We start from the raw sequence: 72,089 nt of genomic DNA on the forward strand, positions 1-72,089 counted from the left end.
TGCTATGCTTGATGGTACAACAAAGCATGCATCCTCTTATGAACCTAGCTACCTGCTCTTGCATCTTGGGTCAATACACATACCTCTGCAATTTAGCCACGGTCTTCCCTACACCAAAGTTCCATGCAACCTTGGAGGTGTGAGCCTCTCTAATAAATTGTAAATTCTCACCTTTAGAAACACAAAGCTTATCCATCCTGTATAGTAACCCATCCTAGAGATGGTAATCAATGATGTTGTCGCCAGCGTGCACATGACCCCAACTCTGCAATTGATAATACACCTCTTTTAAGTCCTCCTCTTCTGAATATGACTCTTTGTATGCATCATGGGTGAATGGCTCCATGTGCATAAGTGTCCCCAAAGCTGTAATATTTGATTTGGGTGGCCTTGAAAGCATATCGACTAAATTTTTTGTGATTCCCTTCTTATAATTGATCACCAAATGGAACTGCTCTAAAAACCCCATCCACTTGTAATGCTTGGTTAGCTTACTTTGGGCCTCCAAGTATTGTAACGACTAGTGATATGTGCGGATTACTAACTCCTTTCCCATCAGATAGTTCTTCCACTTCTTCATAGCTTGTACCATGGCATAGAGATCCTTATTGTAGGTAGGGTAGTTAAGAACTGCCCTATGAAATACTTCAGAATGGTAGCAAACATGCCTTCCTCCTTACATCGAACCAGCTCGCATAACATACCCACTCGCATCTGTCTCCACTTCAAAGGGTCGTTGCAAGTTTGGTAATGCCAGAACTGATGCTTGAATAATCTTCTTCTTTAGCTCCTCGAAAGCCTTCTGCTGACCTTTTCCCCATTGGAAACTCTTGCCACTTGGTGTTATGGCATGGAGCGGTGTTGCTACCACTGGAAATAAGGCTATGAATTGTTGGGTCTTGAAAATGTCATTCATTTCGATTACACTTTCACTATTATGTCCATTATATCACCTCCATTTCACTACTATGTCACCACATTCATCCCACTTTCATTATCATTGGGCCACATTTATGTTTTTCCAAACTTTATTAATTCTAAGCCTTTTTAAGTGAATTTGTGGTTAAAAATTAGAAAATAATGTGCATATGCTTATACTTAATAAGTGGGTTGAGATTGTTGACATGTGTAGGTTAAAAGGAGGCTTTTAGAAGACTCTTATGTGGCACTCTAAGGCCAAATTCGAATTTGAGTGGAAAGAATCATGGGATCATGAGGATATGTGTCACATCTCCTAATTATATTGAAACTCTAAGAAGACATGTGTCTTATCAGTTACTATTTTGATTAGGACTCTAGAGGTAGAGGGAGAGATTCATGGACTCTCATTAATGAGATGGCTTCTCATCTTTTTTTATAAATAGGATATCTCTCTCCTTCATTTGTTAGCTTGTTAGTCTTAGCTTAGCTTGCCTTTTAGTTCTTTAGCTTGGAGCTTGTAGGTCTTCTTTGATGGCTTTGGAAAGATTTGGAGAGCTTTGTTGTACTTTGTAATTTTGAAGAATTTGTATAAAGCTTTGATGTTCTCAACATGGAAGGAGATGTGAAGTAGATGTTGTGGAACATATTGTTGGCATTATGTTTCTGGTATGGCTATATGTTACAGATGTTGTACTTGATGGCAACTCCCGTGGCAAGGCTCTCAATTTGTTGAAAATTAAGAAGTACGCAGGAAAGCAGTTCAAAAGGTGCGTACACGCAGGTACACCATGCAGGGACCGCGTCCAGATACGCAGGCCAGCCGTTTAGGAGGTGCGTACCCCCAGTGCACACATTTCAAGGCAGAGAAAAGCATACGTGGGGGTTTCTTATGTTTTACTCTTGGTATCTAGCCGACGGTATTGTGTTATTATGGTGTCGGCTCGTGGTATTATTCCATGATTTGAGGAGGAGCTTGCCTATATAAAGCAAAGGAGATCACTTGGCTAAGCATCTTTTGGCAATTGAATATCTTTAGATCTGAAATATTGGGTTATGGTCTTAAAAGCTTGATCTATATGAAAGGGAAGTTGAAGGTGAATCTGTGAAGGGTGATCTCTCGAGCGCATGATCAGATCTGAGCAACTGTGCCACTCTGGTGGACTTCCTATTCGGCCCTAATCAGAAGGACGCAGGTGTTTAACAGAAGAGCTGCGTGGGTACGCAGTGCAGAAACAGGAGATCTGTGTGGGGACGCAGAGCAGAAACAGGAGACCTGCATTGGTACGCAGAGCAGAAGAAGGAGACCTGCGTGGGTACGCAGAGCGACTAAGGTTCAGGTGTGTTCGTGCAGTAAAAGTACGCGGCGCGATAGTATTTCCAGGTGCGTCCGTACGCGGCGCGATAGTACTTTTGGGTGCATCCCTGCAGTAACAGTACGCGGCGCGATAATGTCTCTGGGTGCGTCCCTGCAGTAATAATACGCAGCGCGGTTCAAGGTACAGTGCGTGGGCACGCAGTTCGGCAGAAGGATTCCTGCGGTTATACACAGGAAAGCAGAAGGTGAACTGCATAGCGACGCAGGCCACAGAAGGGAAAACTGCGTATCTGTATTAAAAAGTTCTGTTGACTGAAATTTTCTGTTGATTAGGTGTTCTGGGTTAGTTCTGTTATTGCTGATCTGATAATTGTAGTGAACTGTAACCTTTATGTACTTGATGATCATTTGATGCTTTATGAAAAGAAGTAGGGGGTTGTAGCTCCCTTCCAGGAGAGACTGGAAAACGAGAGAAAGAGAGTTTTAGCTCTCTGCACGTTGCAGCCTGCGTACTGGTAAAGGACTACACCAGTATAAAACCATTGTAAAAGAAGTTTCTAAGTTGAAAGAAGATAGAGACATATTGCAGCAGGTGGTTTTCACCCACATTGGGTTTCCACCTTACATCTTGTGTTCTTTGGTGTGACTATCTGTTTTTCTTTGTTCATGCTCATTATTTTATGGTACTGACATGCAAAAATAATTCAAAGAATGAATAAGGAAGATTGATTAAAAGAATTAGATAATACTGATTCACCCCCCCCCCCCCCCCCCCTCTCATTATTATTTCCAACAATTAGAATGTAAGGTAGAGTAGATTTTATTTTGTAATTTTTCTTTGATTTCATTTATGTATGTCATTTTATTGCTTTCAAGTTTGATAGTTTATATTTTTCATTCATGCAAGTGTGTTCAACCAGTTGATTGTAGATTAGTTTTTCTTTACATGTTTTTGCATCAAATAGTGACATGAAATTTGCCTCTCTGCTGAACTTTTTCTTAAGATTTTCAATTTTAGTTATGCTTTGATTTCAGTCTTATTTATTTGATGTTGTTAGTTAGTTTAGATATCAAATTCTTCATGTCATTTGACGTTATCTCCAGAGCCATGGCTTAACCCCAAAAATCTACTTGGCCAACTATCAGATTGTAAGTGAAGTGACTTGATTTTACTTTCATTTGCAAGTAGGTAATTTAGTTATCAATTCTTCATGTTATTGACGTTATCTCCAGAGCCATGGCTTAACTCAGAAAATTTGCTTAGCAAGCTATCGGATTATAAGTGAAGTAAATTGATCTTACTTTCGTTATTCTGCAATTTTTGGTTTGTTTGAGTGCAATAGTTTAGATTTTATTTCTGTAATTAGATGGGTAGTAGAGACAATGATTTCATGATCAATATTTCATCTTTTGTTTGATTTAAGTAGCTGCATATTTACATTCCTGTTCAAGTATTAATTTTATCAATAGCATGTTTTGAAATCTTTTGAAGTGTTAAGTTTTCGAAGTTACCATAAGGGACATAAACCTTATCTTGAAATCTACATCCATACTTGACCTTTAAAAGTATTCTTAATACCTTAGAATAGGATTTCTGTTTAACAACGAAGTAAGAAAAAGGTTAACTAAGCACATATGGTGCACCACACTTCATCAGTTTACGATACCCAGATTGATAATTTATGTAGAGCAATTTAAGATGTTAAATTGATTAGACATTTTTGGCGTCATTGCCGGGGAAGTGTAATTAGGAGACCTTATTTCTTACATCTAAAAAAAAAAATTTAATAATTCTTGAGTATGTTCTCCTCCTGCACTTTGTGTGATGTGGAGGATCAGAAAAATGATTGTTATGTTAAAAAAAAAAAAAAAAGAGAAAAAGGAGACAAAATAAACTTCATCATTTCATTTCATTCAATAGAGAAAAGAAAAGAAAAGAAAATGAAACCCAACTGCTTCGATAGGTTCAGCTGTCCAAGATTGATTGGTTATGGTTTATAGTGGTCCTCAAAATACTGTGTCCTGTTTTAATAAGATTCTGCAAATTAGTTGCGGAATGCAGTCTGATTCCGCAGATAATTGTGAATTCCGCAACTAATTTCAAGGTTTAATATGTTACAAGTATCCAATGAAGAAACCGACCACATGGGCATCTCAAGAATTGTCCCGACATGGATCCTATCCTAGTCACTCAGCCCAGATTGATAAAAATTAGCTTAAGACCTCAGTCAAAGTCATGTTTCTAGTATATTTTACCTTGAAGTCTTTGCTGCCTGAAATTGAAAATCATTAATCATTCTTATAAAATTTCAGAGAAAAATGGAAAACAATCAATGGCTATCCCCAATTCCAGTTTCCATTGTGGCCTCAATAGAAAATCTGCATTCATGTTTGAGCTTTGGCCTTGAAACAAACCTGCAAGAACATTAAAAAAAAAATCAAAAGTGCAAATTCAACATATCGAATTGCATGGACTGTTGTAAAGAAAATAAGATGAGGCCAATTGAAATTAAAAAAAAAAACCCTTGTGTGGCTTTCAAAAGAGTGTATGCGGCATCCAATTTATGTGGATTTTTTTTTTAAACCTCCCAATGTCAAAATCTGAAAAATCTGCATACACATTGATTTGATGTTCTGGCCTCTTCGTGATTTCGTTTCAGTGCATCCTCAGCCCTTTGTAAGCAATCCATTTGCATTCATTTGGACTGTGTATCTTACTCATATAGGAAGCTTTTGGTTTTGGAACGTTTTTGGAAAGCCAACATAGGAAATTTCTCGATGATAACAGAATCTGAAACCTATGGATGGCCTACATAAACTGTGCAAATAGATTGAAAATAGAGGCTTAAGGCATGTTGCAGTCACCAATACTCCTAGAGAAAATGTTGAGCTCATGATCTCTATTGTAGGCCTCACAAACTTCTTTGAGTTCTTGGTTATTGGCAATTCGCTCATTCACCAATAAACGCAGGTATTCAGATCACCATTCACGAGAGCTTTACTGATGGAGACTATATCATCAAAATTGACTGATTCATATGCTGTGAGTATGTCTGAAAACAATTTTTCTCTCTGAAATCAATTTCACAGCCGAAAGCAACAACTTAGGAAAAACGCAAAATAGAGAAAAACGTCAAACTTTGAATGCACGATCTTGCCAAACAGAGGCAAATTTGGAAAAAATAAAACATAGGTTTTTTCGCCAATAGGGTCAATTAGATAACCCAAAAACGGTTTTAAGAAATTCATGGCGGTTTGAGAGAATTTCTTGGTTCTCTGAAGCCTCTTTTTGCATGCCGCGTGAGGAAAAACAGTTCTTTTTGAATAGTTGTGGCCATATTTCGATTTCTTTGAGAAATCCGCTCAGATCCGATTTCCTTGGCTGCCAGGTCATCCACCGTGTCACTGAATGCGTGAGAAAAAAAAGGATTTCTATTAAATGAACAAAGAACAGTTTAAACATGGCACACTTTGGTTGCTTGAGGAAACATGTCTTCCGCCACCCGTCTAATCCTGTTCTGTTACTTCCTGTTTGACAGTAAGATGATCAAATACGACACTTCTCCAAGCACCCATCTAACAACTATTCCTATGCTCAGTGTTTTACTTGCTAAAATATTGGCACAGGTGTTGGTACTCATGGATCTTGTCTTCATTGACAAGTTTTGTGTACGTGTTTAACTTTATTATGATGTGCTTGGCAGTCTGACCATACTTTCAGCCAAAAACTCTGTAATGAAATGACCTCTGTCAACTTGTAATCCCATAAAAAGCACTGATCAAGCTCATGACTATTTTCCACTTCATCTTTATCAAACTGCGCTTACAGCGAGGTTGGATTATATGCTTTGGTTTTAAGCAATTTGAGTAAATCAACAATTAGAATACAGCTGAATCCAGTTTTTAGAATTCCTTTAATCAGTGGCCTTGAGAAATATGCCTTGGTACCAATTGATCTTGCTATTGATCATATATAAATTGGAGGATTGCATGCTGAATTTCAAAATTGATGGTTGACTGTCTTTTAGCTGCGGAATGCAGCCTGATTCTGCAACTAACTGGAAATTCTGTAGCCATTTTCATACTTCTATAGGTTATAGGTTTCAAGAGACGAAACAAACCACATGGGTAGATGGGAAAATGTTAGTACATGGATTGTGTCCTATTCATTTGATCCAAGTCGATGAAAAAACCCTGGTCAAAGGGAAGTCAAGGTGTGTGTTATCACTAAGTCGCCACACTAAGTCGCCGCATGTCAAGAAAAAAATAATAATTTTAAATCAATGAAATGAATAAGTTATTTGCTCACTTTTCTGAAGGTATTGATTAATTTTGGATTGATGATGAAAGATGAATGGCTAACTTTTTATTCAAGATTTTTAGCTACAGAAATTGTGCACATTCCGCAGCTAAAGTCCAATTCCGCAGCTGAAAAACTTCATTGTTCAAATTAGCCTAACTTTCTCATACAAAGTCAGATTTTGATGATTCAAGTATCGTTGGAAAGATATCAACAAGATCTACACAATGAGAAATCCATCGTTAGAGTTTGAAATGGTAAATAATGAAATAAATTGATGCAAAGAAGCAACATTCAACTTGAGGCACTAATTCCAAAACATGTATAAATTATTTTGATTTTTCCTTTGAGAACTTGTTTCATTAATACAAATTCTTAGTTTTGTGTGTAAATATCATAACTAGAGAGATTGATCACCTCTCTCCTTTAATAATCTTACATTCCATTGTAGAAGAAGTATTAGTTTTTTTGCAGGTTCCAGGAGGAAGGACAAATGACTGCAAGAGAATGGTGTCTCTCTCAGAGACCAATTTGTTTCATAAGAGGATGATCAACGACAAAGAGGAAATATGCTGATGCAAAATCAAATCCAAACACTTGAAAAACTTTCAAATACTATTGTCTCCATCACATCCATACTTCATAATAAACCATGCACCTCATTTCACTCCATATTTTCCATTTACATTCACATACACTTTCCATCTTTTTTTGTCCATTCATAACCCACAAATAAAATAAAGAGGGTCATTCACATGCTTATTTCCCATTGCCATTTCTACTCTCCATTGCCATCTTCCATTTTCATCTTTCATTTCCTGTCATTTTCATTTCTCAAATAAGTCCTGCTTCAATGCAAATTATTGAGTCCATAGTCCTTTGAGTCTAAGTTCTCTGTAAAGACACCTTGAGGATTGCATGCCTTAATGACAAGTTATCATGTTGATAAACAATGGGAATACATTAATGTCCCTTGTTCATCACATCTTCTAGGTGACTCGACATCGGAAAAACTATTCGTACCTAACAAGATGTGTTTGGGCATCTTGACTCTCATTGTCATCAATGGTGAGAGTTCTCGTGTTGATTAGTGGCATCTATCAATGGCCATTAAGTCAACAATTTCCTACTATGTTCGACATCAGAACATCTTTTCACAGAGTAGGAATTGTGCCAATGAATTTTGAAGACATGAAGACTATTATTTTCAACATTTTGGAGCAGATTCAGCAAGTTTTAATAGAAGCAATAAAAAGTCATCTTAACTCTTTATCCATGACTTCTCTGGTTCAGCCACTTGAAGAAGAATATGATCGGAATTTCGCAGCCACCACACATACAACTCATCCATTCCAAAGGGTAAGTTAAGGTACGTCATTTTCTAACTTTTGACCATAGAATTCCATAAAAAGCTAGAATGATAATTGTTAGAAAAACATTTCTCTTCCTCATTTCAAAAAATTGTCAATGCCATCAGTTGGGGGGGGGGGGATACATTCATATTCATATCTTGCCATGTCCATATCATATTCAGGAGTCCACATACTTCCAACATATATTAACTATTGCATTTTTATTATGAGCATACAATGGCTTTTCAAAAAGTGATTAAAGGATAAATTGGATACAAACAAAATCATGGTTGTCACACAAGAACCAACCATCATGCAATCCAATAAAGATATACTTTGCAACAATAATCAAAATATCATTATGTAAAGTTCAAAGATCAAAATAGAATGCAAAAAAAAAAAAAAATGGTTGTAACACAAGAACCAACCATGTTGCAATTCAAGTAAAACACTTTGCAAAAATATGAAGTTATCAAATGATATCATGCAAAGTTAAGTTAAAGCCCAAGGATCAAAAGTTTTAATGTAATATATATTGCATGAGAACATGCAATAACTTCAGTTGGGGGGTATGTTGGGTCTTGAAAATGTCATTCATTTCCATTACAATTTCACTATTATGTCCATTATATCACCTCCATTTCACCTCCATTTCACTACTATGTCACCACATTCATCCCACTTTCATTATCATCAGGCCACATTTATGTTTTTTCAAACTTTATTAATTCTAAGCCTTTTAAAGTGAATTTGTGGTTAAAAATTAGAAAATAATGTTCATATGCTTATACCTAACAAGTGGGTTGAGATTGTTGACATGTGTAGGTTAAAAGGAGGTTTCTAGAAGACCCTTATGTGCCACTCTAAGGCCAAATTCGAATTTGAGTGGAAAGAATCATGGGATCATGAGGATATGTGTCACATCTCTTAATTGTATTGAAACTCTAAGAAGACATGTGTCTTATCAGTTCCTATTTTGATTAGGACTCTAGAGGTAGAGGGAGAGATTCATGGACTCTCGTTAATGAGATGGCTTCTCATCCTTTTTTATAAATAGGAAATCTCTCTCCTTCATTTGTTAGCTTGTTAGCTTGTTAGTCTTAGCTTAGCTTGGCTTTTAGTTCTTTAGCTTGGAGCTTGTAGTTCTTCTTTGATGGCTTTGGAAAGCTTTGGAGAGATTTGTTGTACTTTGTAATTTTGAAGACTTTGATGTTCTCAACATGGAAAGAGATGTGAAGTAGATGTCGTGGAGCATATTAGAATGTAAGGTAGAGTAGATTTTATTTTGTAATTTTGCTTTGATTTCATTATGTATGTCATTTTATTTCTTTCAAGTTTGATAGTTTAGATTTTTCATTCATGCAATTTTAATTCATGCAAGTGTGTTCAACCGGTCGATTGTAGATTAGTTTTTCTTTACATGTTTTTGCATCAAATAGTGACATGAGATTTGCCTCTCTGCTGAACTTTTTCTTAAGCTTTTAAATTTCAATTATGCTTTGATTTCAGTCTTATTTATTTGTTGTTGTTAGTTAGTTTAGATATCAAATTCTTCATGTCATTTGACGTTATCTCCAGAGCCATGGCTTAACCCTGAAAAGCTATTGGTGAGCTATCAGATTTTGAGTGAGGTGATTTGATTTTACTTTCATCTCTGCAATTATAAGGTTCTTCATGTTATTGGCGTTATCTCTAGAGCCATGGCTTAACCCCGAAAAGCTACTTGGTGAGTTATCGGATTATAAGTGAAGTGACTTGATTTTACTTTCATTTGCAAGTAGGTAATTTAGATATCATGTTCTTCATGTTATTGACGTTATCTCCAGAGCCATGGATTAACCCCGAAAAGCTACTTGGCGAGCTATTGGATTATAAGTGAAGTGACTTGATTTTACTTTCATTTTCAAGTAGGTAATTTAGATATCAATTCTTCATGTTATTGACGTTATCTCCGAAGCCATGGCTTAACCCGGAAAAGCTACTTGGCGAGATATCAAATTATAAGTGAAGTAAATTGATCTTGCTTTCGTTAGTCTGCAATTTTTGGTTTGTTTGAGTGCAATAGTTTAGATTTTATTTCTGTAATTAGATGGGCAACAGAGACAGTGATTTCATAATCAGTATTTCATCTTTTGTTTGATTTAAGTAGCTGCATATTTACATTCATGTTCAAGTATTAATTTTATCAATAGCATGTTTTGAGATCTTTTGAAGTGCTAAGTTTTGGAAGTTACCATAAGGGACATAAACCTTGTCTTGAAATCTACATCCATACTTGACCTTTAAAAGTATTCTTAAGACCTTAGAATAGGATTTTCATTTGCATTAGACACTTTAGGAGATCAATAAGAACAAAACCCCAAAACAATATAAAAACTATAAAACAACGAAGTAAGAAAAAGGTTAACTAAGCACATATGGTGCACCACACTTCATCAGTTTATGATATCCAGATTGATCATTTATGTAGAGAAATTTAAGACGTTAAATTGACTAGACATGAACTTCCTCGGGTATTGTGTTACCCCAATGAAACTCCTAACCTCAGAAACATTAGTAGGCACCGCCATTTCATGATGGCCTCCATCTTGGGAGGATCTATATTCAACTCTCCTCCACGGATCACAAACACCAAATACACCAAAGACTGCTGCGCAAACTCACACTTCTTGAGATTTGCTAGCAATTGGTGCTTCGTCAATGTTTCCAGTACCTACGTCAAATGTGAAATATGCTCCTCCCAGGTAGTACTATATACTAGTATATCATCCAGATAGATAATAAAAAATGAATCTAGAAAAGGGCGCAGTATATCATTCATTAATCTCATAAATGTAATTTGTGCATTACATAGGCCAATGGCATAACTAACCATGCATACAAACCTTTCCTAGTTTTGAAGACGATCTTCCATGTATCTTCTTCTTTGAATCAAACCTGGTGATATCCAGACTTCAAGTCCAGCTTTGTGAAATACTTTTCTTGTTGCAACTAATCTACCAGATCATTTATCCTAGGTAGGAGGTATCTATTATTGAGCGTGATTTTATTCAACACCCTTAGTAATCTACACACGTCCGCAAAGTCCCATCCTTCCTTGACACAATGATGATGGGTGACCCATATGGTGATGTGCTCAGTTGAATGAAACCCTATTCCAGTAGATGTTGCAACTGTTTCTTCACCTCACTTGCTTCTATAACAAACTGTATATACATCCCAATATTTGGCAATGGGAAGTCTTGCAATAGATGGATCTCATGCTCCACTTCTCTCTGAGGTAGTAACCCTTTAGGTTATCGAAATACATCCTTGTATGCCTGTAAAAACCACTCCAATTATTGTTTTTGTCTCTTAGTACACCCCTCTAGGGATGCCTTACCTCTTATTGACTCCTCTTCATACTAACTTTCTCTTAAAAACAATAAAACATACTTCTTGTTGGAACCGATCAATTTCTTGGTCTGGTTGGCACTTACTAGTTAAATTTTTGGCTTGCCTTTGTGTGTGTTGATAATGAACGATTTTACATCCTTGATGAGTTGGTACTAGTTAAATCTCCTCATGAATATTACATCATGCATGTACATGTATGGACTCCTAAACAAGACTTCACATACATCAAGGGGAACTACATTTGGATCTACTTCATCAATAAAATTAGCAATAATAGAAAATCTATTTTTTCACTGTTTTGTTACCTTCAGCTCTGCATCCTTATTTACCCATTCCAGTGGATATGGGCTTGGATGATCACGAACTTCCAACCCCAACTTCTTGACCAGCTCTGCTGCAATGAGATTCGCCTGCAATCCTGAGTCAAATAGAGCATCAATATTTGTATTCTTGACCTGTATCTTTATATGGAAGAATTTGGTCATTTCTTTCTCTTCCTGTTGCTGAAATTTACTCAAATTCACCTCCTTCTGCACTGATGTACATACAATATTCTCATCCACGTCAAAGTTGCTTTCAATTCGATTGCTTGAATCAGTGGCCATGAGATTCTTCTTCTTATTATCTTTCTTCTTGTTCTTCGAGTTTAGCTCTAGATGCAACTTCCAGCACTTCTCCTTTGTATCGTCATCAATGTTGTAGTGGATACTAGGATCTTTGCACTGGTGTGCTATGGCTACCGTATTTTTATCTTTTCCCCATTTTTATGTCTCCTTCCCCTCCTTATAAGCTTCCTTTTTCCTATTTTGCTTAGACCCACTTGATTGCACTCTTTCCAGGCTTATGGTCTCTAGGTACTATACCTATACATAAGCCTCATCCACCAATTTGGAGTTGAAAAACATCACTTGATCACACAAATGGCGATGTAGACCCCCCAAATACTTAAGGAGTGTATCCAGGTTCTTTGGAGAGATACCCAGAATTATAGTCATCTTTCTTTATTCTAAGGTGCACTCCTGCACGCTTTGGCCCGACTTTTGCCTGAAGTAATGCCATCAAATCCATTGGTCCTCCATGTACCCAATGGGATACAATTGTTACTTAATGAATTTTTTGAAATCCTCCCACTTAGTCACTAGATTTTATCCCTCTAACCTCAAGGTTTCTATGTGGCTCTCCCACCAAGTCATTGCATGGCCCTCTAATTTTAGTCATGCAAATGAGATCTTTTGCCCTACCTTGATCTAATGGATGCTGAAATAAAATTCAAGTTGTTGCAACCAGTGGTTCAGCTTCAAAGCATTGATCTCACCATGGTATGGTTTGATATCGAATTTTTCTTCCATTTTTAACAAGGATTGGTTCACGACACTCAAACTAGTTTGATCTTTTCCAGGTTCTCTCTTAGGCTGGTTCTATATGTCTTCACGATCTCCTAATCCCCCTTAGGATTTGTCCTCTACACTGGAACCCCCATATTCTCCAAATATCCCTAACTTATTGCGTAGGGCTAATGAGCCCCAGAAATGGGTAACTATATGGGCTCATTCTGCCTATTATTTTCATTTAATCCACCATTCTCAATAGTTTTGTGCATGTTTTTGAATATATTTATGCCAATAGAGTGAATGGGGACAATCACTTTTCCACATAGTCTAATGAGTGTTTATTGTAGATTTTTTGGACAATTTTTGACAAGGACCAAGCATTTATGAGCAGAATGGCAGCCAAACTTGAGGAAATAGGGCTGAGGACTTATAGGAGGGGTGTCTCTTTCATTAATGACCCCTTCCTCGAGTTCTCCATCAGCAGCTCGGAGTACAAAGGCCCACAATGATGATTCTGAGGGGCAGCCGAGCAAGTCTAGTAGGGCTGCTGTTATCTTCAGTTTTAGGCAGCCAAGTTCCTTAAGTTTAGGAGGATTGTTGGGAGTCCCCACTTGTGTAAATAAGAAGGCTTCAAGCCTCAGTAGGTTAGCCATTTCATAGTCATTTTTCGCACTTTTATGCAGCCTTGTACTCAGCTCATTTTCGAGCTCTTTTTGAAGACAGTTTTGTGATGTAACTGCTATGTTTTTATCAATAACGATGAATCCAGTTTTGAAATAGCACTGATATTTTTTAGAGGGCTGAAGCTCTTGAGGTAGGGCCCAAATCAAGTTTCCCAACACCTCCTTTGCGTATTTATATGCTTTTTCTTGCATTCATAAGATAATTCCTGTTGTTTAGGTTAAATCTTGCTTTGGTAAAATAAGTTGCTTTTAATGGTTAGAATAGTTGGTCTTGCTTCAAGTTGCTTAAGTAGTTTGTTGTAGTAACAGAGAAAGATCCAAAAAGGCTACCAGCAGGTCTTGATCTCCTTTCACCCTCCTTGGGACCATGATTTGAGGTCAAGGCACTACTGCTGCCACCAAAGACACAATCTTTGCGCTTCCAATGCAATTGCTAGTGTGATATTTCGAGTTGGAGAAGTTGATATTAGTTGGAATCACATGATTAGATCCTTTCTTGTTCATTTACCATGGCTTTCTCACATTAATTTCTGTTCATAAAGTTCTGTTCAGCAGTTCTTTGTTTTTAGGTAAGATTTTAGGTAAAAAATAGACAAACTTTGTTTTTTGGTTCTTGCTTGGGTCAGTTTTGAGAAGTAAGTGTGCAGCTCACTTGTAGAGAATTCCAGCTTATCATTCCTACATAGCACAACTTGTACCAGTTCATCTCTCAAATATTCCCCTACTCATTCGCCACGTTTCGCCAATCTGCCCTAATTTCTGCGCTTTTCACAAAGTTGCTTTCTTGCCCTTTGAACAAATTCAACCATCTCCTTTGTTCTTGATCTCCATTGACAGACTCCTAGACCCTTAAACACCTTCATCCAGCCTTCATTTCCCTTTTCCCATCATTTTTCCACCTTCAAAAACCACTTTCGGCCTCCTCTTGTAGAACCTCCTGTAGATCCCCTGCAGCCTCCTATAGAAATTCATGCGAGTGACTTTTCGAAGTCTGATCACAATGGAAGTCTTCAGAAGGGTACTAGGGACATCTTAGGACCTATCCACACCTTACTCACCATCTACAAAAGCCAACTCCATCTTCCTTTGCCACCGAACCTTTGCACAATCACAACCAGTCAAATCACAAGCATAATAATTCCACATAAAAATACTCAAAAGTACAAAAAGATGATTTCTTCTCATTTCTCTTTAGAAGTAGCTTGAATAAATGCAATTTACCTTTTCAGTAGTCAATGGCACCCATTTCAGTAGTTTCCATCTCTTTTCTTGCAAATTTAGGGTTTGTTAGGGTTTGTGTTTCATTTCAGTTCCCTTCTCTTTCCGCAAGTAGAATAACCCCTATAGAGTTAGCTTTCTTCTATCACAGTAAAAGATTCTTCTGAGAACTCATAGAAGTTGGCTTAATCTCCTAGCGAACTTGTGCCAGCTGATCAAGTGACATTCTGCAGTAAGAGCTAGTACTTGTGCATACAGCACCGTCGCTTCCAAGTTTGTTATGAACTACCGGGTTGATAAAAGTAAAGAAGGAAGCCCCAGGAGTTGCAGCATTATTACTGCAATACTGGAGCTCACCACTCTTTTTAGCACCATTTTCGGGGAGGTGTCATAATATTTTGTGATTACTGCTTTTCTTCTATTTTCTACTGCAACATTCTGCTAAGTAGTTTATTTCAGCAAAAGTAGAGTAGTTGTTTCATTTCCATTCTGCAATTTCATTTCAGCAAGTGTAGATTAGACATTTCCTGCTTTCATTTCAATTCTGTAATTTCATTTTAGCAAGCCTAGATTAGGCATTTCCTACTTTCATTTCAATTCTGCAATTTCATTTCAGCAAGCGTATATTAGGCATTTCTTGCTTTCCTTTCAATTCTACAATTTCATTTCAGTAAAGTAGATTAGTCATCTCTCGCTTTCATTTCAATTCTGCAATTCTCATTTCAGCAAGGTATTTCAGTTAGTTGAAATTTTTTGTTCAATCCATTTCAGTTTTTGCAGGAACAAGCAGAAAAAGAAACAAAAAAATCACCCAAAAAAGAGATTTCATTGCATGCCTCCTAGGAATAGAGACAATTCAAGAAAATTCCTACCCAACACCCCCACCACATCATTGAGTCACCCTTCTATCTTCTTTGGTGGCAGTGATCCAGAAGAACCTATAAGTGAACCTCCAAAGATATACGAAGATCTTATAACAAAAGAAGAGTAAGAAACCATTCCTCTTGAGACCATGGCTAAAAACAAAAATGTTAGAGGAAATGGGGAAGGAATAGAAGGTGCCTTTCCTATCTGAGAGACCAATGGGGACACAAAAATGAAAAGCATAAGTCCTTTAGCCTTACCTCACTTCCATGGACTAACTACCGAAGATCTTAATACCTTCTTGTTTGAATTTGTTGTTCTTTGTTGGACCTATGACTATGCAGAAGACGAGAAAAAGTTGAAACTGTTTCCTTCTACCCTCAAGGATGCAGCCTTGCACTGGTTCATAGGGTTACCTGGAAACAGTATCACAACTTGGGCTCAGATGCAGGAAGCCCTTAACAACAAATACCGGGACTACTACAGGTCAAAGGATACCAAGGAAGAGATCTTCTGAATGACCATGGGTAGTGATGAATCTTTAGAAGATTATGAAGAGAGGTTTCAACTCAGTGATAAAAGGGCCATGTGCACACTTGACCCTGAATCTTTGAAGTTGGTTCTGCTCATAGGAGTCACTGAAGACCTCTTAGATACCCTCCATTTGCTAGTTGGGGGAGACATCTACTAACTACCTGATGATGACATAAAGACTGTGTTTAGAAACCATTCCAGGTCAACTAGAAAGAGAGGTAGGGGAAGTCAACCTTTAGCCAGTACATCCTCATCCAGTTCATCCCTTAGAAACAAACTTGAGAACCGGTTGGAAGATTTCAAGAGCGAGGTGAGGAAAACTCTTGCCATGCAAATGGATACCTTGCATATCAAAAGGAAATAAGAGGAATCCGAGAGGTATTTAGCCATATTTTGCCCCAAGTGCACTAGAAAGCATCTTCGGAACAAATGTCCATTGCACTCCATAGAAGTGTGTTTAGTCTGTGAATAAGACCATCCTATGAATCAGTGCCCTTCCTTGCTCAGAATCAAAGCTGCATATCAGGGGGCTGAAGGAGCCACTGAGCCACTCTATTTCATTAACCAAAGGAGGCCACATGGACCTAGACCTTACCAGAAGGGAATGAAAGGGACATCCCAGAGCTAGTACAACCCCAATCAAGCCACTTCCATGCCTTCTTGGTGTCCCCCTGCTCATCCTTCCTGGTCCACACCCCCTCCTTGGTCATATCCTCCTCAATACTAGGCTCCTCCAGTTTCTCATTCGTTTTACTCTTATGCTCATCCACAGCCTCAGTGGAATGCACCTCATCAGGAGTGGAGGCCCCAATATAACTCTCCTCTCGCTCTTTTGCCTCTACCACCTACTCAACCACAACCATTACCTCCTGCTCCTCTAAGAAAATCCCAAATACTTGCTCATTCAAACCCGAACCCCAACAACAGATAGGCCCAGCAGGTATATAGTGGAGAAACATCATGCCCAACCTATGTTGTGAAGATTTAGGAGATTAACCTACGATCTGGGAAGGTTCTTCCAGATAGCCAACCTCCTCCTAAGAAGGATGAGGAAGAAAAATAGGAAAGTGAACCAAAAGTCATTCCACCCTTTCCTAAGAGACTAACTGGAACCACACAACCGACCTCAGAAGAAACTGAACTTTTGGGAGAACTGAAACAGTTATGTGTAAAAATACTTCTCCAAGCCATAAAGGATGTGCCTATATACAACAAGATGATCAAGGAGAAGTGCTTCAGGCACCGAGGTAGGCGTAAGAGAGATGCCACAACTATCAATGTCATAGGACAACTATCCGACCTGATGTTGGGGCAGGTAATCTGTCTGAAATATCTAGACCCTGGGAGTCCTATAGTCAATGTCCACATCAATGGCACCATAATCCCCCATACCTTGATTGATCTAGGGGCTACCATTAATGTGATGACCAAGGACACTATGCTCAAACTCAACCTTTAGGGTTCCTTGAGAAAGACCTCAACAGTACTACAGTTAGCAGACCGCTCCACCGTGACCCCTGAGGGGATTGTGGAAGATGTAATGGTCTCTATTGATTCCTGGGAGTACCCTGCTGATTTCCTGGTTCTCCAACCAAAGGCAAAGCTCACTGGGTATCCTCTCATCCTAGGAAGACCTTGGTTGGCTACTGTAGATGCCTACATCAGCTGTTGAGCTGGGAACATGACAATCAAGAATGGGCATATGTCCAAACAGCTAGTCCTCTATCCTCCTGCCCAACCTCTGCTAGAACATGATTTACCTCTCTGGTTGGAGGAGGAAGATGAGGATGAAGTCTATTCCACACCATTGTGTACAGTAGAGGCTACCATGGGGGGTCCACAAACTGAGGATGATCTTATTGAGAACTTGATTCAAAATCCACCCCCCAGTGTGTTGCCCTTAGAAGAGTTGGTGGAAGAAACCCAAGCCAATCCTTTAGTTGATCTCTGTGTGGCTGATCCGACCTCTCTCTGAGTTAAGAATGTGGAATTCGGCCCAAAAAAACTTTGAATATCAACTCATGCCTATCCACCTCTCAGGAGAAAAAACTGTGTATCTTATTCCAAAATCACTTGGATGCTTTTGCTTTGAGCTATAAGGAGATGAAGGGAGTCCACCCTTCAATTTGTACTCATCACATTTACATTAAAGAAGATTGTAAGCCAGTCAGGTAGCCTCAAAGGAGCATGAATCCAGCCCTTAAAGACATTGTCAAAGAAGAACTGCAAAAGTTGCTGGATGCAAGATTCATCTACCCCATCTTCGACAACGAATGGGTTTCTTCTTTGGTGCTAGTGCCAAAGAAAAATGGGAAGTGGAGAATCTATGTAGATTATCGGGAACTAAATAAGGCCACCAAGAAGGACCATTTCCCTTTTCCTTTCATAGATCAAGTGTTAGATGGCCTGGTAGGGAAGAAGTTCTTCTCCTTCTTAGATGGGTTTAGCGGATACAACCAGATCCAAATCAGCCCGGAAGACCAAGATAAGACCACTTTCACTTGTACATGGGGTACCTTTGCCTACCGAGTCCTTCCTTTTGGGTTGTGCAATGCTCCCGCCACTTTCTAGAGAGCAGTACTGAGCATATTTGCTGAACTGGTTCATGATTCAGTGGAAATCTATATGGATGACTTTACCCCTTATGGTTCTAACTTCCAGGAAGCTTTGACTAACCTAGGAAACATTTTAGCCAAGTGTATTGAAATGAACCTGTCCCTCAGTCCTGGAAAATGTGAATTCCTGATGATTGAAGGGACTGTGCTAGGTCATACAATTTCTCAGCAAGGATTACAGGTGGATCCCAACAAGATTGCTATCATCCAAAGGGTCCCACCTCCTCAAAAGGTAAGAGATGTTTGGAGTTTTCTAGGCTTAGCAGGGTATTATAGAAGATTCATTAAGGATTTTAGTAAGCTAGCCTCTCCATTGTTTGGTCTTTTGGGAAAAGATGTTGAGTTCATATGGACTGACAACTGTCAAGAGGCTCTGGATGCCTTGAAAGGTAAGCTGGTAACTACCCCAATTTTGAGAGGTCCAAACTGGGCCCTACCTTTCCACATTCACACAGATGCCTCGAACAAAGAAATAGGAGCAACCTTGGGGAAAGTTGATGAGAAGCCGCCTTATGCCATATACTTTGTCAGTAAAAACCTGTCCAAGGCAGAATTAAACTACACTGTAACTGAAAAGGAGCTCCTAGCTGTAGTCCATTCCCTAAACAAGTTCAGACACTACATCACTGGCTATCAAACATTCGTACACACTGATCATGCTACAATTAGGTATTTGATGAATAAACCAGATGTAAAATCTCGTATCATTAGATGGTTACTTTTATTGCAGCAATTTTATTTGACCATTGTTGATAAGCCAGGTAAGGAAAGTGTTGTTGCTAATTTTCTATCTAGACTAGATCTGCCTACAGGTGAAGAAGAAATGGTGGATGATCAAATGCCAGATGAACACCTATTCGCTATTTTAGTACTCTCTCCATGGTTTGCTGATATAGCAAATTATTTGGTTTCAACACAGTTTCTGCCACACCTGTTCTCAAAAAAGAAGAGCAAGATCGTGAGGAAAAGTGCCCCATTCACCTGGATTGGGGGGCAATATTTTTAAACTTGGGCCAGATCAGATTTTGAGGCGATGTGTCAGGGACGAGGAAGTTTTTGACATCCTCCTAACCTGTCATGATGGACCCTGTGGGGGCCACTTTGTAGCAAAGAGGACTGCCTTCAAAATTCTGCAAGTAGGTTACTATTGGCCCACTCTTCATCAAGATGTTAGGAGGTATATCATCCAATGTGACTGATGTCAAAGGATGGGGAAACCTACTCCAAGGGATGAGATGCCCCTGCAACCTTAAGTGACTTTCGAGCCATTTGAGAAGTGGGGCATGGACTTTTTGGGTCTTATCAACCCTCCTCCAAAACAGAAATCTTACATCATTATGTGTACTGATTACCTGACAAAATGGGAAGAAACCAAGGCGGTCAAGGTAGCAACAAAAGAAAAAGTCGTTGAGTTTTTGAGGGAAAATATATTCTACAAGTTTGGCTATCCAAGAGAGTTAGTCACAGATCAAGGAAGTCAGTTTACCTCCAATTTTGTTGAAGACCTACTCACACACCACAAGATTAAGCACAAAAATTCCACCCCTTATCATCTGCAAGCAAATGGACAGGTGGAAGTCACTAATAGAGCTTTGGAAGGGATTTTGACTAAGGTAGTGAGCAGTAGCAGAAAAGATTGGGCAAATTGATTGGTTGAGGCCACCTAGGCCTATAACACCACCTGGAAAACCACCACAGGGTTTACACCCTATGAGCTGGTCTACGGGAAGAAGGCTCTATTGTCAGTAGAATTTGAATATAACACATTAAGGATGGCAGCTCAGCTGGAGCTAGGTCTTAGCCATGCACAAAAGGAAATATTGCTTCAGCTAAATGGATTGGATGAATAGAGATTGCAGGCCCTTCTCGGTAGTCTAACTTCAAAGAAAAATATGGCATGACAGACACCTCAAAGAAAAACAATTCCAGCAAGGATATTGGGCGTTGCTGTATGATTCAAGATATGAATATTTCAAGGGAAAACTGAGGATAAGATGGATGGGACCTTACATAGTAGAAAAATGCAATGACAATGGTTCAGTCCTTATTCGGACCATAGATGAAGAAACCATCCCCATGCTCGTTAATGGGCATAGATTGAAGATCTACAGGAAGCCCCTTTCCAGGTAAGAGTTCATTGAGAATCTGGGTAAAATAGTGTTGGTAGTGGAGCATGTCCTTGTCTCCACTCCACCCACACCCTAAGCAAACAAAAAAAAAGGAAAAAAATAGAGAAAAAAACAAAAAAAGGAATAAATGATCTATGGGTGAAAACCTCTTGGAGGCGCCCAGGGCAGGCAGTGAGGGTGAAAACCTCCTGGAGGCGCCCTAGCTGTATCAAAAAAAAAAAAAAAAACAAACAAAAAAACCTAACTTCTTTTGAATGAATTGCAGGTTGTAGGAGGGTCACACAAACGAAAAAGACATGGCCATGCTACATACACCCTTCATAGTCCATCCCTCCATCACCGTTATCATTTCCCAAGCCTTGGTCTCATTTGTTCTGAAAGTTTCACATCCTATAGGAAACTCTGTGTATTCTACAGGAGGCTCCTCTGAAAACTACAGAAAGGCCAAAATCAAGCTCAGAGAAGAACCCAAGGGATGGAAATTTGTTTAGAAGGCCAGTGAACCTCCCTACCACCATCCATCCGCCTAACTCTCCATTCCATCCCTGCACACCCACACTTCCATTTGCTTTTCTTTCCCTGCACAGACAAATACAGAAATTTTATTTCTTTCATTCTGTAAACACAAGAAAATGATGACAAATAAAGCGGCAACGTTCTTTACTTATTCTTACCTAATGTCTTCCAACTGCTATTCATAACCTCCTTCAACTATTTTTTATCCCCTACTCAAGCATCAGCCTAAATTTCAGAAGGAGAAGCAGCTACAAGAAATCCTGCAAGATTCCTGTAGCAGCTGATCCATTTGAAAAACAAACTCCAGAGATAGGGTCAGCAACGAGGATGCATGAAACATGCAAGGAGAAAATCCTAATCGAAACATCATTAGCATATGCCAAAGGCTGAGCATGCCGAGCACCAACAACAATGGTAACGAGGAAATGAAGTTCCAAAGTCCAAAGCATGCAGAGGAAAATAGTGACTAGCAGGTAAGTGGCTAAACCTATTCCTCGATTGCATGAATATTATTTAGAAACTACATGACCTATGGGAATGGTCACGATTAAACGGAATTGGTGGCCAGCTAACTGGACACCGTCGTTCAATTCACACACCCTCATGGAGTTCAAATGAGCCTCGTCAAATTCAAACTACAGATCAAATATGCAGTCAGCATGTGTGGTCCGTCAACTCGGGAAGAAAAAAATTCAGAAGCGGTAGTGGTGGCGACGGATAACGGGAATAAGGGAGGTGATGGAAGTCAGGAAACATGAAGAACCATAATGACACTGGCATATGACCAACGGTCCGAATGGGGATAACGTACCCATCTGGCCACCTCACCTCCTCACCGCGGATTATAGCATCAGTTTAAGTACAGTGCGGTCTAAGCCTCCACCACCCTTTGTTTCATTTGAGTTGAAGAGTTCTCGACTACAGTACTCACCTACCACCTTCAGAACAGCGAACCAGTCATTTTCTACCATTTTTTCAAAACCCTCCTACCTATCGGGCTCTACAGGAGCACTACTGCATTCTACAGGAGCAGGAACACTGTCTACAGGAGGCTTTCTACAGGAAGGCCAGAGAGCAACTCTACAGAAGAAAAATTCGGGATTTTTGTCAAATTCGAGCTTGAAAAGAGGTAGGCTCAGGAAACTGCTCTACATACAATATATTTATATAAGGTGGTGGATTAAAAGTACAGTACTGGGTTGAAAAATAAAGGAAAATGAAGCTTAAAAGTTTGCCTGTGTTTTTCTGAAGTTCCACACAGTCTTTCTGTTTTCTTCTCTGCATTCAAAATCTGTCTTTTTCTTCCTCACATTCTTCTAAAGAAAAGGGGATGCAAGAATAGAAACTAAGCCTGTGAAAAAATGAGTTTGCCAGTCTGTCTACTCTATGCAGAAAAAAACATTGTGTTATATATTCTCTGTTATGTCAAAGTATTGATTCTTTTCCAAAAACCAAGAAGCAAATTCAAGTTAAAAACAGTTTGAAGAGGGGAAAATTGCAAATTGATGTTGTAAAGAAGAAGCACATGGGAAATTCCCTCTCTGGTTTCAGAAAAAAAAACAAAACTTGGTTGTCCCTCTATTTCTGGTTTTGGAAATTGTTGCCTTCTTCCTCACCTGAGCACTTTTAGAAACCACTAAAAACACCATGCCAAGAGGTTTTATGAGAAAGGAGCCTTTGAACTCCAAAAAATTTCATGAGCACCCCGAAGTGGTGGCCCTCTTCACCAGGGCAAACTTGATGTCTTTCTTTGAGAGAATTCATGGACATGATGAGGAGGTGACTGAAGAATTTTTGATGTCCTTAAGACCCCATTTGAAAACACATGCTACAGTTAGTTTCAGGGGTCTGACCCTAGAGCTTACACCAGATTTTATCAGCAGAATCACAGGTATTCCACTTGGGCTCCCTTAGAGAAAAGAGGAAAAACCATTGGGATAGGTTGCTAAAAAGACATTCTTTTAGCCTGATGAACATCTTGTAGAGGATAAGAATGGGGTCAGAAGGACAAGCTTACCTCCTCCATGGAGTGAAGTCAACTACCAGATCATGAAGTACATTATTTGTGAAGGAAGATTCAATATATTTTATGGTTATCACTTCAGGTTATTGCATGAATTAAGATATGGGATGGACCTACCTATAGCTAGGAAACTCAGTCTCCCATATTTCCTCCTCCAGTCTTTGATAAAATGTGGCACCAAGTTGAATGCAGGGGTCCCAGACCAGCTGGCCCACTATGGCCTCATTAAATTATTGGTGGAAGATGCCCTACACACATACACCATCCCCATAGCTTGGGAATTTTTCATGAATATCTCTAGAGAAGATGACATCAAAAATTTGATTGAGGACGTTAGCCCATCTGGCAATGAAGAGGAGGATGAGAAAGAGGAACTTGAGAAGGAAATTCATGAGGAGGCACAAAATATTCAAACAGAAGGAGAAACAGAGGAGAAGCAGAAAGAAGAGGAGAAACTTGACAAAACCAATGTTGAACCTAAGGCAGAAAAGAAAACAACATCAAAAGCAGAGATGAGGAAGAGGACAAAGGCTAAGAAGAAGAAACCCAAGAAAGCTCAGAAAAAGACTGCCACAGGAAAGGTAGGGACTCAGGAAGAAAAGGAGAAAACACCACCAGAGGCAGCAGAGAAAGCAACAGACACAAGAAAAATTGCAGGAGATGAGGGAAAAGAACAACAGGAAGAAACATCCCCTGAAACACTGGCAAGAGAAGCAGCAGCTGTGCTTGCTGCATTGAGCACTCTAGCTAAGAAAAAGGGAAAGAGAAAAAGACAGAAATCTATGTATTTCAAAGCTCGGAGGAGCACTGGGATTAAGGTGGGCAAGCCCCACCCACCATCAAAAAAACCCATAATCATTGAGGATGCACCTACTGAGAAAAAAGAGGAATCTCCCTCCAAAATCTCTATCTCCTACGAGAGATGGAGTCCCAAAACCTCCACCTGGAAGGAAAGAATCAAATTGATGGACTCCAAAGTAGTCCTATAGGAGGCTCAAACCTCTCTATAGGAGACATTGGCCAAGCTGAAAGAAACTGAAAAATTGGAAAAGAAGGCAGCATAATAGTCACAAGAGGAAGGAAAGGAAAAGGAAATACCTGAGCCAAGCCCTCAGCCTAATTTAGGCTCCTATTACAATCTTCTAGAAGGAGGGAAGATCATCCCACAAAAATTCGTTGTGCCTCTTTTCTTTGAATTAGAAAAAGAAAGGGTCAAAACCCACACCTGGATGTAGATTGCTAAATCTAAAGGAGTCGAAGATATAGGGCACATGGAAGACAAGTTGAGAGAGTTGAGAAGGGAGTTGGGCATGGTAAGACATATAAAGAGCATTAGAAGAGCCCAACTATAGGAAGAAAATGAATTGCTGAAAAAGCAGTCACAAGAACGGGAACCTCAAGGGGGAGACAAATTGCCAACTTTGGAAGGACAGTAACAACAAGAAGGTCCCCTAGCAGAAAATGAGGCAATAGAGAAACAACATCAAAAGGAAGAGCCACAGAACAATGTTGAAATGTTGATGAAACAACAACAAGAAAAAGAATCTCAGGCAGCAACTGAAGTGCTGATTTTGAAACAACAATTGTAGGAAAAGGAAGTCGAGATGGCCTGCATGGCCAGCTGGGCGATGGAGGCCTTACAGTGTAGACAACCAGCTAGATCCTATGCACTATATCTCAAAGACCAGTGGATCCAATTCCAGATTAAAACATTGGCCCAGAGGGGCACAATCCCATTCCAAAATTATGGTCAGTTTATGCATTTATGTGATAATAGTTCAGCCGAGGATAAATCCAAATTAGCAGAATTTTACGTCAATAATTTGGCACTACCAGACATGAACTTATGGAATCCAAATGTTGCACTGGGAGACCTACAGCTCATGGCTATGGCTTCTTGGTTGAGCCATGAAGAAAAGAGAGCAGTGGAAATTTAGAAGATCATGACAAAGGAGCTAAGTGAACCCCTCATGATAAGGGCAGAACTAGTAGAACCATTAGCTCTCATTCATGCCCACCAACACCTAGCAGCAAATCCTCAAGTTCTCCCTGATTATGTTGATAGGCAAGCACAATCTATCGCTCATTTTGAAGATATGGAGAGATTATTTGGCGATGACTGCCTTCATGCTTGCATGAGAAGGTGGAATACATTATCACATAGCCTAAAGATCAAGGAGTATCACTCCCCAACCAGAATGAGGGAAGCTATGATGAGAGTGCCCCTATATAAACAATCAATGCAAAACTTGAAAACCAATTGGATTGGTTTTAAGTTCTGTCCTCCACTACTGTTAAGACTGTTAGAAGGGGTTAAGGAGGAGGAAGAATAGAAACAATGGGAGGAAGTGGATAGAAAAGAAGGTTTTCATGACAGAGAAGAGGACATGACCTCAGAGGCTAGGGATGTCACGGAAGCTGTTAAAACTGTTAAAGATGAAGAACTGGATTAGTTGCTCAGAGGATGAGCAACCCATTCAGTAGGGGGTGATGACGAGCCCCAGAAATGGGTAACTATATGGGCTCATTCTACCTATTATTTTCATTTAATCCACATTCTCAATAGTTTTGTACATGTTTTTGAATATATTTATGTCAATAGAGTGAATGGGGATAGTCACTTTGCCACATAATCTAATGAGTGTTTTTTGCAGATTTTTTGGACAATTTTGGACAAGGACGAGGAATTTACGAGTAGAATGGCAGCCAAACTTGAGGAAACAAGGCTGAGGACTTATAGGGGGGTTGTCTCTTTCATTAATGACCCCTTCCTTGAGTTCTCCATCATCAGCACGGAGTATAAAGGCCTATAATGATGATTCCAAGGGGCAACCGAGCAAGTCTAGTAGGGCTACTGTTATCTTCAGTTTTAGGCAGCCGAGTTCCTTAAGTTTAGGAGGACTGTTGGGAGTCCCCACTTGTATAAATAAGAAGTCTTAGTAGGTTAGCCATTTCATAGTCTATTTTCGTACTTTTGTGCAGCCTTGTACTCAGCTCATTTTCGAGCACTTTTTGAAGACAGTTTTGTGATGTAACTGTTATTTTTTTATCAATGAAGATGAATCCAGTTTTGAACTAGCACTGATCTTTTCTAGAGGGATGAAGCTCTTGGGTTAGGGCCCAAACCAAGTTTCCCACCACCTCCTTTGTGTATTTATATGCTTTTGCTTTCATTAATAAGATAATTCCTGTTGTTTAGGTTAAATCTTTCTTTGGTAAAATAAGTTTCTTTTGATGGTTAGAATAGTTGTTCATGCTTCAAGTTTCTTAAGTAGTTTGTTGTAGTAATAGAGAAAGATCTAAAAAGGCTACCAGCAGGTCTTGATCTCCTTTCTCCCTCCTTGGGACCATGATTTGAGGTCAAGGCACTACTGCTGCCACCAAAAACACAGTCTTTGCGCTTCCAATGCAATTGCTAGTGTGATATTTCGAGTTGGAGAAGTTGATATTAGTTGGACTCACATACTTAGATCCTTTCTTGTTCATTTACCATGGATTTCTCGCATAAATTTCTCTTCATTAAGTTCTGTTCAGCGGTTCTTTGTTTTTAGGTAAGATTTTAGGTCAAAATAGACAAACTCTGTTTTTTTGTTCTTGCTTGGGTCAATTTTGAGAAGTAAGTGTGAAGCTCACTTGTAGAGCATTCTAGCTTATCATTTCTCCATAGCACAACTTGTACCAGTTCATCTATCAAAGATTCCCCCACTCATTCGCCACGTTTCGCCAATCTGCCCTAATTTTTGCGTTTTTCACAAAGTTGCTTTCTTGCCCTTTGAACAAATCCAACCATCTCCTTCATTCTTGATCTCCATTGACAGAGTCCTAGACCCTTCAATACCTTCATCTAGCCTTCATTTCCCTTTTCCCATCATTTTTCCACCTTCAAACCTCCAAAAACCGCTTTCGACCTCCTCTTGTAGAACCTCTTGTAGATCCCCTGCAACCTCCTGTAGAAGCTCATGCGAGTGATTTTTCGAAGTCTGATCGCAATGGAAGTCTTCAGAAGGGTACTAGGGAATTCTTAGGACCTCTCCACGCCTTCCTCACCATATGAAAAATCCAACACCATCTTCCTTTGCCACCGAACCTCTACACAGTCACAACCAATTAAAGCACAAGAATAATAATTCCACATAAAAATACTCAAAAGTACATAAAGATGATTTCTTCTCATTTCTCTTCAGAAGTAGCTTTAATAAATGAAATTTACCTTTTCAGTAGTCAATGTCACCCATTTCATTAGTTTCCATCTCTTTTCTTCAAATTTAGGGTTTGCTAGGCTTTGTGTTTCATTTAAGTTCCCTTCTCTTTCTACAAGTAGAATAGCCCCTGTAGAGTTAGCTTTCTTCCATCACAGTAAAAGCTTCTTCTGAGAACTCATAGAAGTTGGCTTAAGCTCCTAGTGAACTTGTGCTAGCTGATCAAGTGACAGCCTGCAGTAAGAGCTAGTACTTGTGCATACAACACCGTCGCTTCCAAGTTTGTTATGAACTACCGGGTTGATAAAAGTAAAGAAGGAAGCCCCAGGAGTTGCAACATTATTGCTGCAATACTAGAGCTCACTAAGGGCCACCATGAGGAGGCTTACATTTTGGTTTATATTTGTGATTTTTTGTTCGAGCCGTGAAAACCTCACCTCTGTAGGATCACGAGGTTCGTTTACAAATTCGTCGGAAATGATTAGGGTTTTACGATTTTTCAGCCTCGTCGATCTAGATCCCCTCCAAATAACTGCAAATACCTAAATAAATCTTCTCTGATACCAAATGACCCATAAAATTCCATGGATATTCCACTAGACAGTTCGTCACAATAGATATGATAATAATATATTAAAATATTGTATTTTTACACTATTACAATTTTAGTTAAATTCTAGATCTGCAGATTTTATTGTAATTAGTGCATGCATGTGAATGGAAATTATGTAGAAAAGTAGAGAAATACAAAATAAGCTCACACAAACATAAGACACAATATATGCTCTCTGGGAAACCCTTTTGGGAGAAAACATAGTTGGAAGATGAGGCTGCTTTGCTCTCTTTCTCTCTTTGGAACTATGAATGTAGGTACAAAAGAATTAATGCATGTGGCCCATGGGCTCCTATAGTGAATAGATCATCTCTGTGTTCACTACCTCCTATATCTCATGGCTATATTTTCTCATCTATGGAACACAATTCTCTCGAAAGAATGGAATGCCTCTTGGCCCAGTTATAACACATACTAATAGCCTACTAGTGGTTAAGTTTGACAACATAAACTCTTAACTAGAGTTACAAAATAGACTCTTCTAGAGTATTTAGCATCAAAAACACGTGTCTAGCCTCTTTTCCATGAATAATGGGGGTAGACACGACATCCTCCCAAACTATAGGTGTGAAAACAGGAATGCCAACTTCTGAGTGGCATAAATTTTGCATATGTACTCTGATTGTCATGTTTCTTGCACCATTGGAAAGGTACTTGTGTGTAAAATAGCATGAAAAGGTTCTGTGCTAAATTGGAAAATTTTTACCCCCAAAAAATTTTTTTTGATGCCTCAAAACACTCCCAGAAGGTTTTAGACCCTGTTTCCCGTGAGCTGATTCCTCCACTTTTTCCACTCCAAATGCACCAGGATGGATGAAAAACAATATAATGATCCAATTTGGACCACTCACTTCAGATTTCATCCCTTACTTTAGATTTTGGTCACTGGTTTAGTACTGTATTATTTGGCCTGCCTATAATTACTGCAATTTCACACGTGTGAGAAGTTTAGGGAAAAATTATGATCTTTTACTCCTTTGCTTGGTTTGATAATATTCTCTTGTAAACTTGGTTTGCAAAATAATTTCCTTCTAGCATTTGATTGACTTCAATTCGATCTTGCTACAACAGTAGTATGCCATAATTTTATTTCACGTGTGTGCAAATTCATCCCTAAAATAATCCCTTAACGCTTTCATTTCCTTCCTTGGTTTCTCCTCTTTCTCACTAGCTATTAGGCATCTTCTTCTTGGTAATCGAACTTGATTGGATACCCCTTAAAATTGGGTCAAGGTTCTCTTATATATAGGCTTCTCTTGGAGGTCAAACAACCCTTCATGAGGCCATCTTGTCACAGTTTAGGCCGACTTCTCTTATGCAAGCCGACTTGGTCTTATAGGGTGTCTTTTGACTCTTTTTCACTTATAAAAATTATTTTGACATTAGACAATATGCCCAATGGTGTCTTTACATATGACAATTACTCCTTTGACTTCTTGACTCAATGAAAAAAACTATAAGCATTCAATTGGTTATTGACCTACAAATAAAAATTACTTTAAGCATGAAACCCATTCTACAAAACAATAATAATAAAATTTATTTTTCTCTTTACATCAAATACATATTAGACATTACGAATATTGAACCTAGTTACATTTTCCAACAATATATTTAATGTTAGACATCTAATCCTCGAGGATTGGGAAAAAATGTGTAAATATGTAAATAGATAAATTTGAATAGTTAGAATTTGAAGAGACATTGGAATATGAATCCAAAAGTTCGCCCCTATTAGTGTATATATTGATGCTCGCATTAATGAGAAACATAATTTTGGGGAGCTAAACATCTTGGCTTGACATGGTATTAGAGCGTAGGTCCCAATTTAGGTATTTTTTCTTATTTTTATAACTCCTTTGTCGTCTCTATCTAGTGTTTGGAATTCAAGTAATACACAATGGCGTTTCTCAGCTACCATTGCTACATACAGTTCCCAATATTTATCCATTTTAATAATTTTATGTTTCCTTGGCTCTGACAAGAAGCTTGGGGATGATAATAGTTGGCCCTCCACATGTATTTCAATTTTCATCCCTCTGCATTCATTAGAGAAAATTTGAGGTAAAAAATGGGCCTAAAAAAAAAATGTACAACAAAAATAAACTTTATAAGAACCAATAGGATTCAATATGATGATTTCAACCATGGGGGATGATTCACCATTTTTGGAGTAAAAAGGTGAAAAAATAAAAAAATAAAACTACTTTTTCAACTCGTGTTTTTAGCTTATCTCCCTATGATTTTACTCTAATTTTGAGCAGGAGCACTCATTGGATGCAGATTATAATTTTGCATCCAACGAGTATGCATGTTGTACACTTTTGATGGACCCTACTACACGAAAAATGTGAAGTACATGAAAAAATGTGATTGTGATCACATTTTTTATGTATTTCACATTTTTCATGTCTTAGGGTCCATTGAAAGTATGTAACATGGGTAATACTTGGATGAAAAAATAAATTTTGTTTTTGGTGAGTGCCCCCCCTTTAAATTTGAGTAAAATCATATGGAGATAAGTTGGGAATATGAGCTGAAAAAGTAGTTTTTTCTTTTTTCCCTCCAAAACTTGATGAGGTAATCTAATATTATTTTCTTATTTTCATTATTATTTTATAATATTCCTTAGGATGCCCATTTTAGACCTCAAAAATCTCTAATGGAAAATTCCCTTCGTTTCCCCTCGATTTAATTTGCACAATACCAATAGATTCTTTCCTCCATGCAGAAAACCCTATTTCGACTTTAGTTTTGTGGTGATTCGTAGTTGTGTTTCACTCTAAAATTACATTCAACTCCTATTTTTTCTTAAATTGCGCACAACTCCAAACATATCCACTCCTCCATCATGGTTTTTCTCAATGTTTATTAGCTTTTGTCCCATTTTTTCTTTTGGTTGTGTTGTTGGCATATGTCCATTTGTTCCCATCCATGTATCTTCTTCCACACCTACTCATGTTGTGGCTAGAATATTGATTCCCTGTAAGAAAATTTCTCTGTAAATCAATAACCATCGGCCCTAAATGCACCCAAATTTGTACACTAGGGAGATAGTGGGTACCAGTATATTTCACTTTCAATAATCATTGTTTACTTCATTGAAGTAAAGATGGCAAAGCTAAAGGCAGTTAGGTGCTCTAGTTTTTTGGAGCTATAGTCAGTAACAATAGCTTCAAGGCCTAATGGAAATAGCCTCAATCTCTGAATGGCACAATAACCATAAATGTGGTCATTATAGAGGCTTTAGTTTTGTTCTCATGGTGGCAACTATGTAATTGAACCCACACCCTCTTTCTATACCCATATTAAGTCAAATAGAATGTTTCTAGGCTTCAAACCTTTTTTTAAATCTTAGTTCAAGTTTCTTCTCAATTTTTTATTGAGGGCTTGGGTTAATGCTTGCAATGAGTGGAGCTTAAATGAGTTTGTAGGATGAACGTAAGATATTACAAAGGAAGAGTACAATATTGACAACAATTTTAAATTCGAGTAGGGGTCCTTCTTGTCTGTAGAGATTATTATTACTACAGTGTTTAAAAAGGTATTTTTTAATGATGCATTCCCTCATCCCCATTTTTAGCATAGTGTTGACTAGAAAGGAGAATTACTGAGAATGGTCCAAAAATATCAAGCATACCCTTATTTTTAATGACTCATGGAAATGAATCTATGAAGGATAAGTTGACAATGAACCTGTCAAGCCCACATCATACAAGGAACTATCCATTTGGGAGAATAGAGAAAACAAGGCATATTCCCTATTTGTTGCTTTTGTAAGTGAAGAGATAATCCATCATATTATTCAAATTACAAATTCTTATGATGCATTAAATATGTTGAAGGAGGACCCCTCCACTAGTCAGTTGTTGCAGTTATTTTTATTAACACATTTATCATAGGAATTTCCTAATCTCTTTATTATTTGATTGTGTGAGAAGTTGTTAATTATCAACAGTTAGTATTTTCACATGTTATTTTGAGGAGGTTGATTTCTTGGAATTGGGCATTGATTTGTCTAGAGGGTGATTTGTTTATCATTAATGGTGGAATGGTTTAACTATTGTTACTTGCAGGGTGACTTGATTACTTTTATTCGTATATTTATTTACTCTTTACTTTTTACAAAGTTGTTCACTTCATGTTACTTGTAGCATGGCTCAATTGATGATTATTTATTTCATTTTACTTTCAATTTGAATCAATTAGTGTTGTTTATTTACTTTTTTTACTTGCAACATAGCTTAATTTGCAAAGTGGTTTGATCATTACACTTGTAGAGTAGCTCAATTGATCTTACTTACAGATATTGATTTGTAATTAAGGTAGGACTTTGTTTTAGGAGTTATGATTCTTGAGTATTCTTTTATAGAATGAATGCTTATTTCCTTTCTAGCAAAAGTATGTGATTGATTGAAGCTTTGGTTCTATCTTTTCTAGTGAGATGAGTTACATTGAGTTCCTATCTTCAATTGTTTAAGTGTGATTCAATTTGCAAGTGTGAGTTTTCTAGTTACATGAACATTAGAATGACTGGCACTAGAAAGGGATCTATTGCTTTCATATGCTTTGCATGTAGCCTTGAAATAGCAGACGACCCCTGGATTAACATTTAAATGGGGAGTGTTGTAGTTTTCCTAAAAAACATTTGTAGCGGTTAACATTTTTGGTGTTATTGTCGGGGAGGTTACAAGGGTGTGAAAGAACAATTTAGTGCTAGATAGTTGCATTATTGTTGGTGTTACTAGGGCCTGAGAAGTAAAGGAAGAAGGGGAATGAACCTACATATTTGACCACCTATCTCCATTCAGGGACAGAACATTGTAACCTCTCATATCACCTATACCAGAGAATTTAGGTTGCATGTGAGAAGCATATAGGACTGTATGACTAGAGGTAGGAAAGAACAACAAAAAAAAACAAACCTACGGGTAAAAGAGGTCAGATATAATAAGACTTAAGTAGGAGAATGTATATATAGGATATCATCGCAAAGACAGAAGAAAAATCCAATTACACTGTAGGGCTCAATCATAAGGCCATCCTAAATAGCCATTATGTTGATAAACTTGATGTTAAAACAAAAGAAAAATGAAAACCTCAGGAAAATATTCAGAGGTGGTAGAATCTGAGCATCTAGTTGAAAGAGAAGAGGAAGTTAGGGAGCCTACATTCAAACCAAAACTCCAACATGTTGCTGAAAGACAAGGAGAAACAAGGGATTCCATATCAGAATTGTGTAATCTAGTTCAAGGAACATCCAATGAGACCCTTAATCTTGATCAAGTAACATTTCATTTCAGTGAGTCCCTCTTGATTTTGGAATCCTGAAATATTATTGGGAGATTTGGGAAGATGTTTCCAACACTACTTCTACAATTGAGCTCCCTATTGCTAAAACTCAAGGAAATATACACGTGAAGCCAATTTCCTTAGTATATCTTCCCAATTTCCGCGGGATTACGACTAAAGATAAAAATTCCTTCTTTTTTGAATTTGATGTGTTATGTCAAATCTATGATTATACCGATGATCTACAAAAGCTAAAATTGTTCCTGGCTACTTTGAAGGGGTTGAAAATTGGTAGCTTCAACCAATATTTTCATTGGAAAATCAAAGAATAAATTATGAATTTATATGTTGATCAAGTTAGCCTCATTTTCTCAAGTCAACCCCACTCATTGAATGGGTTTGAACCTATGTTCAAAACCCTCCTCCTAACTCACATATAAATAGAAGCTTGATTGACCTCATTTGGCACCTCACTCATTATATTAATTTGATCTAAACAAAGGAGATTCATGCACACATGTGAAGGAGAAAAGAGGAAGAATATTTTTGCATTAACTAACTCTCTTATATTCTGTTTGACCAATGTTGACTTTGGACCATTTTTTTTATGTTTGACTGAGATTTTGATTATTTTTGGAGGAAAATATTTTGAGTGGTTCATTGACTTTGTTTGACTAAAGCTATGCTCATGTTCTAGCTCATTGACCTAGGACTGATAGTAGGTCAACTTCTGTGCTTTGACGAAAATCTACTTGTGGTTTGTTGAATAAGATTTGACCAAATTTCAGCCCCTTTTGTTCATCTACCTCAAGCCGAAAGTCGACCCCTTTGTTGAGAACTTCGACTTTGACCAACGTTAACTATTTTCTCTCTCCTTTGAATGGTTTGACTTGGAAACTATTTAGGTTATAAAATTGGTTTTTTGTTTGGAATATTCTAATATGCATTTTGATGAATTTAACTCTCTCTCATAAGGAAAGTTTTTTTAGTTTTTCCCCTTATGGGTTCAATCCTTAGTTATTGACCTAAATTTTGGTGTATCTTGTCTTATTGTTTATTGTGATATCTATTACTCTATTGAAGAATTTAATGGTTGAAAATTTTCATGTGTAACTACTTAATTATTGGAATGCTCTAAAGAAGTCTAATTATCATTGGAAGTAGTTATCAATTTGAATAACTGTAAGAGTCTTGATTACACTAGAAAATCAACATGGTATTAGAGCTTTGGTGAAGGGAAATAGAATTGAGATCGCCTTGAAGAGAACCTTCAAGAGCTTTAAGAGTACTTTGAAGAGCATTGACATTCTACATTTTTTTTTTTATTGGTCATATTCATCATGAATTCATTCATGAAGACAAATAACAAGCTTGAAGTAGCTACAAATTATAGGGCATGGAAGACTAGGTTTGACCCAGTGTTTGCAAGGAATAAGGTCTTGAGTATTGTTTTGAGAAAAGTTAATGAACCAACTCATCAAGCAGAAAGGACAAGTTTCATGAGGATGGCGTCTTGGCCATGAGCATCATTGTGGCCCTCTAGTAGGGATCATCTAGTTCCTTATATTGTTGATATAAAATCTTCCAAGGAGATGTGTGATGCCCTTATTGGATTTCATACTATCAACAAAATCAATCAATCTATAAATCTAAGAGGTCATCTTTGTGATGTCAAGATGAAAATGAATGATATTGTGGCAACATACTTTATAATAATATCTCAAATAAGATATCAATTCAATGTTATTCATGAAGAAGTATCTGATAAAGAAGTCGTAGTTGTGGTAATGAGTGGTCTGCCTGAATCTTGGGATTATCTTGCAACAAGCATTAGTGGCAGATAAATTGCACCTACCATGGACAAGATATGGGTTGATTTCACTCAAGAAGAATCAAGGATCCTATCTAGAGGAAATATGTCAAATTCAGGTGAAGATTTTCACGCTTTTATAACCCACTCAAAGAATAACAAAGGTAGAAGAAATTTTAGAATATTTCAAAGAAATGCAAGTAGAAGACCTAATTCAAGTCCTACTTTAAGAAGGGGACTTGCCCCATAAAGAATACCTCCTCCCTCTCAAGAAAGAAGAGGCATGAAAAATATCCAATTCTTATGTTTCCAAGCATATACTCACTATATAAACAAGTGTCCTTGATGGAATGAATATCAAAGGAATAATTATCAAAAGAATGATTATCAAAGGAATGATGATCGAAAAAGGAAAGGGAAGCACCATGCTTCCACAACTGACCTTAATGAACCCTCACATAAGAGGAGGTCTATAAAGAGATATTTTGATGATGAGTATTCATTTTATTCTACTTTTACATGTTCCATTGCATATCATGATGAAATTTGGTTGGTGAGCAATGTTTCCTCTGGGCACTTGATTGGAAGTCATGAGAATATCTTTGAATTGATTGAAAAGAAGATAGTTCAAAGGTCTGAGATTGGAGACAATTGAAATTATGAATTCAAAGGAATTAGTTCATAATCCTTCCAATTAGAATCAGGAGGTAATGTCTTTATAAACAATAGTTTATATGTTCCTAGTTTGAAGAAGAATTTGTTGTCTATTTCACCTCTTGAAGACAAAGGGTATATAATGTGGCATTTGGAAGGACAAGTTCTAGTATGGAAGAAGGACTTCTCCTTTGAATTTTCCAAGGTCATTTTTGTATGAATTGGAAGTCTATATCATCTCCTTGGATGCTCAACTCAAGCCTTGATACACAACACGTCTTATCTTTATGAACTATGGCATCAAAGGTATGCTCGTGTTCATTATAAAGCTTTGTCTAGAATGAAATATTTTGTTAAATGTGTACTAAAAATCAAGATTGAACATGATGGAATTTGAAAAGGATGTGCTCTTGGGATAAATGTCAAAAGACAATGTACTAGCAATGATAGTAGATCCAAAGGAATCTTGGATCTCATATATTTTGATGTTTGTGGACCTATGTCTAAAAGTCCTTTGATGGTAATTGGTACTATGTTACTTTCATTGATGATTACTCTCGTAAAACATGGATTTACTTGGTGAGATCCAAGGATAATCATTTGAAAAGTTTTGGTAAATCAAGGCACATGTTGAAAATTATATAAGAAGAAGGATCGAGACTTTAAGGTCTAACAATGGAGGATAATATGTATCCAATGCGCTTATTGGTTTTTGCAAGGATGATAGAATTAAGAGGGAGTTGATAGTTCTCTACTATCCTCAACAAAATGGATTTTATGAAAGGAAGAATAGAACTATTATGGAAGCTTCCAAATCCATGCTTCATGATCAAGAGTTTTCAATGCTTCTATGTGGAGAAGCTTTAAAGAAAATTGTTTATGTTTAAAATATATGTCCACACCGAATCTTGGATTACAAGACTCCTAAAGAAGTATTTATAGGTGAGAGAAGCAATGTTGAACATTTAATAATATTTGGTTATCATCTTTATGTCCATGTTCCCAAGGAGAAGAGGACAAATTTTGAATCTTTTGGGAAGAAGGGAACTTTTGTTGCCTACAGTGAAAATTCAAAAGCCTTCAAGGTCTATATATTAGGAAAATGTTCTATTGAAACTTGTAGTGATGTCATCTTTTATGAGGATGTTTCTTTATGGAAATAAAAGGGATCACACTTGGACTATGATGATGAGATTCAGCTGGTTCCTAAGAATGTGGAATCGAAATCCAAAGATATCAAACCTATGGAACAATATCCTCATGAATATTTTGACGATCCACATTAATTTGTTGAATCACCAAGATCAATTATACCTAAGACTGGAAAGAGATCTACTTGGCTTAAAAGAGCTTTGAAAGGAGCTAAAGGAAATGCAACGCCTCATGGGACCTTAGGAGAAAGCAAGAAGTCGAAGAAGTATTCAAGTTATGCAACATTGATGAGTAAGATCATTGTTAAACATCATTTTGTCGCATTAGGAAGAAGACTATCAGTTTGAATCTCTCGCTATCCACCATGTGTTCTGAAGCATTACCCTGCAGAGTTTGAAACTAAATCATACCAAACAAGGTGGAATTTCTAGATCTTATGGTACAAAACACCGATTTTGGTTGTGTTCACAGTTTCTTAGTCACTTCCTGCACATACGCAAGGAAGACCATTATTATATGCATAGAAGTAGACATTGTCTTCCACTATGGCTTGTGAACACAACCAACATTGTTGGTAGCATTTATCCCAACCAAAAAGCTTCGAATGAGTGCTTATTCAGTGTTGATCCCTCCCATCGTGGAGTAACTCCCCTTCCTTTGTTGTACCTCTATCCCACTAATAGTGGATCTCATCCCTTGGAGAACGAATCCATAACTTCTCATCCTTGGCATGTAAAGCCATTATAGGTCTGGGGTTTGAGAAAGGATTTTTGGAAGTAGGTTTATGCTCTTGAGATTAGGTTGGAAGGCTTGTCTTGCAAGGGAGAGGGTTGGAGATTGCAGAAAGGGATTACTACATCAAGGATACATGGTTGTAAAGTTTTTCTCCATTTTTATGAATATAAGCAATTGTTATTTCTCAGTTAAATCTCTATTGATTTGACTTGTAGGATTACTTGATCACCTACATGATTTTTGGTTGCATAATTGATCATTTTGCATTGTATAATTTCTTAAATTAGTTCATCATCTCTTTGATTATATCCTATACATTTTGATCTCTTGTTTGTCTATGTATTTGCAGATATATGTTAGAACATTGTGGAGAAGCTACTGGGAGAACGAGAAGCCATTTTGAGCATTAACAATCATGTGATCGAAATATTTAAGGGAATTCATCAATTAGCTCACTAAACTGATAAGAGGCCTCTTTCATTCTATTGCTTTCAAATGATAAGAATTTAGAGAAAGGTACAAATTACTGTGTGTTTGTTACTAGGGTTCTTAGAAGCATAGGGAGATCACTCTTGTCTGCAAGAGGAATTTGTCCTCATAAAAAATTGCCGACTCCACTGGGGAATCATTTCAATCTCTATCTTTGTCCTTGTTTGATATTTTCAACCTACTGCACAAGCCTTATTTGAGTGTTTGGAAAGTTTAAAAAATTGGATTTTGGGTTGGATTTGGTTTATTTTTATTTTTTCTTGAATTTCCATATTGTGTGCACTTTTACTTTAGTTACAATGCACATATCTACGCACTTAACCTTTAGAAACAGGGCACATGCGCACTCGTTAACTCCAAATCCTGCACACATGCCTGAAACTTTTGAAAAAATCACTTGTTTCCTCTTCAAATCCCAAATTTTTTTTTTTCCTATTGTTTTACACCTGTTATAACCTTTTATGGGTATTTGTCAATTTGATTGAATGTTATTTTAGTATTTTTCTTGCGATTAGTCTTATTTTCCAAATTAGGGTTGAGACTTGCCTTATGAATGGTTGACCTATCAAGAGAAAGATTTGGTGTTCCTATTGAGTTGACTATCTATCTTTCTTCTGTCAATTAAATCAAGTTTTTATTCCATAATACTCTTTTGTAAAAGTTGATTTTGAATGTAAAAGTGAATGATTTATAGGATTAGATTTAGTTTGTGAAAATACTTCGTATGCTAATTTTACAATGAAAAATCATTTTTCATCTATCTGTTGGAAGTGTTTATGAACTGAATTAGTGACTACAAGCAAAGTCGTAGCATTCAATTAGGGAAAAAAAAAATTAGTCATCATTGGTTTCTTCTTGCATTGTTCGAATTTTTTAAGTGCTTGTATGAAAAGAGAGATTTTTTGGTTTACTTGTATTATTTGGAAAAATGAAGATTTGAAATTGTTTTCAATATTCAGATGATTTGAAAATGGTTAGTTGCATTTTAGGGAAAAGATTGTAATGGGATTTTGAGTTTCTGTTTATATTTCAGTTGAAAAAGTGAAAAACTCTTTCCCTACCATAGATAGATTTTCATTGAAACAAAAAGATCATATCATCATTTTTTATTGCATTAAGATTGTGTCAGTTCATAATTTTCATCAAGTTTCACATCCATTACCTTTCCATAACAACAGCCATTAAAATAAACACTAATTAAATTCAATCTAGAAAGTTGTATTCTTAGGGATCTTTACCACCTAAAGTAGATTAATTTTAGGGCTTTGGAATAGAGAAGTGAGTAAACTTTCCAAAGCTGTAGACAAGCACCCGAATCTTTCGATACGGAGATAAATCCAATTATTTTAGCTTTTCTCTAGGAAGCTCCCCTTACAAAGGAGTCAAGCACGAGATCATATCAGACCTAGTGAAGTGATTGTACCCACTTCATTGGCTATGGTAGAGTGATTTGTATGTACTACAATGGTGCCAAAAGGTACTTATGGTCACTTGAAAGTAAACCTCCAATTAACCATGTTGAGGGGCTTTCAAGGGGATTGAGCTTTGTTACTTTTCCCTTGCGTGTATGTCCAATTTATGAATATCCCTCTAGGTAGAATTGTTGTAGTTGGTAACCTTAGTGACCATAATCCTAGGACTATTACCTAAGGTGACAATAGAGGGAAGGTCATGTTGTACCTGTAACAGACGTTGACTAGACTCACTTGGACTTTTTGGAGGGTAATATTCGCTCGAGATGGAAACAATGAAGTTACTTGCACCAGATTGTTTCATTAAGCAGGTTGTTAGGGTAACTAGTTCCACTCGCTCATATCTACAACCACTTTTCAATTTCATTTCTACAACATTGGATTTCATTACCAACTAGTGATTTTACGGTGAAAAACTTGTTTGAAAGGTTTGAATCCTTAGATTTTTTAGCGTGTTTTAATTGTTTGTTTTTACTTTTTAGAGACCTTAGGATTGGATTGTGAATATTGTTTAATTTTATGATATTTTTTAATCTTGGATAAATCACCAAGACAATCATGTAGAATGCGAGGTCAACCTCCTGAATATACACCAAGTCAGTTGGAAAAGATAAAAACAGAAAGGTCAAAGTCAATAGGATCAAAAGCCTTAGATGAACCTAAAACATCAACAATTTTACAATCTGAGATAGTAGAAACCAAATTGAATCCAACACAAGAAGTAGAATCAAGTTTAGTTCACTCTGGTCTAAAGATTACCAAAGTAGTTCATACAAAATCTGACACTAATGAAGTTTCAAACACTGAACTTACCGAACCAACGTAGAACATCCCAAATTTGAACTTTCTCAACCTAAATAACCTTTGGCTATTATAACTCCTACTCCTGAGCCACCTTCACCTCAAAGGAAGCTGATAGTAATGACTTAATTACCTCTTGGGTTAATTAGTATTGAATATGTTATAGAAGAAACAAAGACACCTCATTCTCCATTTACCCGTGCTTAAACTTTTGACCCAAGAGTTACATTCTCTCCTTTCCGACCTGACCCTTGGTATTCTACAACTTTGAGTTTTTTAGGTCATAATTTGTCACCACCATGCATTCCTTTTTATTCACCACAAGTAACTATGTCAGAAATTCCTATTGGGAGCGAACCTATTGATTCATCTATGTTTACTAGCTCCCCATAATCACTATTGTATGGTGGTCCATCAGTTCCTCCTGGGTACCAATCACTTACTTGAACTTTTTCAAGAGCTACTTCTTCTCCTCAACCTTCTACTTGGTCATCTGATTTATCTACGTCTATTGATCAGAGCATGACTTCCATGCTTGAAGCATTTATGGTATCCGATCAACATATTCATATGGTGTCTAGTAATTCAATTAACCCTCAAGTAACCTCGACTAATGTTTATTACCAGGTTGGGGGCAAGCCACCATATCCTCCACCTAGAGTACAACCTATTATTGGGGGTCAATCTTTTACCAGAACCTATGGTCAGATACCTCAGCAGACCTTGGTCAACCTGTTGTAAATTAACTTTTAATTGGTACTCCTTTTCACGGGATGAACACAATTTGGAATCCTTCCTTTAATCAATAATATCTTCCAGGTGCTCCACAAGTGCCACTTTATCAACATGTTCAATCTAGTGGACAAGTTATACCTTAGATACTTATTCCATGTATTGTTGTACTTGTCCATCAGTCTGTTCAGGGAATTCCTCAAACAGTTGTTGAACAACCTATTCAAGGAATTCCTCAAACACATGTTCAACAACCGATTCAATTGACCTATTCAAATTTTTCCACAGACCCTTGTTCAAACAATTTTTTCACAGTCGGTTCCAATTTCTCCTCAAACACCTATTCCAGGAGTATCACAAACGACTGTTCCAGTAACCCCTCAAATATTTGTTCCTAAGACTACTCAAACACATTTTTAAGGTCAAGCTTTCCAAATCCCATCTTTTCAACGTCAAACCTACCAGGTTCCACCTTTTCAAGGACAAGTTTTTCAAATTTTTCCTTATCAAGGCCAAAATTTCCAAAACCCACCTTTTCAAGTTCAATTTATTCAAAGTCAACCTGTTCAAAGTCAATTTTTTCAAGGTCAACCTTTGCAAGAGCAACCTGTGCAAGGGCAATATTACTTAGGTCAAATGGGTCAAGCTCAACCTTTCTAGAGTCAACCGTACCTTGATCATACTTATCAAGTCCCTTTTCAACCTCAACCAAGTATGGTTCATACTGTTTACCTTGGTGGAATTCCAATTCCAACTGCTTAGGCTATTCCAGGATATCTTGGATATCTGCCTCGAGGGGTTGGTCTTAACCCTTAAGATTATCAAACTTTACCGCAAGATCCTAGCTGGCAGTTACCATTTATTACAACACTATATCTACCAGATTTATCCCGATTAGCTAATGATCCCAAATATTACTATCCTTTTTGGCCGGCAATTCCTACCAAGTGACATACCTAAATTCAAAGGGAAATTAGGAGAGGATCCATCCAATCATGTGATGACATATCATCTTTGGTGTGCATCGAATTTTTTAATCAATGATTCCATCCATCTACGCCTTTTCCAACAAACTTTAACCAGTCTGACAACTCAATGGTACGTTGAGATACCTCCTGCCTCTTTCCATAACTTTAACTCCCTGGAAATAACATTTTTAACCCACTTTCAACTATCAATCTATTATGTTATTGGTACTAAACTATTGACTTCTTTAAAAAAATTGAAGTCGACTCACATCTTTGATCATATCCATGGATGGAGACGTAGACATCACTTAGTCAAAGTTTTCATTCCATATCAAATTTTAGTTGAATGGTTTACAAAGTCTCTTCTTCCCATTATCACAGAAGATGTTGTGAAGGGAGGTGTTGTCACGAAAGAGAAAATAATTTCTCGGGCCCAGTACTTAGACTTGTTCTACATTCAATCTGGGACTTTATACGAAAAAATATTGAATTTAACATGCCCTATGGGTGAACCAATTATTACATCTCCTACAGGATCAAGATCTAATTTCGTTGATCACATTATAGGTTTTTTTAGCCAATAGTCTAAAGGAAAAAAAGAAAATTTCTAAAAATACTGAGATGTTGGCCATACAAGATACACCATCTGAAAGCCTTCCTCCAAAAACTATTTCCAAGATCAATGTTGTATAATCATCTACTGGCAAGACGAAATCAACCAAAAATAAGAAGAAGGGGAAAGGAAAATTGAAACAAAATGCTGGTCCAAAGGAGAAACCTTCTAAAACTGAGCCTACTGATGAAAATCGGAAATTCCCACATTGGGTAGAGGTTTCTAAATTCATTAAAGGTTCTCCAACTCCTATTATTTTGAAGGATCCATTTCCTTCTCAAGGCAGAAAAATAGTTTCTCATAACACATCGCAAGATATCGTCATGATGTCTTCACAAGAAGTTTTGGTAGCTACAAGATCCAAATATTACGAGTTTCAGTGTCATGTCAAAAATGGAAATGAAGCTAGTTCATCTGGCCAACCTTCCAATTCAGTTCCTCCTTCTCTTTCTGAACCATTATAGATTGAGAATCCAAATCCTGATATCATGATCCTACCACCTCTCAAAGGTGTGCTTCGGAAATCAGCTTTCAACCTGCATGCTAGAGCTATGCAAAATTACAACATTGTTGAATACCTGGCAATGTCTCCTTCTACAATGTTAGCTCTGGAAGTATTACAAAAATGCCCGACACAGTGAAGGATTTTATTGTCAACTATATGAACTATTGATCCACAGGATTCTAACTTAATTATCTTTGATTTTGAGAGTCATATTCTGAGATTCCTCATCAACTGGCAATTCAAATTCCAGATTTTGTTAAAACTAGACGAATATTTCATATACTTGTTGATGAAGGAGCTTATATGTGCATTATGTCGATTTCTTGTTGGAGATATTTCGGTTCTTCAACCATTATCAATCACTTACCACTCAAAAAGCCTTTTATGGAAGAGGTTTTTATCCATATGGCATCCTAAACGATTTTCCCATAGAGCTAGAGGGAAAAATGGTCACAATCAAAGTTGAGGTTGTAGATGCTCAGCTAGATTACAATATTTTGCTTGGTCAAATTTGGACCTATTCTATGTCAAAACTGGTATCATCACTATTTTGAATGATAAAATTTCCTCATAGGGGAAAAATTGTCAAGGTAGACAAGTTGTCTTACTACACTTCAGACCCTAACTCTTTGGGTACCATACCTTTTGTCGGAAAAATGAATTCTCCTTTTGAAGATATTGGTGTTGGTTTACTCAAAGAATCATCATTGATGGGAACCTTTGTGATGCCTCCACCAAATTTTCCTTCTAATTTTTCTAAGGTGAACATGATTAAATCAAGCACTATGAAATCTCCTCATCTATGGATAGTGCCTTTAGAGTCTGATTTATTATCCTATGGAAGTCAGATGCCTTTGAGCCCTTTTGAATTGTCTAATCGGGCAGTAAAATCGCTTTCTGACCCAACATCTACAAATATTGATTGAGTGGATACGATCAATGAAGATTATTTTCCTTTGCCTTGGTTAGAGCCAATTTCATTCTTTGATCCTTTTGATCATACATTTTTGACTGACAAAAGTATCATGGAAGTTATGACTTCAGACAAAATTCCATGGAACGATCACCATCATCGTTCATCGTTTCTACCTAGCTCTGAAAAAATTGAGGACGATTTTTATAATATGTTTTCACCTGAGATAGTAAATAGTCCAGAATCACCCATTTCAGTATTTCACTCGGAATCCGAAAGAAATTTGGGGAATATATCTGCAACCATTTCCATTGACATCTAAATTAAAATAGGGATTGTTGAAAATATTCATATAGGTGTCTCATTGTCAATCAAAGAAATTCAAACATATAAGGCCCTATTTCAAGAATTCTATGACATTTTTTCCTGGTCCTATGAGGAAATGCCAGGAATTGATCCAAGCATTGTAATACATGAAATCAAGACTTACCTAGATGCCAATCCTGTTAGACAACGATTACGTCCGATGCATCCAAGAAAATATGTTGCGATTAAGGCAAAGGTCAAGAAACTGCTCAAAGTGGGTTTCATCTACCCAATTCCCTTAACTGATTGGGTATCCAATATCGTGCTCGTTAACAAGAAACAGGGAACCATTAGAGTATGTGTCGACTATAGGAACAATTATCCTCCTCCCTTTATCAATCAAATCATTGATGAATGTGCTGGAAATGAAATATTTTCATTTATGGATGGATTTTCCGGCTACAATCAAATCAACATACTCCCAACTAATCAACATAAAACCACATTCATTTTCCCATGGGGGACTTTTTCCTATCGAAAACTCCCATTCGTTCTAAAGAATGCAGGTGCAACTTTTCAATGGGCTATGTCTTATGCATTTCATGATATCAAGCATATTGTGCAACTGTATTTGGATGAATTTTCAGCTCATTCACTGAGACGGGAAGACCATTCAATGCATTTGAGAGAAATTTTTATCATATGTCGCTATTACAATATTTGCTTGAATCCACATAATTGTTTTTTTTGTGTGCAATCTAGTCGATTTCTAGGGTTTCTTGTTTCAAAGGAATGCATTTGTGTCAATCCATTGAAGGTTGAGGCTATCTTGAATTTACCTTGTCCTTCCAATCTATGCCAACTCCAAAGTTTGTAGGGGAAAGAAAACTTTCTATGTCGATTTATCTAGAACTATGCCAAGTTGACAAAGGGTTTTACTCAATTTTTGAAAAAGGGCATCCCATTTATCCGGAATGAAGTGGCTCAAAAATCCTTTGATGCACTTAAATATGTGTTGACCAATACATCGTTGTTGCATCCTCCTGATTATCATCGAGATTACTTTTTATACTTAGCAACGTCCAATGCCACGTTTGGTATGGTCCTAGTTTAGGAAGACGAGTCGAATGGAGAAATTGACCTTGGCAGCTATTCAAGTTGTCCAACATTTCTGTCACTACATTTTATTACGCAAAACTACTGTAATTTCTGATTGCAGCCCCATGATTTACATTCTCACTAAACAATTGTTTGGGGGGAATTATTCCAAATGGATAGTCATCCTACAAGAATTCGATTTGGAATTCATTAAATCCAAATCTAAGAAATCATTAGTATTTTATGAATTATTGTGTGAATTTCCCCGTGTTGAAAATGAAAATGTGGCAGAATATTCTCTTCCAGATGAATCTCTCTTTCTAATCAGTACTTTATATCCCTGGTACAGAGATATCATCATTTATCTCCAAACCTAAACATTTCGACCATAACTGATTTGAACTGATCGTCGTTGAATCCAGTACCAATCCCAACAATACAATATTTTTAGCAACATGCTTTATTGTCGTGGTGTCGATTCTATTTTTCGACGATGCTTAACTCATGAAGAAGCCGAAAAGGAATTGAATGACTACCATTCTAGAGCTTGTGGCAGCCATATGTCAGACTTTACCACTGCTCAAAATATCCTGCACATAGGGTATTTCTGGCCTTCTATGTTTAAATATTTTATAACTACGGTCCAGAAATGCCATAATTGTCAAATTTACGATTGGAAAATGCGTGCACATCCAACTCCTCTTCACCCAATCATTTTTGTCAGTACTTTCACTAAATGGGGCATTGACTTTCTTACATGTAACCCACACTCAGTCGGGGGGCATGGGTATATTATCCTTATGGTAGATTATTTTACAAAATGGGCCGAAGCGATGCCTACATACAAGAATGATAGTGAAACAACATCCATTTTTGTGTTCAATCATGTAATTTTTTGGTTTGGAGTACCACAAACTATCATCACGAACCATGGTAGCCATTTTCAAAATTATATGATGACCGATATTACCACCAAGCTAGGCCTGCACCATGACAGTTCTACCCGATATTACTGGCAGCAAATGGACAAGTGGAAGTCATTAACAAGGTTTTAACCACCATAATTAAACATATTATCAAGACTCATAAACGAGAATGGCATCTAATGCTACATCCAGCCTTGTGGGCATACAACACTATAACAAAAACTTCAACTTGTTTTACTCCTTTCTAACTTGTCTACAACATAGAAGTGGTTCTATTGATTGAATGTGAGATACTGTCTTTGAAACTGGAAATTGAATTATTACCAGCTACTTCTGTTAGAGAGGAACGCTTTTTTTACTTAGCACGTCTTGATGAGACTCATCATGATGTTGCATTAGCTAGCTAGGCCCAAAAGAAACGAGTTAAATCACAGTATGATCAGACTTCCAAACCTCATTTGTATGCAAAAGGCGATTTAGTCTTGGTCTATGATCAAGAGCACGATAAGTTAGGCGTTGGAAAATTTGAGCCTATGTGGCATGGCTCTTATATTGTAAAATGTGAACTAGCAAAAGGGGCCTATGAACTAGTGTATTATGATAGAATTCGTTTTGGAAAGCCCAGAAATGGTCTTTACCTAAAGAAATACTATGCTTAGATTTTTTGGTGAAACATTTTTATATTACTGTACCATAATATTTCATATGATAGTTTTTAGCAGTTTTATGATTTTTCGCTACTTCTCTTGCTTGTCTTGTGTTACACTTGATTTTCAGATGTAAACATTCCCCCAGACTTACATTGGCTTCGTTGATGGCGTTATTCGTAGTACTCGGAATTTGTCTTCCGCATCTTGGCTCATTTATTCGTCCATAGACGAGTTAGTTTCTATTCATGGGATATGCCTCAGTCGAACAACAAACAATATTGCAGAATATAACATAGTGATTGAGCTATTATCTGATTCCATTGCATTTGGCATTCATCGATTGATCGTTAGGTTAGATTCACAACTCGTGGTATTACATTTGAATGGTGTTTATTCAGTTAGAAGTGCTTCCATGTTAAGGATGTTTTTGCGGGTTCGTCTCTTGGAACGAGAATTTGATTATATTGAGTATCAACATATTCCGAGAAATTTAAACACATTAACAAATGCATTAGCTAATTATGTGTTAAATTGGCACTTGTAAAACATTTGTAAAGAAATAAATGCAATATTCATTCACATATTGTAAAGGAAACAATGTAAACTTTGAAACGAGAACTAATACGATTATTTTTTTATGTACGTTAGTTTTTAGAATGTTAGTGATTTGCATGTTGAATTAAAAGTGTTGATTCTGCATCATACCTTTTTTTAAGACTTATTTTTTTCTTTAAATTTTCTAATGTATTAAGTGTGAATAATTATTTTCTAAATTTAACAATTTTTGAAGTGATCTTATTCTTCATAATTTCTTGTTTTTGTTTTATTTTTTATTTTTGTAGTGAGGTCTTTATTTTTTTGCATATTTAAAGAAGAAGGTCGATATTTTAAAGTTTCAATATTCTATTATATTTATATATCGTTAATTAATTTTTCAATGCACATCAAATAATTGTCTCTAAAGAAACAATAATTTTTGACAAGCTAGATAAAAATAAACATTTCGAACATAAATATAACTAAAAAACTACACATTTTGATAATTTTGTGTTAGAAATGACATGTCAAAATCACAATTTTTATAGGAAAAATTTAACAAAAAGTGGTTAAATAATAAACTTTTTTTATGAATTTTATGTCAAAAAATAATAATAATCATTTTTTTTTCAAAAAATAATGATCCACATAAAAATTAAAGCGAAAATCACATAATACAAATATTGAACATATAACAACATTAATTGAATGCTTATTCTTCTCATAAAATGTCAAAGTCAAAACATTACAAGTATAACTAATTAATAGTTAGAAAAATGAGCTTGATTTCTAAGTATAACTTAAATTTAAACAACAATATCACGTAATCCAAACTCTTCATCCTCTAGAGTTTCATCATTGTCTTCTTACACAATATTTCCTGCTTCATTTTGCTCATTTTCCTCTTCTAATGGATCTTTGATGTCTGCGAATCTCCCAATGTATGCCTTTCAAATAATTTCATGTAATGGTGGTTGAGGTTCCTTTTCCTTTTTTGCCACACGTGATTCACTAAAATCCCCTTTCTTAAACCCAATTTCTTGCATTGCATCTGGAATAAATTGAAGAGCGTTAATTCTTTGCAGAATAAATTTGCACTGTACTGGATCTTGTTCAATGGCAATGCAATTTCTTCCTTTTTTTTATGTAACATGCTAGCGTTGTACCTAATTATCAAGCAAAAAATAAATAATGAAGTAAATTAGTATAATGACATACAAATTAAGAAAGAAGATATTGAAATTCAATTATATATAATAAAACTTACTTGAGCCTGAAAATAAATCCAGAACCCAATCTTCTTCATTTGAACATAAGTCTATAAGATAGTGAATCAATGACTGTCATTTTTTATAAATGTTAACTATCTCTCCTTTTGCTTCTTTATCTTCATATGTTAGTTTTTTCACAACAGCATCATAAACCAGTACTTGGCTATGAGTCTTTCCATCTAGTCGATTAAAAAACATATACATATAAAAATAATCTTTTGTCCAACTATCAATATGGATGAACTTACAATCATTCATAATTGGTTGATCTTCATGGTTAAGAAGATTTTACTTTTTCATGTAACATAAAATAGTAAAAGTTCAATTAACTTGTATACAAATGATTTTTTTAACATTAATCAAACATACATTTTCAACATTTTACTATGTAAGCTGCATCCTTGAGTTTGTTTTCCCTTTGAAGCTTGTCAATAACATTTCCAATTGTGTGTTTGAATGAAATGTCACAAATCTCCATAATGGTGATGATGTGACTTCTACAAATCCCACAACCACTTTACTAAGAGCTTGATAAGTATAAGGGTCACTATCATAGTCAATGTTTGGGATATTAAAACCATGGGGAATATCTGCAATAACTAGGGAATAATCCCTTTTAGGTATGAGTTTAGCAATGTCTTCACAGTCACCTTGTATTACTTGATATTGAATAGTTTCAAGCCCATTCCAAATGAAATGAGTAAGATTTGGATCAAGTTCAACATTCCTAAGATGTTTCTTTCTTAGTCTTTCGATCTTAATTTTTTCAATAAAGCTTCTGAAACTATCTGGTGCTCCATTTGCATCCTTACTAATATTTAATAAAATAAACAAATATTTGTATAAGTTATAAAATAAAAATAGTATACAGATGAATAGAAATGAATGTATAAATCAACATACATTTTTAAATGCAATATAAAAATCTTTTAGTGTTGATGTAGAACTTGAATCTGGATGGTTGCATACAACATCATCCCAACTATCTTCATTCAACAATTTAACCATATCTTGTTCTTATATTTTCATGTAAACTTTGTGATTGAATAGATAAAGTAAAAAAGTTAATATAATGATATGCATAACAAATACTACCAAGAACAATATGTTATATTCAAAAGAAAATTATAATCTAGAAATAAGTAAAAATAATTCAACAAACTTGCTTTTGAAATTCCTCAGACATTTCCTCCAATGATAATTCCCCTGACTTCACACGAGATAATATTGCTTTGACAATTTTTTCATCCTTCACTCCTTGCAATGCTCTCCAATGTGTGATAGTCATATATTCTGGAAGCTGCTTCATTTTAGGACCTCATTTACTGCAGCTGCATATCAATGGTTTAGACTTTTTGACCTTCTAGTTTTTAATGTCAATGCTCTTCCACACGCTAAAAATCTCATTAATAAATTCCCATATCTCTCAAGTTATAAATTCCAACTATACAACATTCCTTTCAGAATTCTAGAGTAACATTTATCTTATCCCCACCACATTTTTCTTCAAATTCATTATGAATAAATCTAACCCTTTGGATTAAAGTCATAAACATCCTATATTCATTATTTGTATTATGATCCCATGCCAATAAATTTTCTTCTGTATATGATAAACTAGCATAAATGATGCATTTCATTGTTTCAAAACATGGGTTATTGCGATATTCCTCCATCAATTACCTTTGAGCTTCTACAGAATGCCCCCCCCCCAAGCACATAATAATAGTATTCAAAACATTTTGACTTATCAAATGCTTCTTTGTTTGGAACTTGAACTAGATCAACAAGAAGCACATAATTAACCACATGAGCATATGGATTGTACCTCATCAATGTCTTCAAGTTGTGAACATATCGGTGGTATGGCTTTCTGATTTGATATTTAAATTGTCCTTCACTTGGCTTATATATTTGTCTCACATTGAGCTGAAATGTACGATCAACATCAATTAAGTTTGTTTTTGTCAAGTTATGTCAAATGGCATTTTTTTTTGTTTTAATAATTCCATCCTCTAAATCAGCTCCCGTTGTAATTATTTCCCTTCTTTATTTTGAATTTTAACTAGGATCTTCATTGTTGGCATTGACTACTTGAGGATGTTCAACTTTCATTTTCTTCCTCCTAAAATTCTCATCATTAACTATAACAAAGACATTCCCATACATTGTTACTTTTGGTCTTTTATGGCTCTTCTCCTTTCTAACATTAGTTCTAAAGTCATCCTCAGTAATGGCAACATATTCTTCAGTGTCAATTTCAACTTCCTCATCTTCAAAAGTAACCTATCTACCTTTGCTAGATTTATCCACTATAGAGATTCTTTGTTGATCCCTTGGATGTAGTTTTGTAGCATCATAAATCACCATTTTTTGCTTCTTTGTCATATCTTCTTCTGACCCTGAGTAGAAATTGCTAACAATATTCATAATATCTGGCTCTATGAAATGAATGCCTCCCAACATAATTAAAAGTTTTTCAATGAAATTATGTCAAACAAAATATCATATGTCAATAAAAACTAAGTTATAAAAATATAATGATACAGTTACAATAACGCAAAACACAAATATAAATAACAATACTTGCAATATCTTGTGCAATGTCATTTATAATTTGTCTACGAAACTTTGTAGATTTCTTTGTCGTGTCATACAATGACAATGATAGATAATATTTAATCTTTTCATGTGACTTGGGTGGTTTTGTAAGTACATAAATAACTTCAGTCTCCGGTATGAAACATATGTCTATGACTTTTCCCAGCACGTCATAAATTCCACTATCATTAGGGATATCAACATATAGATATATCTACACCTATTGTTCGACTTCTCTATCATTCATATACCATACATTTTCTGTAAGCTTCACTTCTTTTGATTTCTTCTAGTATGAAATCATCTTCTCATCGTTTGAGGCACTTGATATATTTGTAGTTATTAGCTCAGGTTTAGTTTGTTCAACAATGTTTTTTGAGGATCCACCTTTAATTTTAGCAATTTTTGGTCCAGAAAGATTCACAGAAATATTCTTTGATGCCATTTTACTGCAAAAAATATACACATATATATAAATCAGTAAATTACAAAAATAACAATAAATTAAATAAACAAAACAAAATCTAAAAATGATAAATAATCATAAATCATAAATAATTTTGTAAAAATTAACCTTTAAAAAAAAAACAAAAAATAAAAAAGTATAACCCCCTCCTGCCCCACCCCGCAGCCCAACGAGCCCATGGGGGTGGAGGTCTGATTCTAAAGGGAGGGGCTATGTGCATCCCCCTCCTGCCCCACCCCCGTGGCCTAACAGACCTGTGTGGGTTGAGGCTCGATTCTCAGAATCGGGTTGTCACCCCCATAGGTCTCCAACAGGCCTCTGCCCCCACTGGCCCCTTGGGCCGCGTGGGAGGGGCAGGCGGGGCTACGTGTAGCCCCCTCTTGCCACACCCTCGTGGCCCCTCCAGTTGTAGCCCTTCCAACCCCACCCTCGCGGCCAAATGGGCCCGTGGGTGTGGAGGCTCGTTGGGGATCCATGGGGGTGGAGACCCGTGGGTGTGGATGCCCGATTCTAAGAATCAACCCCCACCCTTGGCGGGCAGGGCCGTGGGGGTGGGTGCCACCAGTGGGCAGGACCAGGCCCACCATGCCCACTACGACCGTAGTGGCATTCTACCTGCCATGGGGCTGTCGGGTAAGCCTAGCTCATCTAAATTTTTAATTTGTAAAAAAAAATCTAAATTTCATTAATAAAAAAATTATTATTATTTTAATGGAATATGTTTTTGTTTAGGTATTTTACACGAAAATAGCAACCCAACTCACACATAACTACTAGTAAACCTATTTAATTTTTAAATTTGCACACATCAAAAGGGAAACTAACCTTTCAAATGCAATAATCTTTTGTTAAATATGTTCTCGATAACAATGTAGCTGCTCCACAAAATCATTCCAAGTCTTTTAACGAACCTTGAAAAGCCTTGATGTGATGTGAGGAATAGAGATAATGAAATTTATGATATAGCGGAAATTACATAATTGTTTTACTGCACAGTTAATGTGGAATTAATTTGTTTTTATAAAAACTTTAACATATAAATTTTGTTATGGCGATATAGGGAACTATGATAACATGAACATTATGGAATTGTTTTACCGCACGGTGATTGTGGGATTAATTTGTTTTTATAAAAACTTTAACATATAAATCTTGTTATAGCGATATAGTATATTATGATAAAACGAAAATTATGGAATTGTTTTACCGCATGGTGAATGTGGTATTATTATTATTTTTATATAAAAACTTAACATATAAATCGTGTTATGGCAATATAGAAATTTATTCTAAATGTGTGATAGAAGATATAATAAAAATTTAAAAAACATTCAATTGTGTAGTAAATCTTGTATAGTTTAAGTAAAAAATTAATTTAGGTAAAAGATTTAATTTACAATTTCAATTTAAAGATTTAGTTTAAAATATTAATTTCATAAGAAAATTTTAGTTAAAATTTTCAAAAAATTGTAGAAGAAAATTGTGGAGGAAAATACATGAAACAAAATATTAGAAGGGAAAAATTTCAGCAAAAATTTTTAGAGGGAAACTTTAGAGGGAATTTTTCATTCTTTAAGCTATATATTATAATTAGGAGAGAGTTCATTTATATCATTTAACCTCTTATGTTTGAAAGGCATGGATTCTTCTGATAGTGAAGTTTCACTTTGTGAAGCATCAACATCTTCGTTGCATAATAACTCTATTCATATTGATGAATATAACAAAAATTCTTCCACTATGAATAGAGAGTCAAATCTTCCACTGAGTCCTAATCCTAAGGACTACAAGAGAAGCACTGATGAAGGGTAGGATGAATAATTTCAAATAAATATAGGTCATGATTTCCACTTAGTCCTAATCCTATGGACTATGAGAGCATCAGTGATGAAGAACACGATGAAGATTTTCAAATAATAAAGAATCACAGTTTCCACTTAGTCCTAATCCTATGGACTATGAGAGTAGCAGTGATGAAGAGCATGATGAAGAATTTAAAATGAATAGAGATTCACGGTGTCCACTTAGTGCTAATCCTATGGACTATGAGAGAAACAGTGATGAAGAGCATGATGAAGAATTTCAAATGAATAGAGAATCATGGTGTCCACTTAGTGCTAATCCTATGGACTATGATAGCAATAGTGATGAAAATTATGATGAAGAATTTAAAATGAATAGAGAATCGTGATTTCCACTTATTCCTTTTCCTATGGACTATGAGAGTAGCAGTGATGAAGAGCATGATGAAGAATTTGAAATGAATAGAGAGTCACAGTGTCCACTTAGTCCTAATCCTATGGACTATGAGATCAACAGTGATGAAGGCCAGGACGAAGAATTTCCAATGAATCAAGAGTCACATTTTCCACCTAGTCATAATCCTAAGGACTATGAGAGCAATAGTGACGAATGGCAAGATGGAGCACTTAGTCCTAATCCTAAGGACTATGAGAGCATCAGTGATGGAGGTTAGGATGAATAATTTCTAGTAAGTAAAGAGTCACATTTTCCACGTAGTCCTAATCCCATGGACTATAAGAGCATCACTGACAATGCACATGATGAAGAATATCCAATAAACATCGAGTCAAATTTTCCATTTAGCCCCAATTCTAAGGACTATGAGGGTAGCACTGAAGAAGGGCAAGATGAAGAATATCCTCCAAGTCAGTATTTCAAATGCATAGATGATCATATTGAGGATAATATTCCTCATAATGATGATGAAAATGCTTATATAGATGACGATCCAATGATGGAGATGTTGCCAGCAAATATTGTATCGAGGAGTAGGAGCATACATTTTCGTATCAATCCAAGATGTTCTAGTTATACAAGGGGTAGAGAAAAATATCTGATGAGAATAATTTCTATCAGTGCTCTCATTTCAAGTGAATGTTGTCAAATATATTGTTTGAAACATATGGATTTCAAGTTTGCATTGGAGAAAAGGAAGAGATATTTTTTAATGAATAAAAGCATGCAAAATTCACATTTAGTGGGGTGCATGCAATATACATTACAAGGTTATGATTATCATAATGGGTCATTATTTATCAGTAGAAAGGCTTTCAAAATGTTTCATTCAATGGGTAATTTTCGTCTGTCAAGAATCCAAGAAAATTTGGAAAATGATCCCACATTTTATTCAGAAGTACGTCATAAATGATAGTTTGGGCCATTATCAAATACTGCAATTTCATGGATGAAAGACTTCTTTTCAAAGCATGGAGAGTGTATGCCAAATAGAGAGACAATACATATTCCATATAATTTATCAAGACGAGAAATCTACAAATTATACAAAGAATATGCAGAAGGTGTTGAAGGACATGGTCGATTTATTACATATCAATATTTTGTGAAGATGTGGAAGAAATAATTCAACAAAGTCCATATTCCTAAGAGGACAAGGATGGGGATTTGTAGTACATATGCTTCTCTTAAACAAAAAATGGATAAATTTGAAGGGGTAGAAAGAGGTAAGCATTCATAACATTAATTTTTAAAATTTTATAGTCATCAACTATGAAAACGCATTTATTAATGCCTTTCTTTTATGTTGTGTAGATTCCCTTTTCAAAGCGATTCAAGAGCATCAAAAACAACAAACAAGTGAAAGGGAAAAGTTGTACACGCATCGAAAGAAGTTTTATGATAATCCAAATAAATATTTGGGTTTGATAATTGATGGTATGGACCAGAAGAAAACACTTCTACCACATTTTGTTCGCACACCCAAAAATTTACAAGAGGAAAATTGTATTCAGTATCACTTGGTCAGTTCTATGGTATTCAATGGGAAAATGTTGCCAAGGGTATGCTTCACAGCTCCAAATATTCATAATGATGAAAATCTGACAATAACCATAATTCATGATGTGCTTTCTCATTGGTCTAGTAATCTTCCTGAAGTTTTGTATTTACAATTGGACAACACTTGTCATGAAAACAAAAATTAGATTATTTTTGGATATCTAAACATGCTTGTTGAACTGAGAAATACTCTCTTTTCGTTTTTAGCATTGTTTTTCATGTTTTTTTGGGGTTTTTTGGTCCGAGTTCCCATTTTGAGTTTATAGTTCCCGTTTCAAAGTTTACATTGGTAAGGTAATCAGAAATAAAAGTAGTAGATTTTTCATTAGATAAAAGTTTATAAATAAGAGTGGATTTTATAAAAAAATGTCATCCAATGACATAAGGTCCCATGGCCTTTATTTTCCTAACATGTTGATACATCATCAAAAATAAAAAATGTGGCCCTTAGGCTAGTCACTACGCATGATCGTGATCATGGTAACATAGAATAGCAAATGCTACTTGTCGTAGAAAATGGCTAATATGACCAGGAACCTCTGTAGTATGCATCTGGTAGTGGAAAGGCAAATCATCTATAGCGACGAATGTCTAGAGTCAACCTCTCAAGGTTGTGCTCTATCTCTGTCAGTGTCTCTACTGTATCCAGTTTCTGTACTATGGGGGAAACTATCTGCTCATCATGTTGTCCATATCTGCATAATCCATCTGGGATCACTGGAGCCACATCTGCATGATCATTTTGGATAATTAGTTGGATGCCAAAAATAACAAAAAAAGTGAAAATATTAAAATCAACCAAAATGTGAAGTTTTACCTATAACACCCCACTGCATCCCAAGAGGCAATGGCATGTCCGTATCTCCAGTGTAGTCCATGCCTGCATATGGAAAGTCCTAGATCACAATGATCTAGATTTCCAGCCACTCAAATAATTCAATAGTAAACTTGATAGTTGGTCCTTCGCCACCTCCATGGCATGCCATAAGTGTACCCCATTTTAGCATGTGAGGGTTACGAAGCCCTCCTCTCTCGACAGATACCTGTGGAGCCAAAAAAGGAATACCCTCCAAAGAAAATGAAATAATGAAGGTACCATACCCAAAGTGTTTTAGTCTTCTCGTTATAACCCTGGTTTGTTGCCCTTTCAAGTTAGAAACTATAGCCTCACACCAGTTAAATATGGTACCATTAAATCAATCCACAAAAGTATGCATATGAGCCTTAGTGAGAAAATGTAATGTTGCACTACCACACAACAGTGCAATAGTAAACCTGATGCCTTTCAAAAGAATCTCATTTATGTTCTTGATATCAATTCGATCATCTTTGAGAACAGCCACGTAAGTCAAATATTGTATCAAATAGGTATAAATGGTCTCGCCACTTCACCTATGGCCATACAAGATGATTTCTTTGCCACTACATGGAAATCCAATCAGGAAGTAAATGTCATCAGCATCGATCACAAGTCTGTGGTCTCTGACTATAAAACACTCTTCTTGAACATTATACTTGCCTACCATCCATTCAAGCAAGTCTAGTTGGGCCCTCATGCTTAGAATGGTGAAAAACTTGTATAATCCACAATTTGTTAGGGTTTGTATGGTTGTTAGGTCATTGAGATAAAGTATATCTTGTTCTTCATGCTTACGCTCTCTCCATTCCATGTTTATGGATCAAAATCTTGTAATTAAACATTAAAAATCATTAGGAACATGCATGGAGAGATTTAGCAAAAATTTGGAGCATTTTTCATTTGTTTTACTTTTCCCTCAGTGTTGTACACAGCTAGCTTTAATGGACAGTGTGAATGTGCATAGTTTTGTTCCTTGAAATTTTGCACATCACGTTAAAAATTATATAGGTATGCATAGGCCTGATGAAGGGTACCTACTCACAATGAGGGCAAATTTGTTTTTACAAAACCCTCCGCAAAACTCCAAAATTCACAGTGAAGAGCTAAAAAATTGACATGAAAATGAATAGCATGGATAGATCATTTACTTGGTGAAAGCTGCTCGTGATTTCATCCAATGGTTTTCCCTGAATCAGTTTCAACAGTTTCTAGTAAAAAATGGCTTTTATCTCTCTCAAAATGGTAAAAATGCAAATGGTGAAAACTTTTTACATTTTGGGCTTTTTATAATTTTTTAGGGCTAATTAAATATTGTTTTACACCTATTAAACTTTTTAAGTCTGATTTTATAAATTTTTTCGTTTTTATTGTTGAACAAAGATAATTATTTTGAGTTTAAGTGTGCAGGTTACGGTATAATTACGGAAACATATCATTTTGGTACTGAGTATTGTTTATCACTTTTTCAAACTCATTAAAACTTGTGAAAAAGCGAAACCATGGAGTTCTCTTTACACCCTTTTCAGACTCCTTAAAAACAAAAAGATTGTCGAGTACTTGATTGTTCAAACTCGTAAAAGTAAATGAACAACTGTCCATTCAATATAAGTTTACCCCTTTTACGGACTGAACCAAACTATTTATGAAAAAGGTATACATTGACTAATCATGGTCAATAGAGTTCTCTCCTGCATTATTTTATCCTTTTTCGGGCTTGAGGGACTAAATTTATGAAAAAGAACATTGTGGAGTTTACTTATGTTTTTCTTTTGACTCCCTAAAACTGAAAAACACTGAGCTTTACTTTCTCTGGGCTCATTAAAATTTTACGGTAAAAGAACTGAATGAGTTTTATTTTCATGTATTTTCAAACTCTTTAAACATGAAAACGACATCGAGTTACCCCTTTACTGGACTCGTAAAAATTAAATAGTATAAGACTCGTTAAGCATGACGAGACTGAACCACTCCTTCTTAGGGTTCGTTAAAAATACTTTGGAGGACTCGTCTGAAGGATGAGCTTACAGGACAAGCATATGTTATCCTCCTCAAGCTTGTAAAAAATAAAGAGGTACTTGCCAGTAATGGTTGGGGAAAAAGTGAGAAAGAATATTTGTTTTGCATTTGTAAAAGGAAGTATGTCACTCTTGAACATGACACTCCATCACTTTTCTGTCTGGGTTAGGAAATCCATTTATTACTCAACTAACCATACCTCATTGAAATTCTTCAGTTGGGTTGGGTTTTATTTTTTTTGAGTCAAATGCTACCAAGTCATCATGTTGTGTCTCTAATATGTTCAAGAGAATTTCAACCTCAGCCAAAATTAATTTTCCAGTCTTTGCCTTTAGTTACATATACCATCCCTGAGTCAATCTTGGATTACTCTAAATTTTTGTTCTTCAAAACTTGACATACATTTCATGTCGTAGGCCCTCTTGCAACGGATTGCTTCCTATCGACTTCAGCTCACTATCTAGGAATTTTATCTAGAAACCTTCAATACCTTGAGGCCTGCATGCCTTAATGGCAGGTTTCTAACCTTCGACGACAAGTTCTCATCATTGACCTTTGATCGAATGATTCTATGAGTGTTCGACATAAAATCATCTATTCACACTTCATAGATTGTACCGAAAGTACCTTGAGAGCCATTGTCAATATTGGTAGTTTTTCTCGCACTTATTAACGATTCACATCATTGACCAGTAATCAAGTGGTCTCTACCATGTTCGACTTTGATACATTCACTCGCATGGCTAGATTAGTAATATGGATCGAGAGATGGAGATCAAGACCTTGGATCTAGCTTCATCCATCTAGGCTACATTTAGTTATTAAATATTCATGATTGTAAACAGAGATCCATTAATGGCTGTGTCCATCAAGGATAATTTTAGGGGCGAATGTTCGCCCTTTGGCGAAATTAAGGTGTTTTAAATTTTTAGTGGGCGAATATTTTGTATCATAGTACATTTTTACAAATCACCTCACATAGCCCACCTTATTTTAAGGGAGAGGGTAAAAAAGGTAAATTTAGCCCTTGAAATTAGGACTTACAACCTTCCATTCGCCCATTTTCAAGAATAGGTTTTATTTAAGTGAATCCATTCGCCCATTTTCAAGAATAGGTTTTATTTAAGTGAATCCTATGGGCCAAATACCATATTTATAAAAGAGGTATGGTAAATTAATAAAAATATAAATAAATGAGAGGTATGGTAAATAAATAAAACATTTTTTATATTTACTCCATAAGTCACCTTATATACATGTAAGGGTGTAAACAAATAAAAATATAAGTAAAGTGGAGGTATGGTAAATAAATAAAACGTCTTTTTATACTTACTCAAAAGGTATGGTAAATAAATAAAAATATAAATAAACTAGACGTATCGTAAATAAATAAAACCTCTTTTTATATTTAGTCCATAACCCTCATTCTATTTATGAAGGCTCAAGAAAGAGGTTTTATTTAAGTGAATCCTATGGGCCAAATACCATATTTGTAAAAGAGGTATGGTAAATTAATAAAAATATAAATAAACGAGAGGTATGGTAAACAAATAAAACATTTTTTTATATTTACTCCATAAGTCACCTTATATTTACGAACACTCAAAAATGGGTTATATTTAGGTGAAACCTATGGCCAAAATACTATGGGACAAATACCATGGACTATATTGTTATTAATACCATGCAAAAAACCATTATTAACCCTAATATTAGAATTAATAAAAATAAAAATAGCACATGGTATTGACCCATGGTATTCACCAAAATGGCACATGGTATTGACCCATGGTATTCACCTGGAATGTAGCCTATTTAAATGGGGGAATTAAACCAGCATGTAGCCTATGCTAAGATTCACTAGGACTTTACAAAGTTTTATTATTTAGTGAAAGACTCGCCAAGATCTTACAAGATTTTATAATTGAGTAAAATATTCGCCATGCCTGGTGAGAGATTCGCCAAAAAATTATATATACATATTATATTATTGATAAAATCGCCTTCCATTTTTCCTATATACCATGGAGATTCGCCCATTTATTATATTTATAAATTTAGGGGGGGTTCTTAAAATTTTCCCTGGTGTCCATACTATGTCATCTTTTGACATGGATCTTCAGATGTATTTTCATACAGTGATTTGAGACATTTACATTCTGAGTATGGGAATTCCTACCTCAGTGATGATATTATATATTCCATTGTAACATTTATCTGATTTTTTTAGCTCTCCAACTATAGTCTCTAACCCAAACCTTCGCATGATAAAGCACTTCAGTCATCAAAATATTTCTTATGACTTTACGCTTTAGGGGGCAATTTGTTACACATCATTTTGTCGCATTAGGAAAATGACTAGCAGTTTGGATCTCTCGGTGATCAAGGTGGATATTGGAGGCCACCTTCCTATTCCACCTGGACCCCCACCATTATTTCTTTTAGTTTTCATTTTCCTTATTTGTAGCACAATTTACTATTTTTAGCAGTTTTTTGGGTCCTAAACTTCCATAGCCATTTTGAGGCCATTGATCACTAAAAAGTTGGATTCCCCAGATAGATCTTTCTAATGAGGTATTGTGCGCATCAAACGAAGATCATATGCCAAAGTTACAACCCCGGGAAGTTGATGTACCAATTTACCCAAACGGGGCCCATGGTTTGGTGCTTCATCTCCTAGGGTTAGGTTTTTGGATGTTTATGGTTTTCCATTGTTTCTCAATAATAAATATGCCTTGGAGCCTTATTGTAACACAGTTCAAAGGCATGTAGCCACCACATCTCTTCTCAGAGATAATCTACCATCACCCGAGCTAGTCTTATTTCCATTCTGTTTGTAAGCATATCTCAATATTTGATATTAATGAAATGAAGTGTTATTTCTAATGCATCTTTGTATTTATGGTTATATCTGTAATTTGTTGCATTCATGTTTAAATCCAGATCAGTGGTATAAGAGCAGTCTGCTCTTTCTCTTTTTTCTTTGCATGTCCCCAACGAGGTCAGGATATAAGGAGTTAGGGCTTGAACTGGTCGAACCTTCGCAAGACCAACCTCGCAAATCTTGACGGACTCCCATGGCAGATGAAAAGAAAGACGAGGGGGAAGGGGATCCTATCAAAATATTTCTCGAAGAAACAAAGGAATGCGATGATGGAAAACTTTTCCTAGATCCTTCAATGGCTACCCAAGGGTGATGCATCTACTTCTGGAAGCTACTCTGGAATCGCCACACCCTTTAAGGTACAAGTTAACTTTGACATTCCCATATTTGAGGGTCAGATAGATGCAGACATTGTAGATAAATGGTTAAATCTTCTATAAGGATGTTTTTTCATTCATGATTTTTCCAGCTGGGAAAAGATCACTTTTGCACTTCTCAAAGTAGCCCCCCACGTCAAGGACTGGTGGGAAACCTATTGTGAGCAAAACGATGAAAGTATGAATTCACTGTTTTTAGCTGCACCCACTTGGAACTTGTTCCAAGATGACATCAAGGAGAAGTACTACCCTGTCGGTAGCTATGAGGATAAATACATAAAGTGGAAAACGTTGCGACAGGGAAGGGACCAAGATGTTCCAAAGTTCACTAATGTTTTTCATACCCTTCACACAAAGTTGGGTATCAAGGATTCTGAGAAGCATTTGGTTCTCAACAAATGTGACTACCTACACATGTACATCCAGGACAAGATGGAGTTCTTGTACATCTCCTCGCTCGGCAAGGCATACCAATATGCCGTCAATATCAAGCAAAAAGTTTAAACATAAGAAGCGGGACTTTGGATCTGCGAATTCGAAGCAAAGGAAAGGTGCCCCCAAACTGCAAAACAAAGGACAAATCCAAGGCGGGGTGGCCCAGGACAACCCGCCAAAGCCACTAGCAAAGAAAAACACCGCAAAGCTAGACAAGGACACGAGAAAGTGGTGTGAGTTCCGTAAGAGCTCCACTCACAACATAAGTGAGTGTCGAGCCAAGCAGTCACTAGTGGCTGAGCTAAAGGCTTCGGAATCAGATGCATGTTCCGAATCTGAGTCAGAACCCAACAAGGGGAATGACAAAGCGAAGCAAATTATCAATGTGGAGCCCAATGCCACTGTTGCCACCACGAAGATCCAGAGGGAGGAGCTCGAAGATCCAAAGGAGGCCAAGCGCCTCTTCCACTCCTAGATGTGGGTAAAGAGTTCCCTACTACAGTTCATTGTCGACAGTGGGATCCAAAAGAATCTCATTTCGGCAGAGGTCGCGAAGTGGCTGGGCTTATCAACCACAACACATCCACAACTGTACACCATCAATTGGCTTCACCAAGGAAGGGATCTTTGCATGATCCAGCAATGCCGCCTTCCAGATAGCATCAAGCCCTTCACAGATGAGGTATTATGTGACGCTGCTCCCCTTGATGTTTTTGATGTATTATTAGGCCAACCATACTTATGGAAGCGACATGCTGTGTATGAGTCAAGGCCTCGTGCTGTTATTGTTACTTTGGGAAATAAGTTGTACATGATACCGGAGGTAGCATCGCCTACCGCCATCTCTTTGGTTACTGCAAAACAATTCAGTAAGCTCATTTCCCAAAACTGAGAAATTTGTTTTCCTGATGATACACCCTAAAGGAAAGAAGAAGAAGGTGGCCATGACCTCTAGATGGGCCCCTTCACATGACAACAACAGATGGACAAGGTCGTGGAGGAGTATGAGGACATCTTCACCTCCCCAACAGGGGTGCCTCTGCACTGTCAGACCAAGCACTCCATCGATCTGACCCAGGGTGCGCCACTGCCTAATGGACCAATCTATCGGTGCTTCATTATGGAGAACAACGAAATTAAGAGGCAGATTCAGGAGCTGCTGCAAAAAGGTCACATCCAGCCGAGTTCATTGCCCTGTGGGAGCTCGATCGTGTTGGTACAGAAGAAGGATGGGACTTGGAGACTTTGTATTGACTATCGGGCGCTAAACAAGTTCATTATCTAGAATAGGTACCCGATCCCACAAATTAATGACCTTCTGGACCAATTGAAGGGGGAAAAATATTTCAGCAAGATCGACTTGAAATTAGGATATCACCATGTACTAATCGAACCCTCCGATGTGTGGAATACTTCCTTCAAAGCTAAGGAGGGCCTTTCCGAATGGTTGGTTATGCCTTTCGGGTTGACGAATGATCCTGCAACCTTCATGAGGCTAATGGATGACATCTTGCAGCCATTCACCAACTCATTTTTAGTGGTATACTTGGATGACATCTTGATCTTTAGCCAGAGTTGGGAAGAGCACCTCCACCACATCCGACAGGTTCTCCAAACACTGCGGCAACACAAGCTATGTGCCAATTTAGAGAAATACACTTTTGGCATGACCGAGGTTTAGTATCTAGGATAAATTATTGATGAACAGGGGGTGCATGCGGATCCAGCCAAGATCCAAGTCATTTAGGATTGGCCAGCTCCAATTAATCTGACAGAGCTGCGCAACTTTCTGGGTGTTGCCAATTTCTACCGCAGGTTCGTGTTGGGATTCTCTCATATCACTTGGCCCTTTAGTCAAGTCACCAAGGGAGGAGCGAAAGCATAATTATTTTGGTCTAAATCTCAATAAAAGGCATTCATAGAGTTGAAACATCATCTATTCTCTACACCAGTGCTCATATTACCAGACTTGCAACAACCATTTGAGATCGAGATAGATGCCTCTGACTAAGCTATTAGGGCATTCCTTACTCAACAGGGGCATCTAGTGGCATAGCATAGTGAGACACTTTCAAACACAGTCTGAAAGTATCCCACTTATGACAAAGAGATGTATTCCATTGTGAAGGCTTGTCGACAATGGAAGCACTACATTTTTGGGAAGGAAACAGTCATCCACACAGACCATATGCCCCTGCATTTCATACAAATGCAAGGGAAGTTGCAGAATGATCACCATCAAAAGTGGTCCACATACCTATAATTGTTCCATTTGAATATCAAGTATAAGAAGGGCAGCACCAATAATGTTGCAGATTTCCTCAGCCGACCACCGATCATGGCGTTAACCACCGTGCTCAACTCTTGTGGTCACGAAACTTCTGATTGACCACTTCCCTAAAAAAGCGACCTATAATTCGGCCACACATACCAGATGCTCTTGAAGGGTCAACAAGTTCCATATTTTCACCTCCACAATGCCCTATTATGCCACCTAGGACACCTTTGTGTTCCTTCAAGCGAGCGTGCCAAGATGATTTGGGAAGCACACTACAGTCGAGACGCTGGGAATTTCGGGGTCGAGAAAATAGTGGTAGTGTTGTAGAAATATTTCTATTGGCCAAATCTTCAACAGGATGTAGGGAAGTACATCAAATCCTGCACTACCTGCGCCATTTCCAAACCGACCATCAAGAAGCAAGGCCTTTATACTCCACTACCTACCCCTAGCCGGCCTTGGGAATCCATCTCCATGGATTACATGTCGGGCCTTCCTTCTACTAAGCATGGAAATGGCTTTGATTTTGTGGTTGTTGATAGATTCTTGAAGATGGCCATTATGGCGCCCTGCAAGAATAATATCACAGTGGAAGCCACTACTAAACTCTTCTTTGAATGAGTGTGGGTACACTTTGGGATCCCATAGTCTATCATCTCATATCGGGACAACAAGTTCCTTAGTACATTTTGGTCCAGTCTTTGGTCGATGCTGGACACCAAGCTCACTAAGTCCATAGCTTTCCATTCCCAAACTAATGGCCAAATAGAGGTCGTCAACAGGATGATTGTACACATTCTGTGCATGTACAACTCAAAGCATCCACTCACATGGGATGAGAGCCTCCCCTATGTTTAGCACAACTATAACCGAGCTCTCCATAACTCAACTGCCCACAACCCTTTTTAGGTGGGCTTGGGATTCCAGCCACTATGTCCCATTGATGTGGCCATGTCATTTGTTGCTACTTCGACAAATTCAGCTCATGTCTAGTCTGAAACCAATAAGGCGAACAACTTCATTGAGCACATTCAACATATCTTCCAGTAGGTCCACGACATTTTGTAGAAATCAAATTCCAAGTACAAGCAGTAACATGATCAACATCGGGTGCCACACAAGTTTCAGGTGGGCGACAAAGTCTAGTTGCATTTGCAAAAGGAACGCCTTACTAGAGCCTATCAGAAACTCAGACCGCTCCGATATGGTCCTTACACCATTACCAAGGTTGTGGGAGATAATGCATTTGAGTTCAACATTCCCCCATTCCTTGGCCTACACCCAGTTTTCAATGTGGACCGCCTTCGACCATACTTCCCACCATTGCTAGACACATAAAACATTGCAGAACAACCCACACCTACAGAGTTAAATCCAGATTTCTTGGAACAAGCCACAACTGATCGGATCATGGAAACACAGATCAATAACACCTGAAAACAAAGGATCAAACTATATCGAGTTTTCAAAGAAGGCCAACTCCTTCACCAGGGCAAGTGGCTCACCAAGGACTAAGTTCATCAAAAGTTTTCTCATCTCATGGAGGAACTCAACGCAATGGGGACCATTACTTCCTAAGGGGAGAGGAATGATTGAGGTGGATATTGGTGGCCACCTGCCTATTCTACTTGGACCCCCACCATTATTTCTTTCAGTTTTTCAGTTTCCCTATTTGTAGCAAAATTTACTATTTTTGGTAGTTTTTCAAGTCTTGAGCTTTCAGAGCCATTTTAAGGCCCTAAACGACATTTTTTGGGAAAACCGGAACCAACATGGGTCAAGGACCATGTTTCTCACTCAAAATTTGTAGTCCTCGGATAGATATTTCTAACGAGGTATTGTGCACATCAAATGGAGATCGTATGCCAAAGTTATGACCCAGGGAAGTTGATGTACCAATTTACCCAAACGAGGCCCATAGTTTGGCGCTTCATCTCCTAGGGTTAGATTTTTGGATGTTTAGGGTTTTCCATTGTTTCTCAATAATAAATAGGCCCTGGAGCCTCATTGTAACACAGTTCAGAGGCATGTAGCCGCCACATCTCTTCTCAAAGATAAGCTACCATTGCCCGAGCTAGTCATATTTCCATTTTGTTTGTAAGCATATTTCAGTATTTGATATTAATGAAATGAAGTGTTATTTCTAATGCATCTTTGTATTTATAATTATATCTGTAATTATTTGTTTAAATATAGATCACTCGGTATTCACACGTGTTCTGGAGCATTACCCTGTGGAGTTTGAAATTAAATCATCCCAAAGAAGGTGGAATTTCTAGATCCTATGGTACAAAACCATGATTTTGGCTATGTTCATAGTTTCCTAGTCACTTCCTGTGCATACGCAGGGAAGACCATTATTATATGCGTAGAAGTATGCATTGTCTTCCATTATGACCTATGAACATGACTTGAAGTACATACAAATAAAAATTAAAGTCTAGAAGCATTGTTGGTAGCATCTATCCCAACCAACAAGCTTCAAATGAGTGCATATTTAGTGTTGATCCCTCCCATCATGGAGTAAATCCCATTCCTTTATGGTACCTTTATCCCACTAATAGTGGATCTCATCCCTTGGAGAATGGATCCATAACTTCTCATCCTTGGCTTATAAAGCCATTACAGGTCTGGGGTTTGAGAAAGGACTCTTGGAAGTAGGTTTCTGTTGTTGAGATTAGGTTGGACGACTTGTCTTGCAAGGGAGAGGGTCAGAGATAGAAGAAAGGGCTTGCTACATCAAGGCTACATGGTTGTAAGGCTTTTCTCTAGTTTTATGAATATAAGCAATTGTTATTTCTCAATTAAATCTCTATTTATTTGATTTGTAGGGTTCCTTGATCACCTACATGAGTTTTGGTTGCATAATTGATCAGTTTGCATTGTGTAATTAGTTAAATTAGTTCATCATCTTTTTTATTATATCATGTATTCTTTGATCTCTTGTTTGTCTTTGTCTTTGCATATCTCTTTCAAAACATTTCAAAGAAGCTGTTGGGAGTGACAAGAAGACATTTGGAGCATCAAAGAGTGTGTGATAAAAAGCTTTAAGGGACTTCATCAATTATTTCTCTAAACCGGTAAGAGGCCTCTTTCATTCTATTGCTTTCAAACGATCAAAACTTAGAGAAAGGTAGAAATTACTATGTGTTTGTTACTAGGGTTCTTATAATCCTAGGGAGATCACTCTTGTCCACAAGAGGGATTAGTCCTCATAAAATTCATTGATTCTAAGCCATCCACCTATGAAGAAGTAGTTGAACATCAAGTTTGGAAAGATGCTATGATTGAAGAGAACCAATCTATTTTGAAGAATGATGTCTAGGAAATTATGCCAAGGCCTGAAGGGAAACCTGTTGTGTCTTCCAAATGGATCTACAAAATCAAGCATGCATCTGATGGAAGTATTGAGAAGTAAAAGGCAATATTTGTGGCCCGAGGATTCTCATAAAAGGAGGGAGAGGATTATGAAGACACATTTTCTCCCATTTCCAGGTATTATTTTATTAGATCTATTATTGCTCTTGCTTTTGTTGCAAGTTGGAAATTGCATCTAATCAATGTCAAGATTGTCTTTCTGAATCAAGTCATTGAAGTTTATATTGATCAACCTCGAGGATTTTAGATTCGTGATAGAGAGAAACATGTTTTCAAATTGAAGAAAGCCTTGCATGGGCTTAAGCAAGCTCCCAGTGCTTGATAATCTTGCATTGATAGCTATTTGTTGAGCCCTTGTTTCAAAAAGAACGATGTTGATCCAAATTTTTACTTCAAATTTTTTGAAGGTGAGCCCTTTAATTTGTTTCTCTATTTAGATGAATTGTTTCAAATATGAGTTGAAGTTCTCATTTTCTAGTGTAAGAGGGAGTTGAATTCTAAATTTGAGATGAAGGATATTGGTCCTATGCACTAGTATTTGGGATTGGAAATATGGAAAAATCCTACTGAAGTCTTGGTTGAACAAGGAAATTACACTATTAAGATCCTTCAAAATTTTGGCATGATGAACTGCAATTCCATGGACACTCCCATGGTGACAAATTTGATTCTGATCTTATTGATCCCTCTATGTATCACAAATTTATTGGCTCATTAAACTATTTGGTGAACACCAAACCTAATATTTTCTATGTTGTGAACATGCTAAAAAAGTTATTGGTTGAGCCCCAACATGCGCACTAGGTTGCAAGAAAACATATACTGAGATATCTACATGGCACCACTGATTATGGTTTGAAATATATTTCTAATGGAAAATGGTAGCTACATGGTTTTACTTATGTTGATTGGGATGGATGCACTGATGATAGAAAGAGCACTTATGGTTTATGTTTTAGCTTGGGCTATTTTCTGATTTCATGGTCAAGTAAGAAGCAAACTTATGTTGCTCTTAGTATAGCTTAAGTTGAGTATATATTTGCATGTTTAGCCTATTGTGAAGTTATGTGGCTTCATAAATTATTTGCTAATTGATCATGTTGGAATCAACCATTATATATTGTAATAATAAAAGTTGTGTAAATATTTCTAAGAAGCTAGTTTTTCATGAGAGGTCAAAGCACATTGATATCAAGTATCATTACATCTGGAATATTGTTCAGAGAGGAGCTGTCATAGGCTTAAGTATGTACCTACTGATGAGCAGATTGATGATGTTTTAACAAAACCACTATCCCAGTTAAGGATTTCCTATTTCATAGAACAAATTGGAGTTGTTAATAATAGCCCATTGGGAGAGAGGGAGCATCGATTTTATAGCATCAAATGACTGAAAATATTCATTGGGATTAGCTGAGATACCAAGGTGTTTGGTTGGGAATATTGTCTTGGTTACTCCCTTGGGTCATTGAGGTTGAATGAGAAACAAATATGGTTAAGGAGTTTGGGTTTTAGTTTTGAGGCTTGGAGTGATCCCTTAAGTCATTTTGTTTCATTGGGAGACCAATGGGTTTGGTCAGGGACACTGATTTTTTGAGTTCTCTCCATTGGGTAATTGTATTCGACTGAGAGACTATATTGTTGGGGAGAATGATATTGAGATAGGGATTCCTACCTTGGGTCATTGATCGAGAGAACTTTTTTATGGTTGGGGAGATGGACCTTGTGTACTCTCTTGGGTCATTGTGCTTGACTAAGAAACCATATGGTTGGAGAGTTTGGCCTCATTGATTGATCCAATGGTTAGTTGGGCACTAATATTAATGCCATTGGGTTTGGGCTTATGGGATGAAGTCGATGCTATGTGTATTTCCTTATGATGAGACTTGTATAGTTGGTCTCTTACTTAGGTTGTTACTGAGAGACCAATGGATTAGTCAGGGAAATTGATCTTAAGGGAGAGAGAATGAAAAGTACCTCCCTAACTAAGAGGGAGTGTTAAAAATTGGTATCTTTAGTCGATATTTCCATTGGCAAGTCAAAGAAGAAATTATGAATTTATATGTTTACCAAGTCAGCCTCATTTTCTCAAGTCGACCCCACTCATTGAATGGGTTTGACCATATGGTCAAAACCCTCCTCCTAACTCACATATAAATAGAAGTTCGATTGACCTCATTTGGCACCTCTCTCATCACATCAATTTGATCTAAAACAAGGAGATTCATCCACACGTGTGAAGGAGAAAAGATGAAGAATATTTCTATGTTAACCAAATCTCTTATTTGTTGTTTGACTATTGTTGAATTGGGATCATTTACTTCTATTTGACCGAGACTTTGACTATTTTTGGAGAGCAGGACTTTTAGCGCTCTATTGACTCTATTTTACTGGAGGTCTACTCTTGTTTAGACTCATTGACCAAGTATTGACCATAGATCAAATTTTCTGCTTTGACCAATATCTAACTATGATTCATTGACTAAGATTTGACAAAATTTTGGCCCCTTCTGTTCAGCTATCCCAAGCTAAAATTCAACCCCTCTATTGCAGATTTTGACATGGAAAATATTGAGGTTAGAAAATTGGAATTTTGTTTGGAATATTTTGGTGTGCGTTTTGATGAAATGAATACTCTCTCATAAGGAATATTTTTTGGGTTTTCCCCTTGTGCATTTTTCCCTAGTCATTGACCTAGATTTTGGTGTCTCTTGTAGTATGCTTAACCTAAAAAAAATATGAGAAGTGTGAAATATGCCAAAGATACCATAGAAAATAACATAATTAGATGGTAAAAATGGAAATATTATATTAATATTTGCATAAATACTATTCAGTTTCCTATTCGAGGGGGAAACCTCCACTAGAGCATAACTCAATTACATAACACAACACAACACTTTCCTTACTATCTTCGACAATATATAGTTTCATGAGACCAAAAACCCTAACTATTCATTGTCCCTTGCATAATGTGAGTTAACCAATAGATTTATTAGCTATGTCATGTCATAACTAATTGTGGTCCATTTTTTATAATGTGGGTCAACCACTTACAATCCTTACGATATTTATTTATTAAACTAACTAATCATGACGCTTATGGCGTCCTTCAGGATTATTACATAATAAAGGGGTTAGGGTCGGACCCTAACATGTCCTCCCCCTTTAGAAGCAGCCTTGTCTTTAAGGCTGGAGCTGCGGAAATTTCTGGAGAATAGTTGTTGGTTCCCATGTCACATCTTATGGTAAAGTGTCTTTCCACTAGATGAGGGCTTCCTCAATAGTGCAATCATGAAGACATTGTTTCCATGAATATATGACTTATTTCAGTTGGAGCCAAATAGAACCTTCCTTTTCCAATTCAGGAAGTATGGTTTGGACCTTTCAGTTGTGCCCCACAACCTTCTTAAGGAAAGATACATGGAAGACAAGGTGGATTTTTGAAGTGGTCGGTAGGGCCAGTTTATACACAATAGAGCTAATATGCTATATGACCTAATAAGGCCCATAAAATTTTGGAGCTAATTTTTGGAAGCCCTTTTCTTTGAGAGGTGTCTGCTTATAAGGATGGAATCGAAGAAACACTTGGTCACCCACTTGAAAATACCTTTCTAAGCAATGTTGGTCAACCTATTTCTTCATCCATTTTTGCACTTGATGGAGATTATCCTTCAGAAGAGTGAGAGTGGTGGCTTGGTTCTAAAGCAACTTATCAATTGCTTGCACTTTGGAAGATCATGGAAGATAAGAAGTTGGCGAAGGTGGGAGTTGGCCATACACCACCTCATACGGTATCATCTTGGTTGCTTCAGGATAATTACTATTATACCACCATTCTACTAAAGGTAACCATCGCACGCATTGATGTTGTTTGTCTGAAGAAAATAAATGTAGGTATGTCTTCAAACATTTGTTTCCCGTGTCGGTTTGACCATTCGTCTGGGGGTGATATGTTGTACTCATTTGGAGTTATGTGCCATGTAGCTTAAACAACTCTTGCCAAAAATTTCTAGTGAAGGTGGAATCACGATCAGACATAA

The sequence above is a fragment of the Pinus tabuliformis genome, chromosome 5_2 (assembly GCF_031772625.1).
Source record: "Pinus tabuliformis cultivar Carrire ecotype Pingquan chromosome 5_2, CPIR1, whole genome shotgun sequence".
Taxonomy (NCBI): Eukaryota; Viridiplantae; Streptophyta; class Pinopsida; order Pinales; family Pinaceae; genus Pinus; species Pinus tabuliformis.